The sequence below is a fragment of the Schistocerca nitens genome, chromosome 8, assembly GCF_023898315.1.
Source record: "Schistocerca nitens isolate TAMUIC-IGC-003100 chromosome 8, iqSchNite1.1, whole genome shotgun sequence".
In the NCBI taxonomy this organism is placed as follows: domain Eukaryota; kingdom Metazoa; phylum Arthropoda; class Insecta; order Orthoptera; family Acrididae; genus Schistocerca; species Schistocerca nitens.
The window spans coordinates 330,047,409-330,119,497 of NC_064621.1; positions in this window are offsets into that span (position 1 = coordinate 330,047,409).

Below are 72,089 nucleotides of genomic sequence, written 5' to 3' on the forward strand. Positions count from 1 at the left end.
TTGATCAGAGAAAGAATGTATAGCATTTTCTGCTTAAGAGCCTTTCCGAAAAGCAAACTGACATTTTGTTAGTACTTGATTTTTTACGAATATGTGAAGCTGCTCATGAATACATTACTGTTTCAAGGATATTGGTTCAAAAATGGCTCTGAGCACTATGGGACTTAACTTCTGAGGTCATCAGCCCCCTAGGACTTAGAACTAATTAAACCTAACTAACCTAAGGACATCCATGCCCGAGGCAGGATTCGAACCTGCGACCGTAGCGGTCACGCGGTTACAGACTGTAGTGTCTAGAACCGCTCGGCCACAACGGCCGGCCACGGATATTGGACAAGAAGTCAGAAGTGAGATTAGGCTGTAGTTGTTGGAATTAGACCTACCTTCTTTTTATTTAACGGTTTAACAATAGCATATTTAAGCGTATCAGGAAAAATGTCCTGTTAGAGTGAGCTATTACAAATGTGGCTGAGAATCCTCCTTATCTGTTGGTAAAAAGCTTTTAGCACTCTGCCGGCCGGTGTGGCCGAGCGTTTCTAGGCGGCCACAGGTTCGAATCCTGCCTCGGGCATCGATGTGTGTGCTGTCCTTAGGTTAGTTATGTTTAAGTAGTTCTAAGTTCTAGGGGACTGATGACCTCCGATGTTAAGTCCCATAGTGCTCAGAGCCATTTGAACCATTTTTTTAGCACTCTGTTGGAAATACCGGTCAATTCCATGCGAGCTTTTACTTTTGATTGGGTTTATTACTTTCCTAATGTCAGAAGGAGAGGTGGATAGAATTTCAATTTTATCAAATTTAGTAGGTATCGCCTGCGACTGGGGAGGGGGGAGGCGAGTTGCAGTAGTACACAAAGGACCGTCCACCAAACTACATAAGGTGGCTTGCGGAGTATAGATGTAGATACCGAAAAAGAGAGGAGAAGTGTCGTCGAGTCACTAAATCCGTAGAATGTACTTTGTTGGTTAACCACCTCTGGGGCAGGACGTGAGGCTCGCCGACGCAGCTGACACAGAGCGACAGGCGCCTCCCCAGATACGGCTCCAGGTAGGGCAACGGTTGCTCCTGTAGAGAAGCGCCCTACTCCCGTCTCAGTTCCCGCCGGCCGCGGTCCGCAGAAGAGAACAGCTCGCGCCATTTCCCTACGGAAATACGACGGCGCCTCCTCTGGGACGGGACGGCACTCCTTGGCGACATCCATTATTCATTCGGCAGCTGTCACGGAGTGCCCCCCCCCCCCCTCCCCGTCAGAAGAAGCGGCAGCCGCCGTCGGCCCGGTAGGCGCACCTTCGCCTCTCCACTCCGGCTGCTGAATTAGTTAGTCGCAGCATCGCGCCGGAGTTTACGGGCTCGGCGCTGCATCGCGTGACGAGGTGACGGCGCGCTAAATGAAACATGCGGACCGCCGGCGCATTCTTCGCTGCGTCTGCTGAAACATGTAAGCCGGTCGGCTGCGGCGGAACGGGCCGGACGTAGACTGCAGATGGCCGTCTCGCCGCCTCCGCAATTTTCGCCGGCGGTGCGCCGGAATTTACCGGCAATATTTCCGGCCACGGGAGAGCTCTGCGGATTCCGTGGAAAGCTGCTCTGAAGGGTAACGCCAGTTTCTCTCGTCAGGTACCTCTGCTGCCCGTAGCGCGAAGGTGTAAACTGTGGAAGGAGGTAAACGTTTTAACCTTTCATCTCTCAAGTTTACACGGTCCTTTGATAGAGGCGCAAGGAGTGAGGGTAGGCTTCATGCGTCGAAGCTAAATGCTTCACTTGTTGGCCGCCAAGTACAACCAACGGCACACTCCTGTGTCCGCCAAAAGACACCGTATACAGCCATGTACAGAGAGAGCGCTACACGATAGGGCCTACCTCTGTTGTTTTAATAACAAACTTCGGGAAATGCTGAGGAAACAGAGACTGGTCCAGTCTCGTTTAAAAAAAAGAACGTGCAGATGAAGACAGGCAAAAGTTAGTAGAATTTGTATATCTCTGAAAAGATCGATGTGCGAAACCTACACAACTACCAATTTCATATCTTAGCAAAATACCATCAAGAGAATTCGAGAAAATTCGAGCCCTAAGTAAAAATACAGGATGCGAAAGGCTATTTACAATTTGTACAGAAACCAGATGACATTTGTAATAGTTGAGGGGCATGAAAGGGAAGCAGTGGTTGGGAAGGGAGTGAGACAAGGTTGTAGCCTACCCCAATGTTATTCAATCTGTATATTGAGCAAGCAGTGAAGGAAACAAAAGAAAATTCGGAGTAGGTATTAATATCGATGGAGAAGAAATAAAAACTTTGAGGTTCGCCGATGACATTGTAATTCTATCAGAGACAGCAAAGGACTTGTAAGAGCAGTTATACGGAATGGACAGTGTCTTGAAAGGAGGATATAAGATGAACATCAACAAAAGCAAAACGAGGATAATGGAATGTAGTCGAATTAAGTCGGGTGATGCTGAGGGAATTAGATTAGGAAATGAGACATTTAAAGTAGTAAAGGAGTTTTGCCATTTGGGGAGCAAAATAACTGATGATGGTTGAAGTAGAGAGGATGTAAAATGCAGACTGGCAATGGCAAGGAAAGCGTTTCTGTAGAAGAGAAATTTGTTAACATCGAGTATAGATTTAAGTGTCAGGAAGTCGGTTCTGAAAGTATTTGTGTGGAGTGCAACCATGTATGCAAGTGAAACGTGGACGATAAATAGTTTGGACAACAAGAGAATAGAAGCTTTCGAAATGTGGTGCTACAAAAGAATGCTGAATATTAGATGGGTAGATCACATAACTAATGACGACGTGTTGAATAGAACTGGAGAGAAGAGAAATTAGTGGCACAACTTGATTAGAAGAAGGGATCGGTTGGTAGGACAAATTCTGAGGCATCAAGGGATCACCAATTTAATATTGCAGGACAGCGTGGAGGGTAAAAATCGTAGAGGGAGACCAAGAGATGAATACACTAAACAGATTCAGAAGGATGTAGGTTGCAGTAGGTACTGGGAGATGAAGAAGCTTGCACAGGATAGAGTAGCACGGAGAGCTGCATCAAACCAGTTTCTGGACTGAAGACCACAACAACAACAAGTAAAAATGCCAAGCGTGTCTAAGGGTTCTATCAAGTCACTTGTTGACGAGTCTGGTGTGGCAATAGAAGACAGCAATAGGAAGACCGAAGTTTTGAGATCCCACATTTACGAAATCGTCCGCGCAGGAGGATCGTACGAAGATATCGTCGTTTGACCGACCTACAGACTCCCGTATGAACGGCATAGTAACAGGCCTCCCTGACGCACAGAGGCAGCTGAAAGAGTTGAAAAGAAATAGGACGCCGGTCCGCATGGAATCGCAGTTCGGCTTTACAGGGACTGATCTACTGGACTGGCCCCTTACTGAGCTTCCATTTATTGTGAATCACTTGCCCAGCGCAAAGTCACAAGCGACTGGGAAAAGTGCGAGTGACTCCAGTGTATAAGAAGGTTAACAGAACGGACCCGCTAAATACAGACCAATATCATTAACTTCGGTTTGCTGCAGAATTCTTCGAACATATTCTCGGTTCGAATATAATAAATTTCCTTGAGACGGAAGAGCTTCTGTCCGCTAATCAGCACGGATTTTGAAAGCATCGCTTGAAGGAGAGCAGATAGATTCCGCATTCCTAGATTTCAGGAAAGCTTTTGACACCCTGCCCCACCGCAGATTGTTAACTAAGGTACGAGCATACAGAATAGGTTCCCAGCTATGTAAGTGACTCGAAGACTTCTTCAGTAATAGAACCCAGTATGCTGTCCTTGACGACGAGTTTTTATCAGAGCAAGAGATTCGTCAGGAATGCCCCTGGGAAGTGTGGCAGGACCGTTTCATATACATAAATGATCTGATGGACAGTGTGAGCAGCAATCTGAGGCTGTTTGCTGGTGGTGCTGTGGTGTACGGTAAGGTGTCGTTGTTGAGTGACCTTAGGAGGATACAAGATGACTTGGACAGAATTTCTAGTTGATGTGATGAATGGCAGTTAGCTCTAAATGTAGAAAAATGTAAGGTAATGGAGATGAGTGGCAAAATCAACCGTTTACTGACCGGATTCAACAGTAGTGGCGTACTGCTTGATAGTCAGGTCTATTAAATATCTGTACGTGACGCTGAAAAGCGGTATTAAAAGGAACGATGTAACGTACCTCCAACAAATAAAGCCTATGTTCGTCTGTGAAAATGGACTCGATAAGCAACCTGTGCTGTCAGTAATCGGAATCTAAACTGCATAACACTGTGTGCGGGTTGTGTGAGTGTCAGTTTTACTGTCATTTAAGCCCTCAACAATCGTTACATGAAAAACCTAAAACTAACATTTGGATAAGCTATCTGACTGCATATTTGAATATGAATTTACAAGTGATACAGAATCTGGTTTGTGCAACGTAATTTACTGGATTAGAGTACATGAAATGTTGTGATGTGTCAGTATCTCTGTTTTGGCCCTAAGTTTTGCACTCACCTCTTCAGATTACTGCCTTTTTCCAAGTGGTTTACAGCAATTCGCAGCAGCAGCGGCTAAAGCATATTGTTGCTAAGAATGAATTTAATTAAAAGGAGTTTGCTTGAGTCTTGTTAACTACTTAACTACTAAATAACATGTAATAAGGGATTTCATAAATTAAATCTACTTAAAAATTCACAAATCATCATGACCAGTAATAGTTTGACAGGTATTAATAATGGCGAAATGCTTGACAATGACGTAAGTATCAATAATGGCTGCGTACCAGATTAACAAATTATTTCAATTTCAGAGTTACATTAACATTTAATAACCACGGCATATTTATGAATTAGATATGGATGGTTCAAATGGCTCTGAGCACTATGGGACTTAACATCTATGCTCATCAGTCCCCTAGAACTTAAAACTCCTTAAACCTAACTAACCTAAGGACAGCACACAACACCCAGCCATCACGAGGCAGAGAAAATCCCTGACCCCGCCGGGAATCGAACCCGGGAACCCGGGCGTGGGAAGCGAGAACGTTACCGCACGACCACGAGATGCGGGCAATTAGATATGGAGAATAATTATTATTATTTGAGCATAAGGATGCTTCTTTAACTGACAAACAAAACATGGGGATTATTGCAAATTCGGACTAACAATCACGAGCCTAACCCAGAATTGCGCTTTACGCTATGCTTGCAAATTTTATCTTGAATTCCATCTTCCAGCGTAGGTAAGCCATCTAAATATCTCCTGGCGATATAAATGAAATCAGGCCTTGAGTGTGGTAAGATCTGCCATCACCGACGCGAGGGCTGCGTGTCACGTCTTCTGTCTCCGAGCTCTCGACCGACACAATTGAAATTTTACTCTCGCAGACCTACCTCGTTACACAACAATGTTTAGATTCGCGCTCACATGTTTCGCTCTCAGATTGTTACTATCGATATTTATTTCCATAGAGATCGCAGAATCTTACACAATGCAAAGACTAGCCTTAAGTTCGCTGTATTGTTTTCAATACTCAGTGTAATATTTAATCAATGTTATGGAGAGTTCTGACACACTCCTGACAACGAACACGTGAGAACGAAGTAAGGAAGGCGAATGGTCGATTTCGTTGTGTTGGATTACTTTTAGGAAAGTGTAGCTAATGTACAAAGGAGCACTAGTGTGACTTATTCTTGAGTACTGCTCGAGTGTTTTGGATCCTTAGCAGGTCGGATTAAAGGAAGACATCGCGATGCTAGATTTTTTACCGGAAGGTTCGATCCGGTATTATGGATGTTCTTCATGAACTCAAATGAGAATCCCAGAAGGGAAGACGACGTTGTTTTCATGAGACGCTTTCGAGAAAATTTAGAGGACCAGCATTTGCGGCTTGTTGTACTCGTCGCGTAATAACTACGAAGATACATAAATCAGCGCTAGTACGGACTGATACAGGTAGTCGTTTTTTCCTTACTCTGTTCGTGAGCGGAACAGGAAATTATCTGACTAGTTATGGTGCAAGGTACCCTCCACCACGCACCATACTATGCCTTCCGGAGTATTTATGTCGCTCTGAATGTAGACGTAGATGTAAAAGAGCATATAGGTATGCTCAGACGCCATAAAGATCGCACACAAAACGAATTACATTATGCTTACACCAAGCAAGTGGGTCCCAAGCGAACATCCATCCGCCAAACGCGGATGTAAACAGACGCAGCGCTCCATTCGGGCTGATTTTAGCAAGGGTTAGATCGACAGTATCAAAACCCTGTCTCAAAACAGCACCAAGACCATCTAAAGTCGCCGCCCTGAAGAGCTCAGATGGAGAATATACTAGTTGTATTAGTGATCGTTCACTGGATTCAGGACTAGACCAGCGTTCAGAGTTAGTCCGAATGAACTTTTAACATTTTTACACATTATCTACACTCCCAAGATACGTAATGTGTATTTCCTCTTAATAATATACCTAGTGAAGTGGCGCATTCGTGAGGACGACGGTCCAAATCCTCGTCCGACCGTGCTGATTAAGGTGTCCGTGATTTCCCTAAATCGCTCCAGGCAAATGCCGAGATGATCCTTGAAACAATCGGAGCTTGTTCTTCGTCTGTAATGACCATATCTTAATAACCAATTGTAAATTGTTGTTAAATTTGTTGCCTTCAGTATTACCGCAGTCTGCCTACACCTATTTGAACCTGCGATCCGGCTGTATGGTTGCTCTATGCAAGAAAGTCACACCATAACAGAATTACTTTCTGTGGTAGGGGGTCCTCGTTATGCCACAATTATGTTGAGGTCGAAAGTATTTGGTGAATACAACAGATACACCTGAGAGCAGAACAGTCGTTGATGGCTGGTTCAAATGGCTCTGAGCACTATGGGACTTAACATCAGAGGTCATCAGTCTCCTAGAACTTAGAACTACTTAAACCTAACTAACCTAAGGACATCACACACATCCATGCCGGAGGCAAGATTCGAACCTACGACCTCAGCGGTCGCGCGGTTCCAGACTGAAGCGCCTAGAACCGCTCGGCCACTCCGGCCGGCAACTGTAGTTGATGTTAAGTATCTGTCCGTATCGTAGCTCCGTTCAAATTGCAGACAAGCGCAATTAAAAGACACATATAGCTTTCGGTCACAACCTTCGACAGTAAGACACACACACCCATTCACACACGCACACACACACACGCACACGCACACACACACACACACACACACACACACACGCAGGCGCGCGCGCGCGCACACACACACACACACACACACACACACACACACTCACGAGCAAGCACACCGCACAAACACACACGACCGACTGCACATTGCAGCATCTCGATCCTCGATGCTGGAGTTGGCGGTCCTGTGCACGTGAGGGTTGTGTGTGTGTGTGTGTGTGTGTGTGTGTGTGTGTGTGTGTGTGTGTGTGTGTGAAAGCGTGTGTGTCTCTTACTGACGAATGCTGTAGCGACAAGCTATATGTGAGTGTCTTTTGATTGTGCCTGTCTGCAACTTTACGTGTCTTCTTTACGGCAGTAGCAATCTGTCTTTTCCTACAGAGTTGATATTGCTGCCTGGAGTTTCCATTGAGTACCTTAGAAGCCTTTCAGACGGTAAAGCTTAGCCGGTAGAATAAGAATTTCCAGAATGTATGTTTCACTGTGTTGCAGAGAGTGGACTTACTTGAAACCTGCCGGCGGGTATGGCCGAGCAATTCTAGGCGCTTCAGTCTGGAACCGCGTGACCGCTACGGTCGCAGGTTCGAATCCTGCCTCGGGCATGGATGTGTGTGATGTTCTTAGGTTAGTTAGGTTTAAGTAGTTCTAAGTTCTAGGGGACTGATGACCTCAGATGTTAAGTCCCATAGTGCTCAGAGCCATTTGAACCATTTTACTTGAAATCTCTTATTAGACTAATATTGTGTGCCGGACCAGCAAACCAACCAGAAACCTAATCCTTTAGATGGCAAATACTCTACTGGCTGGTCTGTGCAGGTACGACTCACCACCCGCCTCCACAGCTTCATTTCTATTAGTACCTTTCTTGTACCTTCCTGGAAACAGTCTCCTAGGCTTTGGTTAAGCTGTTTCTCCGCAATATCTTTTTTTTCTAGTTGTGCTACTCCCGCAGGAGAGCTTATGTGTAGTTTGGAAGGATTAAGAGTGGTGTGAGGACACGTCTTGAGTCGTGTTTGGATAATTCAATCGGCAGAGTACTTTTCAGCGAAAGCCAAATGTCCCATGTTCGAGTCCCTGTCCGACGTGTACAATTTTAATCTGGCAGAATCAGAGAGAAAAGTGGCAGTTTATCCAATTTAGTAGGGACTGGGGAAGTAATTTAGAACAGTACCCAACACTGCAGAGACATATTTGGGACTTCCAGTCCGTTAAGATGGCTTGCACATTGACACCGCTGTTGCTTAGAACGTTCGGCCTCGTCACGGTGCACAGAGTGACAACTCGCTTCAAAACCAGGACAGAATAGAAACAGAAAAAGGTGCGCGCTCCAACTTCACTCCCGCGATATCTTGTGTAGATTGGCTGTTGTGTAATTTTCCAATGCTGCGATGGCGTTCCAGTCACAAATCGATATGATGCGTACCGTAACAGTTGCCGGTAAACAGTGAACTGTAAAACGACGCATATTTCATACACCGTCTGTCTGGTCTGTTTAATGTATGACATCGATGCTGCCCAGTTGTCAACATAAAATGAGGAACACTCCAGAAGATATGTTTATGACATTTTTATCCGGTGTGAAGACATATATCGACTTAAAACTGAGCTGCTGGCACTATTATCCGAACTCGTTGGCTACAAAATTTTCTCTGCATGGCCACACTTTTTTAAATGGCTTTGCTACTGCCGTAGTAGTATATTTAACGATTAAAAATGTACAGGGTGTCCCACATAAAAGCAGTACGCTTCACGCCCGCGATTCAAGCTTTCGAGCGTGACAAACAGATTTGTAAGAATAACGCCTTGTCACGAAAACGAATGGACATTCTCTGAAGTAAAGCGAAACAAAACACTTGTTATCTAAATAAGACTGCCATTACAGTCGCGAAAGACGGCACATAACCTATATTGCTTGTAAGAAATAAATCAAATTTTCGTGGATACATGTATGCTGTACAGCCACCCTGGGATGCGCGCTTTGTAACGGTCGCAGCGCCTACCCCAAGGCCTCTGAAAGGCCCGCTCTTCACTTCGGACGCAGAAGCTCTCGGCGCGCCAAAGAACTTGAAAGGCAGTCGTGGAGCTAGGGGATCCGCCCGCACCTCGGCACACTGTCCTCCCCGTTCAGCGACGCTCTACTTGTCGGAGCTAATTATCGAGAGTTGCGACTGGAGTAATTAACAGCAGGGCTTAGACTTCTTAAGAGTAATTACTGCAGCGAGGAAGTCGCGCAGAATTGCCGCCCTGGGAGGGGAGCTGTCCCCGACCCAGGCGGTCTTAACTGCTCACTTCCGCGACCCGTCGAGATGGCCAGCTCGGCCTTTGCCGGCTCGATTCGGGAAGCTGCGCAAATTATTCACGACTAGCTTATTTACAATTTTAAAATACTCCATCTCCTGAAACTACAAGTTTACTGTTGCCAGCCAGAGTCATACTACTGCCACGCCCTTTAAAGGTTTAAACTCGAGAACAGAAACGCAGTGAGTACGAGGATACTGCTGCGGGTTGCATACTTCACAAATCAAGGCGCCGGTGTTACACAAGCGCTAAGGGGTTTCCTTCGTCCCCACTGTAATTTCGCGAGTATGCGTTCGCGTACTATTCGTCGACTCGTTCTTTCTTACTGAAGCATGCTTGAGTGTGAGGCTAATCGTGACTTACTGTTATTTCGGAAGATCTACATCTACGACTTTACTCTGCGAATCACACGTAATTTCCCGGCACAGGACCCATAGAACCACCTTCACATTACTTCTCTATTATTCCAGTTTGGAACAGCGCGCGTAAGAAACAAAGACCTATATCTTTCCGTGCGAGCTCTGATTTCCCTTATTTTATTACGAAGATCGTTTCTCCTTATGTAGGTCGGCGTCAACAAAATATTTTCACATTCGGAGGGGAAAGTTGGGGATTGGAATTTCGTGAGAAGATTTCGCCGCAACGGACAACGACTCAGTTTTAGTGGTGTCCACTCTACATCCTGTATCATTTCAGTGACACTCTCTCCGCTATTTCACGATAATACAAAACGTACTGCTCTTCTTTGAACTCTGTCGACGTACTCCCTTAACACTATCTGGCGAGGATCCCAAACCGTGCAGCAGTACTACAAAAGAGGACGGACAAGCATAGTGTAAGCAGCCTCTTTCGTAGACCTGTTACATTTTCTATGTGTCCTGCTAGTAAAACGCAATCTTTGGCTTGCCTTCTCCATAACATTTTCCATGTGTTCTTTCCCATTTAAATTGTTCGTAATTGCAATTCCTAGGTATTTAGCTGAATTTAAGGCCTTTAGATTTGACTGATTTATCGTGTAATCGAAGTTTAACGGATTCCTTTCAGCACTCATGTGGATGACCTCCCGCTTTTCATCATTTAGTGTCAACTGCCAATTTTTGCATCATTCAGATTTCTTTTATAAATCGTTTTACAATTTGTTTTGATCTTCTGATCAGTTTAGTAGACGGTAAACGATATCATCATGATCTGCAGACAGCCAATGACGGCTGCTGAGATTATCTCCTAAGTCGTTTATATAGACAAGGAACAGCGGAGGGCCTATAACACTAGCATGGGGAACGCCAGAAACTTCTTCTGTTTTACTCGATGACTTAACGTCAACTACTACGAACTGTGACCTCTTTGAAAGGAAGTAATGAATCCAGTCACATAAGTGAGACGATATTCCACAAACAAGCAATTTCATTACAAACCTCTTGTGTAGTATAGTGTCAAAAGGCTTTTGGAAATCTATAAGATCTTGTTGCTGTGGAGTAGCACTGACAAGGCGAAATCATCTATTGTCGGTCTTCGAAAGTCTTTAACGATGCTGTGTTTTGTGAGACTGTGGAGGCGTGTAAGAAGAGAATTAATTAATGCAAAGTACACAGTTGCAAATGTGTCCCGTTTGGTGAGAAGTGATATCTGTAATACGTTTCACACTATAGTCCACGCTTGAAAAGGAAAACGTATAAATTTCATAGAGTGTAAACAAAACGATTGCATTCTTGTTTATTCCACCTGACCCGTGAGAAAACCTGTGTGATGCGTCAGACGAAAACTGGGCACAGGGCAAGTTCACTTTTTATCCCTGCGACAAAAAAAGCGCGCTATTTCGTTTGGTCGTGGTAGCTTGCGTTCATGGACTGACAGCGTGTTGTGTTGCTTATCATTCTTTTGTGATATTTATTTTAATAATTAATCACGATTTAGAGATTCGCTGTATTCTCATATCATGTTTTCTGGTAATCACTCGCTAACGCCTCGAAAGTGTCTGTATGTCAAAGTAATTGTTTGACAAGCTGTACGTATATGTTAAATAGCAAAATAAATGTACAGAAGTCTTCGAAAAGGTTTTTTGTATACAAATGCAAGGACAAACACACTGCTAACCAGTCAGTCATTATACTGATACGTAACTTGCTTCTGCCTCTTAGGCAGATCTTACGTTTTGTGATATTTTAAGCTTGCACTTCAAACTGGCTACAAAGCCGAAATCATCATTGTGTGAAACAAATGAATAATAATTTACAGTTTACTGGCGGAAATTTCTTTGAAAACGGTTGTGTATGTAGCGAGAATGCCCCGAGTCCGCAGTTATATTTCCAAACTCGTATAATCGCTCTCCATTTTGAGCGAGTGGAGTCCACCTGTATCCGACAATGGACTGAAACAAGCGGGTGGGTTGCGGCGAAGACTCACGAGTCAAGTGAACGGGTACACGGAGACAGTGAGTTTGGAGACGACGTCACAGGACTCGCTGGAGAGTTTAAAGCGAGTATACGGAGCTCATTTCTGATCTCTTAACATAGTATACACTTTTTGTGCATTTAAGTAGACCCTAATGATGACGTGATAGAAACATTATGAGTAAAGAATATACAACATAACTGATTATGTTTTAAATAATATAAACAGGTAGATACACTTTTAAGCTGACATGGGGAACAAATTGTTGGTGAGTGGGTGGGTCTGTTGGTTATGTTTGTCAGGTAAGTCAAATGCTTATTTAGAAAATATCGTGGAAACGTGCTAACAACTAATTAAATAATTCTTGCTAAATATGGAGAATAAAGATTTACCCTAAACTAAAAATCGCGTTTGACCGTTACAGGCTGACAATTATCGAACTACATGAAAAAAACGTAAATTCGTTACATACACACACTTAATTCAACATGTACTTGTCAATACAGGTATTCGGATTTAGGTTATGACATTTTCGATATGCTTGCCATCATTGGCGATGATGTGGCCCAGACGAATAGCGAAATTTTGCATGACCCGTTTAAGTGTCAGACCATCGATCCTGTCGGTGACCTCCTGAATAGCTGTTTTCAGCTCAGCAATCGTTTTCGGAGTTATTGTCGTATGCCTTGTCTCTAATATAACCCCACAAGAACGAGTCGCATGTGTTCAGACCGGAGAATACTGCGTGCAATTGAGGCCTACGCCAATGGCCTCTGAGTACCCCAGACTTCAAACACTCTGCTGCTTCGATAGGGTCGAGCTCCGTCTCGCATGAACCACATCTTGTCGATATCAGGATCAATTTGGATAATGGGAATGAAATTATCTTCCTAAACCTTCACGTACCGTTCGGTAGTCAAGGAATACCCACCGATTATTCCGTGACTGGACATTGCACACCACACAATCATCCGTTGAGGAGGAAGAGACTTCTCGATCGCGAAATGCTGATTCTCAGTCCCCCAGATTTGCCAATTTTGCTTACTGACGAACCCATCCAAATGAAAGTGGGCTTCGTCACTAAACCAAACCATGTTCACATCAAAGTCCTGTTCGTCAATTCTGTGGACAGTAGTGTTGGCGAAAGACAACCTCTGTTGCATGACCCTGGTGGTTAAAAGCTGATGGGTTTGAATTGTTTATGGGAAGAGATACAGGTCTTCAACAACAATTTGTCACAGTGCCTCTTGACTACATCAAGTTGCCTACAAGATGGTGGTGTTCATTTTTACTGTAGGACAAGCAGTTAGCTCATAGTGAGAGAGAGCATATGAAAATCTTGCTAGTGGTATTTGAAGTGTAGTGGGTTGCATAACGCCCGTAGCTAGGGGCAGTTAAATCGCCGTATATGGGTAGATAACAGTTTAAGTTTTGTGCCCCCATGGGAATTTAATATCAAATATGTTACTGTGATTTCTAGCTCTTTCACGAACGCTGCTGAAATATTAGTTCTCCCTTTAGTACACATAAGTCAAACATTTTCATTAGAGGGATGAAAAGGAAAAGTTGGGATTGCAAATAAATTTCGAGAAAGGCCCTGTATTTACAGCATCCACGAGGACTGTGAAAATAACTTTCCAAGAAGCGACAGTAATTCAAGCGTACATGAGTTCGTACAGCATGGTTTACTGCCAAACTGTTAGATGAGAGAAAAGCTTTTCTGAATGTAAACCACGTTTGTTTTTCCGTAGAAACTTTGAAACAGCCGTGTAAATATAAAAGTGTAGCGGTTATGACGTGTGGAAGACGACGAGAAAATTACTGGAATTACTGCTTTCCCTGTTTATATGATGAATATAACCCCAGTGCGTGTAAAAAAACCGTAAAATAATGAAAGTATCTAATTTTATGTACAAAGTCTTCGGTGTATGCCTTACAATCATTTCGCTTTATTTGGAACCCCAAATTTATCTTTCCTGTTCATGCCTTTTCAGAAAATACACTATGTGATCGAAAATATCCGGACATCCCCAAAAACATACGTTTTTCGTATTAGGTGCATTGCGCTGCCACCTACTGCCAGGTACTTCATATCAGCGACCTCAGTAGTCAGTCATTAGACATTGTGACACAGCAGAATGGGGCGCTCCGCGGAACTCGCGGACTTAGAACGTGGTCAGGTGACTGGGTGTCACTTGTGTCATTCGTCTGTCCGCGATATTTCCACACTCCGAAACATCCCTAGGTACACTGTTTCCGATGTGATAGTGAATGGGAAACGTGAAGGGACATGTACAGCACCAGAGCGTACAGACCGACCTCGTCTGTTGACTGACAGAGATAGCCGTAATGTGTAATAGGTAGACATCTATTCAGATCATTACACAGGAGTTCCAAACTGCATCAGGATCCACTGCAAATACTATGACAGTTAAGGGAGACGTGAGAAAACTTGGATTTCATGGTCGAACGGCTGCTCATATGCCACACATCACGCCGGTAAATGCAAAACGACCCCTCGCTTGGTGTTAGGAGCGTAAACATTGGATTATTGAACAGCGGAAAAACGTTGTGTGGAGTGACGAATCACGATACACTATGTGGCGATCGAATGGCAGGGTGTAGGTATGTCGAATGCCCGGTGAACGTCATCTGCCAGCGTGTGTAGTGACAACAGTAAAATTAGGAGGGGTGGTGTTATGGTGTGGTCGTGTTTTCCATGGCGGGGTTCAAAAAATGGTTCAAATGGCTCTGAGCACTATGGGACTTCACTTCTGAGGTCATCAGTCCCCTAGAACTTAGAACTACTTAAACCTAACTAACCTAAGGACATCACACACATCCATGCCCGAGGCAGGATTCGAACCTGCGACCGCAGGCCTACATTGATGTTTTAAGCACCTTCTTGCTTCCCATTGTTGAAGAGCAATTCGGGGATGGCGATTCCGTCTTTCAACACGATCGCGCACCTGTTCATAATGCACGGCCTGTGGCGGAGTGGTTACACAACAATAACGTCCCTGTAATGAACTGGCCTGCACAGAGTCCTGACCTGAATCCTAGACAACACCTTTGGGATGTTTTCGAACGCTGATTTCGTGCCAGGCTTTACCGACCGACGTCGATGCCTCTCCTCAGTGCCACATTTCGTGAAGAATGGACTACCATTCCCCAAGAAACCTTCTAGCACCTGATTGAACGTATGCCTGCGAGAGTGGAAGCTGTCATCAAGGCTTAGGGTGGGCCAACACCATACTGAATTCCAGCATTACCGACGGAAGGCGCCACGAACTTGTAAGTCATTTTCAGCCAGGTGTCCGTTTACTTTTGATCATATAGTGTATTAATAAATGCAATATACTGAGAATTATTGTGGCTTACTTGCAGTGTACGTAAGGTAAAAACTGAAAATTAAAAAAATTCCTCTTTAGGTACCCTACACTACGATCTTCGTATTACCGTTCTTTATTTTTTCCACTGTGCCTACACCTGCCAGGAAAGAACGATAACATAAACGGTTTATGCCTCGTCCCACTCGCTTCAAAAATCCATTTTTTTCCAAACGCTTGTCGATCTGGAGCTCTCACGTCCGTCACGTTTATTTGTGGCCAAGTCCTGCATATACCATGAATACAGACGAAATCGGTGATGCAGAGTAGGCGCGGTCCCCTTGTAAGATACATTCTGCGTATATAAATCGCGATATCGTTTCTTTCCCTCAACTGTTAACTACGAGCAACTGTGTTATATCCACTTTAATAGCTTTAACGCGGCCAAACGCCTCACATTCATACTACTTCCCCCTAACTCGACAGATCCACACTTCCAGCCAACGAGTATAAAGTGCAAAAAGTGGCCGACATACGAGCTATAGCGCTTCCTGTAGCAATCATCGTTAACTCGATCGCCATACTGGCGATGGTCAGCGAAATATAAAGTAAACATATCTAAAGTGTGTCCAGCGTTCACTCAAGCGAATTCAAGTGACAGGTACTAACGTAGAAATACCAACAAATATGAGATGGGAGAAACTGTTTCGAATTACAGCGAGATAATATGCTAATAAGTTTGAAAATAAATATATGTACGACCCAAATGACCAGAGTCGCTTTTTGCCCAAATCAGTCCCAGCTGTCTATAATTTTCCATAACATTTACACGAAAATGGATGAAATCACACTACCTCGGAACGGGAAACGAACTTTCGACAATTTGGTCAATAACATTGTTAAAGACTCATCAACAGCAGCCGGCCGCGGTGGCCGAGCGGTTCTAGGCGCTTCAGTTCGGAACCGCGGGACTGCTACGGTCGCAGGTTCAAAAATGGTTCAAATGGCTCTGAGCACTATGGGACTTAACATGGGGGGTTATCAGTCCCCTAGACTTAGAACTACTGAAACCTAACTAACCTAAGGACAACATACACAGCCATGCCCAAGGCAGGATTCGAACCTGCGACCGTAGCGGTCGCGCGGTTCCAGACTCCAGCACCTAGAACCGCTCGGCCACTCCGGCCGACGTTCGCAGGTTCGAATCCCGCCCCGGGGGTGGATGTGTGTGATGTCCTTAGGTTAGTTAGGTTTAAGTAGTTCTAAGTTATAGGGGACTGATGACCTCAGCAGTTAAGTCGCATAGTGCTCAGAGCCATTTGAACCATCAGCAGCACATAGCAAGTCTGTAAATGACGTTTCTATTGGGTAACAACAACGCATTTCGAAATTCACTCCATCATCTTCAAGACGTATCTGCTGAAACGGCAAATTGAGTTTGCGAGCAACAAGAAGTTATTGCTGGTGGACGGAAATTTTTTGAGTCAACTTGAATTTACATCGTCTTGAATCTACATCGAAAATTTTATCCTTATTTAGACTAAAACTTTCTTGTTTCTGCCAAAGTACACAGAAATCACTGTCGTTAACTGTTTTTTGAGAAAAAATAAAGCTAGCGTGATGAAGTTAGTCAAAGTTATTTTCAAGGGGGCGTTACACACCAATCGACGCCCTTAATTACAGATAACATGGCGAATGGGAATTCAGTTTGCTTCAAACAGAGCTGACGTATAGCCCCCCCCCCCCCATGTATAGTCACTCCCCTCCCCCCCCCCTTTAATTCATCAGTCTCGTGACTGGTTTGATGCGGCCCGTCACGAATTTCTCTCCTATGCCAACCTCTTCATGTTATATCATTACTCGTCCTTCCCTACAGCTTACTCCTATTTCCCTCAGAATTTCGAACGTCTTGCACCATTTTACATTGTCGATCGCTTTTTTTTCAGGCCGACAAATCCTATAAACATGTCTCGATTTTTCTGTAGTCTTGCTTTCATTATCAACCATAATAACAGAACTGTCTCTCTGGTGCCTTTACCTTTCCTGAAGCCAAACTGATCGTCATGTAACACATCCTCAACTTTCTTTTCCATTCTCTATCAAATTTAAGCTCGTTGCTGCTAGTTCAGCAATGCCTGTTGCCCCTACTTGACGTGCTGAGGGTCAAAAAGAGAACCAACGATGGGTGAAAGGGTAAAACGCTCTAAGGAGAGCATTACCCTTACTTGTGTTGAGTGTGAGAGTGTGTGTGTGTGTGAGAGGGATAGAGAGAGAGAGAGAGAGAGAGAGAGAGACCAGGCAGAGTTACGTGCAAGTCCAAGACAGACTGGATGGGTGTGCAGTTCGCCGGCAGTTCCTGACGCTGCCTCCACCTTCCGCCTAGCCTTAGACCACGCCCTACTCGCTGCGAGCCAACTGCTTGGTGCAGTAATTGCGGCAGCAGATCCCGACGTTGTTCAGCACCTGCAGCCGTTCAGTCCTCGCTGTTGTGTTTTCTTTGCCAGTTAATGAGAGTCTTCCGTCTGCTGCTGCTGTTGCTGGTGCTGCTCCGAAACTTTAATTGCTGTACACAAGGTTTCACTTCTCCTGTTCTTTTTCCAAAGAAACTGCCGGTGTTCGGCGTAGAAAAGGGACTTTGTCGACTCCTCAGAATCATTGTGTGTGTTAGGCCCCGACATGGTCTCTCTTTCTCCTATATTGTGACGTGACGATGTGATTACCGAGGATATGATATGCTGAATTCGCCTGTATTCTTTACTGCGAGGCACTGGTCAAGCTGGCTAAAAGATCGAGCCAATGACGAAACTCAAGAGTGGAATAACGTTAGCAATAAAAAGAAAAATAAATACTTATGTAAACGTTCGAGTACCTGGAGGTGAAGTGGTTACGAAAAGCACTGGAATCTTATTCAGAGTAACTGGGACCAAATTTCTGCATATCTCTCCTGATGTAAATGTTAAATAGTTGCCATAAATACATTGATGTGGCAAAAGTCTTGGGACACCAATGTGCATATACACAGATGGAGGTAGTGGTACGTACACAAGCTGTAAAAAGACAGTGCGTTAGCGAAGCTCTCATTTTTACTTCAGTGATTCACGTGAAAAGTTGTCCGACGCGGCTATGGCCGCACGACGAAAAATAACCAACTTTGAAAGCGGAATGGCAACTGGAGCTAGACGCATGGGACATTCATTTCGGAAATCGTTAGGTAATTTAATATACCGAGATCCACAGGGTCAGGTCTGTGCCGAGAATAGATTTCAGGCATTACTTCTCACCACGGGCAACCGCCTTCACTACGTGACAAAGAGCAGCGGCGTTTGCTTAGAGATGTCAGTACTAACAGACAAGCAATACTGCTTGAAATAAGAGCAGAAATCAGCGTGGGACTTACGATGCGCGCATCCGTCAGGACAGCGCGACGAAACTTGGCGTTAATGGGCAGTGACAGCAGACGACCGACGCGAATGTGTTTAACATTGCTTGCAGCCCTCTCCTGGGCTCGTGACCATATCGGTTGGACCTTAGACGATTGGGATCTCATGGTCTGGACAGATGAGTCCCGATTTCAGTTGCTAAGAGCTTATGGTAGGGATCGAGTGTAGCGCAGACCCTACGAAGCTTTGGACCTAAGTTGTCAACAGGACACTGAACAAGCTGGGGGTAGGTCCATAATGGTGTGGACTCTCCTCTGGTTCAACTGAACCGGTCATTGACTGGAAGTGGTTATGTTCGGCTAATGGAGGCCATTTGCAGTCATTCATGGTATTCATGCTCCCAAATAACGATGCAATTTTATGAATGACAATGCGCCATTTCACTAGGCCATAGTTGTTCGTTATTAGTTTGAAGAACATTCTGGACAATTCGAGCGAATGATTTGGCCACTCAAATCATCCGACATTTATGGGACGTAATCGAGCGGTTAGTGTGTGCACAAATTCCTAGGCCGGTAACATTTCCGCAATTATGGACGGCTATGGAGGCTGCATAGCTCAGTATTCCTGTGGGTGACTTCCAACGATTTGTTCAGTCCATACCACGTTGAGCTGCTGCATTTCGCCGGGCTAAAAGAGGCCCGACACAGCATTAGGATTTATTCCATTACTTTTTTCCCCTTAGTGTAATTCAGACTTATTATTCTGTCTCTCTTGCGTCATTAGTGCCATTATATTTGATAACTAAGTGCTAAGATCTTGTTTGTGTTGAACAGAAACTCCTTGAATTGTTCCTTATTCCTCGAGTTCCCTTTTTATTTTATTTATTTATTTATTTTAACATACCGAATGTTGAGTTGATCTGCACTCGGCGCCAACGGTAGTGCTACCAACTACTACTTGAATCGGATTCTTGTTGTACTTTTTTCTGTTCTCTTTGCGCGAAACTGCGAAAGTAACTTCCGCTGTCGCAGTCGACTTACTCCAGGCGAAATGCAGCGCGATGTAATTAGCTCATCGTCAGTCACTAAAAAATTATTCGGCGGGCTGAGATAACCTTTCTCTAGTCGTTCACAAGCGAAACTGCTTTCTTACGACTAGTAGGCTTTGGCGAGGTAAGGTTAGTTACTGAAGGCGCACTGTGGCTTGGCACTCGCGCACGTAAATGTATGGGAAATCTACACATTTCTCAGAGCGCAGCATCCCTCGCGTGAAACGTGAAGTTACAGTGCACGTATGGTAGTTAACGCTGTCTCACGAAAAAAGATAGAAAAAACAGGCTGACTTCCCCTTAGAAAGCTGCAAGAAAGCGCGCGTACAAGTAGAGGAAGGTGATCTCCACCTGCCGATTAATATTTCCGTGACCGACGGTGCCGTAATTACATTGCTCTGCTCTTCGCCTGGAGCAAGTGGACGGAGGCAGCGGAAGTTACACAGCGCCTTCAGAAAGTAAGTTACACATGCCGTCCCACGCTAAGCCCATTGCGCAACGAGAGTGCGAATTGTCAGAAGGGAATGCATATTCCGCGTTTCCCGCAGACATTTCTGCTGTGGTACGGATAACAGGCATATCGCAGCGTGCACTTAAACTGGAAACGTATTCCAGAGTTGAAATATGCGGGACGGTACGATTCTTGTGGACAAAACGTCTCAATTGTTCACAGATTAACTGTGGAATTCCTGTAGTAAGTGTACCAAATACAGTGATGCCAACTACGGCCGGAGAGACGTGCTTGATGCTGATCGGAAAGTCCAGATCTTAGACATGTGATTTCCATCTTTCCGGCAAGCTGAAAGAACATTTGGGGGGGGGGGGGAGTTTGAGGAGATTTTTCAATGATGATGACGTTCACACAGCGGTTCTCGAATGGTCGAATGGTTCAGCGTCGTAAGAGCGGATTTCTAACGTCGAGGAATTGAACGATTGGTATAACATCCTTACCGTTCGCAGTTTGTAGGCTTCCACGGCTGACGACATTTTGGATAAAATAGCTTTGGATATAGGGCCACGTCATTGTAACTATTAGAACAGCTAAGCTGCCGATGTTTTGACCGACTTGTTGCGATCCTCTTCAGGGCTGTTCACTGCTGTATACGGGACACTGCAAGTTGGAGTGGGTTATTATTAATATGGAGACTTTATGTTGTGGTAGGTCTTAATGGTGGGTGCCTGATGCGTTATTTCTTGACTGCCCGTTTGTAGGCGGTGTTTTGCTGAAGTTGAGGTGACGGTGAGTGTTGGATGATATGATGTGTGTGTTTTATTCAGTGATAAAAGATCGATTTTGTTCTTTTATGTCTGTTCCTAGTCGTGTCATATTGTCCTAATGAGTTTATAAGGTTGTTGGTGGAACTTGCTGCTATCTCATGGAAAGTTTCGGTTAACTCCTGGAACCTTTCTTTGAGGGGAATGACTTCGGCGCAGCGTGTAGATCGGTCGTCGGGAATTGCGAGAGGGTGGGTAATGCTTGCATCATTTCCGGAGTTTTAATATGTGGGTACAACGAAAAACCATCCAAATATGCAAATTTCACCTTTTTTTATTCACTCGAAGAGTAGTTTTGGGCTTCGATCCGTTTTCAAATCATCGTGATACAGTCAAAACTGGTATTTCTAAAAACACAAAAACGATAAAAAATGTGCAAACGAACAGCTGCAGCACATACGGACCTGTTCGTCTGCACATTTTTGATAGTTTTTGCATTTTCGGAAATACCTGTTTTGACTATGTTACGACGATTTGAAAACGGGTCCCGGCCCGAAACTAGTCATCGAGTGAATAAAATAGTGAAATTTCCCACTTTGTCTGGTTTTTAGTTGTACTGATTAAGAAAACTTAATGACCCACAGCAATTGCGGCATGCTGGAATCTCGTTTTAGTATGTGAGTTTTAACTGCATACCCCATATGGGACGTGTATACTGCATTATAGGCCAGATTAGTGAGCAGTAAACCCTTAGACCTATGGTTGCTGCCCATGAACTTTCTGTATTGAGAACACTACTGGGTACAGTAGGCTCATTCTGGAGCTGGCTCTTCGTCATAGATCTTCGATATGCGGCTTTCATGTGAATCGTTTGTCAAAAGTCACCCCTAAGTGTTTTGCTATTTGCCACCACGGGAGTTCCTGGGATGTAGTGGCGGTCTTCTCTGTGGGCTGCGTTTACTTAGCCGACGGGTTATTAGCATCGCCTGTGTTCTCTCGCTATTGATGGTGGTGCTGATTTCTTTGCCCAGAGTTCCATTTCATTCAGAACTGACTGGAGTCGTCTGGTGACCAGATCTCTGTTGGCGTTGCATGTGAAGAATGTAGTGTCTTCTGCATATTTCGCTGTATGCACCAGGGGACCACTGTACAGACTGTACAAGACGGAACCCAGCACCTGCCCTTGCGGCACTCCAGCGCGTATGCGTCTTCTCGTTGAAAGTCAGTAGGTGTCAGCCCTAACGGAGAAAGTTCTATTCGAGAGATACCTTTTCAGTAGTTTAACTGTCATCTCTGGAAATCGCTGTGTGTGTAGTTTGTACAGAAACGCAGTGTCCCATATGGAATGGGAGGCTTTGACTACGTCAGGTGGCACTCTACCATAGTAGCCTCTGCAGCTGAAGACCTCGGTGGCTGCTTCGACCTCTCTCATGAATTGGTGTTCGGCTGTTTCTGTCTCAAACCAAATTCGAAGTTTGACAGCATTTGCTCTCTGGAGATCTGTTGCTCAATGGGTTCAAAAATGGTTCAAATGGCTCTGAGCACTATGGGACTCAACTGCTGAGGTCATTAGTCCCCTAGAACTTAGAACTAGTTAAACCTAACTAACCTAAGGACATCACAAACATCCATGCCCGAGGCAGGATTCGAACCTGCGACCGTAGCGGTCTTGCGGTTCCAGACTGCAGCGCCTTTAACCGCACGGCCACTTCGGCCGGCTGCTCAATGGGTATGACCAGGAGGCGCTCGTTAATTGTACTGAGGGTGGGCAAAAGTCTAATCGGTCTGTGTTGTTAGGCTGTATACTGGTTAATGTTTTCTTTTATACAGGGTGCCCCATTTATATTGACCACCCTAAATAACTGTTTATGCAGGTGCAAATTACAAAATGTTTCGAGCAAATGTTCTTTAGTCGTCAGGGAGACATCAATCAGCATGATTGACTTGGTTGTAGCTTCGTTTCTTACAAACATATGAACAGCGATATGACTTTTTTTAATGGCACCCTGTATTTTTAATTCGGTAATTCATTTCCTCTCCTAAAGACCTATTCAAAAATGCATCACAGTGTACCATTCACTGAAACACAACGTTATGAATTGCATAACATAACATTGACTTTGAGCCCGGGATCACAAACTCGTCCACTTGCTGAAGTTGTCAGAACACAAATGAAACCCAAGTAAAAACATAACACAAAATTGACATTGACTCTCCTGTACCATTGCCCTGGAGTAGATCATTCAAAGCTGCTCAGAGTGGTGACCATGGACACCGATACACTGGTGCACTCGTTGAATGAAAGAATTATTTACTGCTTCCAGTGTTGCCTGTTGAATAGAATTACAAGCAAGCACGATACGTTCCTGAATGTCCTCTGGAGTTGTTGGAATATCGCGGCAGACAACGTCTTTTATGCATCCTGAAAGAAAAAAGTCCAGAGGATTTAAATCAGGAGACCTAGCAGGCCAAGTAACTGTTCCTCCTCGAGCAGTCCATCTGGCAGGATACCTTCGATTCAGAACACCATGTGCACGCAAGGTATTATTTGCTGGACATCTATTGTGTTGATACCACGTAAGCTTTCTGGTTCTTAGCGGCACTTCATCCAGAAGAAGAGGAAGAATTCGTCTGAGGTAGTTTTCATACGCTGTGCCGTTTAGGACTACCATTGATGAAATAAGTGCCAATAATTGTAGTACCAAGCATCCCACACCAGATGTTGACTCTCCGTTGACGCTGATGTTCCACCTGTCTAAGCCATCGTGGGTTTTCGCTGGACCAATAATGCATGTTCCTTATATTTACCTGTCCTTTGTTTGAGAAGGAACGTTCATCGGTAAACAGAACTCTGGAGAAGTAGTTCGTGTTGGCGAGGATTTGCTGCTGTGCCTACTGACAGAACTGTACACGATTCTGGAAATCATTCCCATGCAATTCTTAAGTTGTACATGGTAAGGATGGAACCAGTGATGTGTAAGAATACGATGTACACTGGTTTTAGGAATTCCAAACTCGTATTCAAGCTGTTATGTGCTCACATATGGGTTTATATCAACGGAAGCGGGAACAGTAACTTCGGCAGGTTCGTCTGTGCGAGTGCTACAATGATTGCTTTGTCGTGGGTTGAAACTTCCCGTTTCCTGAAGCGTCGCAGCAAGACGAGGAAACATCCATCGGGAAGGTGGGTTCTTGTCAGGATATCGCTCTCTGTAGAGTTCCGCTGCCTGCATAGCATTTGCCTACCTTTGACAACAAAAATACAAGAAACGTTATGTCGATGCAGTTTGTAGGAAGGACAGCCCTTACTGTATGCCTACTCTACACAACAGTATTTAAAAGGACTAAACTACTGTAGTAAATGTACCCGTACATAAGAAAACAGTACTGTAATTACTGTTCTGCTAACTTACATTCCCCATAGATAAGTAGAATTTCTACCTTCTCTTCGTTGGTGTACATACTACTCACACAACTCTTCAACTGACAATGGTTGACGGAATGATGGGTGTGCATTCTACTTATGTTTACATTTGTCCTCGGTCAACGTCAGCACGTGGATGTGTTCCGTTACCCCGAGTACCTGCACTAAGCTCTGGGAGCTTCAACGTCAGTGTTGTTTTATGTAATTAATAACGTTGTGTTTCAGTGAATGGTACATTTTTGAATAGGTCTTTGGGAGAGGAAATGAATTACCGAATAAAAAATACAGGGTGCCATTTAAAAAAGTCATACTGCTGTTCATATCTTTGTAAAAAAGAAAGCTACAACGAAGGCAGTCATGCTGATTGATGTCCCCCTGACGGCTAAAGAACATTTGCTTGAAACATTTTGTAATTTGCAGGTGGTCAAACAGTTATTTAGGGTGGTCAAGATAAATGGGACAACCTGTATACTGTGTGACTTCTGAAATTTTCCCGGCGTATTTCTTCTTTTAATAATTTCCGGGTATGCAGCCGGATCCCGTCGTCATTCTGCCACGATATTTCGGCCCAGAGACGTCCGGCCATCATCAGGTGAGTACACAGCTACTGAAGAGCCCAGGTGCGGTCGCGCTATTTATGCCGAATCTCGCGCATGCGAAATGTACTGGCATGCTACAGTGCATGCGTCAGGTGTTGACATGCGCGGCATAGCCGAGCTGTACGTGCTGCCCTCGGTGGTGAAAGTAAAAGATCATCTAGTCATTGAGTATCAAATGACGCTGTCGATTCCGCTGTGATTGTATAATTTTAATAACGGGATTTCAATTTTTATCCAGCTAAAAGCCGTTGTTGCGATTTATAAGATTATCGGCAAGACGTGTTTCCACTATTTCTTTGATTACGGAATCCCAAAATCCGGAAACCGGAGCTAAAATTTTTGTTCCATTGTATTCCATTGAATGTCCCAAAGAAATACAGTGCTTTGCTACTGCCGATTTTGAAGGTTGCCGCAGGCGGGTGTATCTTTCATGTTCTGTACATTGTTCATGGACAGTTCTTGTCGTCTGGCCAATATATGCAGAGCCACATTCACAGGGAATTTTGTAGACGCCTGCTTTCTCCAGTTGTAAATCGTCTTTAACGGATCCAACCAGGGCCCGGTTCTTTGCTGATTTTATTTTTCTTCAGTAATCTGCCTATTTTCGACAACACATTCCCGGCATATGGAAGGAACGCAGTTGATTTAAAGTCGTCATCAGCGTCCTCAGTGCTTTGCTTCTTGTTATGACAGTTGCGCATGGCCTTCCTTATTTGGCGTGAAGTGTAAGCCATTCTCTTTAAAAACCTTCTCCAAGTGTTCTAATTCTGCGTGGAGGTTTTCATCATCCGATATTACATGCGCTCGATGTATTAATGTACTGAGAACACCGGGTGTTTGTGCTGGGTGATGGCAGTGTACTCACCTGATGATGGTCGGACGTCTCTGGGCCGAAATATCGTGGCAGAATGTCGACGAGATCCTGCTGCATACCTGGAAATTATTAGAAGAACCTGTATACTGTCATTTTCGGTTATCTGGTGACTAGCGATTTCACATATCTGAGATGTCATTGGACAGTTTGAGGTTTACATGTAAGGGTGGCTATACGGTACGTTATTGCCCTGTGCTTCGCTGGTGGCTGATTGGAAGGCAACTCTAGAAGGAGATTGGTAGAAGCAACGTATCGGCTGTCAGTTGCCTCTGCCTGCGCCACACCTGTTGCCTCTGCTGTGATTGGTGAGAAAACTCTCGCTTGGATTGGAAGGCAATAGCAAATCGGCAGCTTGTACGCAGGGGATGTTGTTTTCCTGCAGCGAGGCGTTAAAGCGGCCGGCGTCTGCACTGCCAAACACAGGTCAAGTGGCGCCGTCGCCCGGCGAACACAAGAGGTCCGCCGCGCTCGAATCGCTGTCAGCCTGGCCTGACATTTGTTTACAGAGACTTGGTGACTATGTTTAAAAATAGTAACTGTTTCACACTGGAATGTAGTGCCGGACTCAATAAAAGTTACTGGGCCTGCCATAATAATTTGTAACTTACTGTCTGAATTCTCACCGGAATTTCGTAATTTTGCGTGAGAATAACAGTGCTAAGAAGAGCTATGTAGCAAGTGTTCCTCTCAGCTAGATTCCAAGAAGCAACATCTTGATCAGAGTTAACACACAGCCAACTAACACCACTTAAGCTCCACATCCGTTGTAAAGCCCTTGTAGTCTCAGAAAACTAAATTCTGAGGATGACAGTTACGGTATGAGAACCATATAATAAAGAGTTTAGCACCTTCAAAATCAAACCGGTTTATGCCTGCTTTAACAAGTCTTGCAAGGTCCGTTCTTCGAGCTACACTTCCTTCAACTAGCTGTTACTTGCATAATACAGCTACATCACCTAAGCTAAATCGCAGATTTCATCTTTGAACATCGTTCTGCTGTTGCAGTCTGTGGTTCGAGAAAGAACAAAACCATAAACCCAATCTCACTTTGGCGCCATGGAGATCAAATTTAATTCTTCTTGCTCTTATGGACTGCAGCTCCGATGTTAAAAGAGTAAAAAATAAAAAAAGCGAAAATATTCACCGCGTTCCATGAACCACTGACACCAAGGACCCGTGTTCTACACTGACAGGGAGATCAAGACCATCTGCCTATCTTTGAGTTCAGCAAGTTGTTGAAGATTTCGGCCTTACGTCATCGTACAACGTCTCACCCTGTTGTTTACGACGCTAATGCTCAGGAAAGTTACCTCATCAGTTGAGAAAGTAAGTACTATCGACAATGGGGGCATTCCGGTCAAGTTACGTTGTGGCTATGTCTTTGAGATAACCAGCTATTGCCCACACTTGTTTCGATGACATGATGATTTCACTCAAGCTCCGAAGGTCTTCAATGTCGCCCTCAAAGAAGCTAAAACCACTAAATTAAAAGCTGGAATAGGATACTTAAATTCTTTCAGACTCAGTCCCTTTCGTCTCAGAAATGACCTATCACAAGATTCCTGTCAGGCAGTTCTCTTTTAGCCCTTTTGGCATTTCCAAAAGTCGCTTGAGGCGAATACTGGAAACGTTGGTCAAACAACGTCCTGGTCCATTTGGATAAATTCTTGACATTGGCGGCGCGTAACATACTCTTTTTATTAGACTTTGGCAGTACAGTGCGCACTCTTTGCAAACTCGAATGCTCTTAGTAATAAAACAGGTCTGGGCTGCTATGCAGGACACGTGGTGATGAGGCAAGATGTAGTCTGTATTACATTAACATTTCTCAAGTCGCAGAGATATCTACAGCCTAATACTCTCGGTGGACTAGAATAAAAGGTGCACTCCACGAATAGCTTTAGTTCTTGGGTTGGCGGCTGTGAGTTCAAACATGTCGGTGACAGGCATTGAAAATCTCGTAAATCCATCTATATGTCAAAACCTCGTGATTCCAGTAACCAGTATCTCTATTATCAAAGAGAGATTTCAAAGTGCAACTAGGATTTTACTATATAGACACACATGCTGCAACTTTATCTATAGCCGGCCGATGTGGCCGAGCGCTTCTAGGCGCTACAGTCAGGAACCACGCGACCGCTACGGTCGCAGGTTAGAATCCTGCCTCGGGCATGGATGTCTCTGATTCCTTAGGTTAGTTAGGTTTAAGTACTAGGGGACTGATGGCCTCAGCAGTTAAGTCCCATAGTGCTCAGAGCCATTTGAACTTTATCTATATCACTTTATATTATTTTCCAGAAACCATTTTGCTTCTTCTGTAAAATTTAACAACATGGAGTTACCAGATTTTCATTGCCTACCATCGACATGTAGTTAATCTATGGTCCACCGACTCTACTCCAATTATCCACACTTTGTGAGATTTATTTAAGTTAGTAATTGTATGTCAATCCATCTTTGTAACAAGAGTTTAGTAGGCTCTTACTGACACGGCATCAGTAAAGATGATGTTTTATCGATTACCAACTCTAGTCCCACGCGATATTATTTTCGTGGGAAAAAGATAACCGCTAGCAGAAAAATAATTTTCCAGCATGGGGTCCACCACACATGTCTTTTAATTAATTCTGTAACTGATTATATTTTTTGTAATATGGAAATATACTCTACTTTCGCTGAGCAACATAAATGTGTAAAAAATCGTTGAAAGTGGAATACAAAAGAGATGTACGGGAATGTAGCCACCGAAAAGTCTCCGGCGTAGGAAGCCTACGTCTGTGAATGTGGCCATGAGCTTAATTATAAACACACACATGTCGTTAAGCTCGCTTGCTTAGTGCACAGTTATGTATGTGCCCATGACGTTGTGGCCTGCCTGTTTCCCCAATTCAGTGATAATGATTTCTCTACTTGTCGATTATTGGTAGTTTCGTAATTACTCTCATTAGATGGTCGATTGGGTGAAGCTCATTAAGCACAGTTGGTTGGTTGGTTGGTTAGTTGTTTGGGGAAGGAGACCAGACAGCGTGGTCATCGGTCTCATCGGATTAGGGAAGGATGGGGAAGGACGTCGGCCGTGCCCTTTCAGAGGAAACATCCCGGCATTTGCCTGGAGTGATTTAGGGAAATCACGGAAAACCCAAATCAGGATGGCCGGACGCGGGATTGAACCGTCGTCCTCCCGAATGCGAGTCCAGTGTGCTAGCCACTGCGCCACCTCTCTCGGTATATTGAGTTACGGCATCAAAATTATACCACGATAATCGAATTAAACTTTAACTTCCATGAATCTACATCTACATCGTAGTTCGCAAGCAACCTAACGGTGTGTGGCGGAGGGTACATCTGTTACCACTGCCTGATCCCCACCTCCCTTTTCCACACGTGAATGGCGCATGGAAAGGATGATTGTCGGTAGGCCTCTGTGTTAGCTCCCTCGAATTTTCTCGTCGTGATCATTTGACGAGAGGTTTGTGGGATGAAGTGATGTGTTATCCGACTTTCCCCAGAAAGTGCTCTCTCGACATTTCAATAGCAAACACATCAGTGATGCACAACGCCTCTCTTGTAACGTCGGCCATGGAACTTGTTTAGCATCTCTTTGACGCTCTCTCGCCGACTTAAACGATGCCGTGACGAAACACGCCGTTCTTCGTTGGATCTTCCCTGTCCCTTCTATCAGTCCTACCCGGTAAACATCCTATATTGATGAACAGTGTTCAAGAATCGGTCGAACAATCCTCTTGTACGCCACTTCCTTCGTGGATGAGTGACACTTCCTTAAGATTCTTCCTATGAATCTCACCCCTGGCATCTGCTTCTACTACTGCTTGTTTTATGTGGCCATTTCATTTTCTGGATAGTTGCTTCTAGATATTTTACGGTAAATGCTTCAGCTTTGGACATTTCCTACTTGCAGTTTACTGCTCAACATTATTATTACATTTCGCCTGATACGCGACCATAAAATCCAGTACATGGCTCGGCTAACATTCAACTGCTTCCTCCGATCGACTTCTCGCGATCGGCCGCTTCTGGAGAATCCGCGCTACTACCAACTGCGCTTTGGCCCAGAGAAGAAAAACTAAGCAACCGCAGTTGAAGAACCCAGACGTGCTCAGTCACACGATGTCACACCTCACACAGGCTCTATTTGTTCTCGTAACGAGACGCAGTAACGACGTCCTCACAGGTGTCAATAACACTCAACTGAAATGAACTTGTGTGTGGCATTTTTGGTTGCGAGTCCCCTTCTGTGGATTTCGGTCTCCTAGTGCAAGACTTTATATGACGCCACTTGGGCGACTTGCTTGTCGATAACGATGATGAGGACGACGGAGCATCATTTCAGTTGCGCGACTGGATTCGCGATTTCCTGTCAGCATGATGATATTACGTAGTAATCGACGGAAGTGATATCCGACGATTACCAAGAAAGCGTTATGGCTCGTCTGCTGTTGCCAATCTGTATGAATGATTTAGCAGACAATCTGAGCAGCTCTCTTCGATTGTTTGGAGATGATGTTGTCGTTTACCGTCTAGCAAAATCGTCAGAATATAGAAACCAATTCCAAAATGGCTTATCGCGATATCTATATTGTGCCAAAAGAGGCTGGCTCTGCATAAGGAAACGTGTAAGGTCATCACATGAATACGAAAAGAAATCCGTCAAATTTCGGTTACACGATAAATCACACAAATTTAAAGGCTGTCAATTCAACTAAATTCCTGGAAATTACTATATGTTGTGATCAGAAAGAAGATTGTGGTAAACTGCCGTATCCTGCTGCGTGAAGAAGTCCGTAACTGTCTGCTGTACATCGTCGTCCGTCCGAAATCTTCGACCCTTCAACGCCTTTTTACGGAACGGAAGGTGTGATAATAAGGAGTATTAGGGCGGCTGATCGAGTGTCTCCCACTTGAGGTGAAGCAAAATCTGCGTTCCGACATTCGCAATATGGGACTACGCTTTATCATGAGGCAGCAGCACGGAACTTGGCGCTCCATTACACAACGGTGGCTTTCGACACATGTGCTGCCCCATATACTTCCTTCATTTTCCAATGGATGTCTACCGGTGTTTGTCCTTCAGGAGCAAAGAACAGGATAACAACACGTTGGTCGTATTTGGACGCATTTGGTAATAACGTCGTCATAGTTCACGTTTCCACATTTACCGCATGCACGTCGGGAAGACAGAAATCCTTTACCTACACGTCGTTGTTTATGTACCCGCATCTGAGTACGTCAACTAAAGAGACTGCATCCCCTACGCTTATTCATCCTCTGCCTGATTATTACTGTGTGATACTGTATCCTTACCAGAAAGGGTTGACGGAGAATATGGGGAAAGTGCAAAGAAGGGCCGCTCGTTTTGTATTATCGCCAAATAGGGGAGAGAGTCTCAAGGATATGATAAGCGAATTGGGGTGGCAATCATTAAAAGTAAGAGGTTTTGCATTGAGACGAGATCTTTACACGAAATTTCAATCACCACCTTTCTTCTCTGAATATGATATTATTTAATTGTAGCCAGCCTACTTAGGGGGAAATGTCATCGTAATAAAAAAAAGAGTAATGAGAGCTTGTGTAGAAAGTTTTTAAGTTCATTTTTTCCACGTGCTGTTAGAGAGTGGAACGGTCTGAAGATGGTTCGAAGAACCCTCTGCAGGCACTTTAGTGGAACTGCAGAACAGTGATGTACATGAAGAACACACAGAGTCCCGAGCGGAGAAAATTCCCGATCCGGCCGGGAACCGTATCCGGGGCCTCGTAATCGAGAGCCAGCAATGCTAATCACAAGACTACAAGTTGCTCACACCACTTCATTGTGGAACATGTACCTGCCTTAAGTGAGCGCCTTCGTACTCCTCCCGCTATCGCTCAGTGGGATGTTTAACACTTTGTACACTGGCCACTTAGAAGAATATCGGGTCTAGGAAACTGGTCATTTATGCCGTTGTTTAGAGCGTTACTGGTACGTACGTAATTGATGTATCCTCAAGAGTAATGTGTACTAAAAAAAAAAGGACCAAGCTTCAAAATTTATTTTTCCTATTTACTTTAGATCTTTGATCGATTACAAATTTTAAAATAATGATGACAGGAAGTATAATTATCCTCCCTAGAAAAAAGTGAGAGTTGAGTTATTGAGCAGTTTCTTCCTCTTGAGCTTCCAAAATTTCTTAATCACTCAACAAACGTTAAGTATTTTATCCATTACAGAAAACTGTACACGTACGAAATGATGTACATGCGATCATAGTGACTCAGCCATTCGCGACAGCAGCTGTTACGTTCGCTAACGATTCTTTCGAAATAATCCTAGAAATTGTCAACAGAAGGCAGCACTGGTCAGGAGGCAGATAATGAGACTTCCGTACATTGTTCGCATGAGAAATGAGCCCAGTTTGCGATCGACAGATGGCTCGCGCGTCGAGAAAATTGCGCCCCAACCTATACTCCGGCGCGGTTTTTCTTAGCACGAAGTTGCCGCCCCGAGATATGCTCGGGCTTGGCCTCCAGAGTTTTAAATATGCATGTGTGAGGTGGCCGGTCCGGCGGGGATCCCGGCAGGACACGCCAGCATCGCCGATACGGAGGAACAGCCTCAACTCACCTCACCTCTCCTCGCCTGTTCTGTTCTGGCCGCCTCACGTGTCTGCCGGTCGTGTCGCCGCCCACCTCCAGTTCTACCTCCACCGCTACCTCTACCTCCAGCTACCTCCGCTATCGATTTCCGCTTGTCGGACGCCTGTCCTCGCGGCCCGCACTTCCTCATTACAGCTGCGATGTACCGTCGGAACCTGAGAGAGCGCCGGCCGACTCTTTTGATTTACCACACAAAAGGTGCACATGCGTCAGCCGCAGCGTACCGGGGCCGTGTCTTCACCATCCACGGCACGAGGTGCCGGTTGCATTCCTCTTTTCCCTTTCGACGCTAGGACATTTGAAGGACTATATCTCTTTTAAAATATGTTGGTGTTTCATCCCTAGCCCAATAAGCGTAAACTAAAAGTTGAGAAGCATCAGTCGTGCAATTCAAACCACATCCGTTGCTTCATGGTCAGGGTTAGTCTGCGCCGATAGGATGTACCCAATAATACCGATTTTGTGGTTTAAAAGCCTGCACATGTACGGATATACGGAATATCTTGTGGTTAAAATTTAAAACGCAAAGTCAGTATTACGTCTGTTTCTGCGTTACGGGTGACCGCTAGTAATGATTATCATAAACGTTCGTCACATTAATGCATCACCGCCTATCCTCGACGTCAGTGTGCAGTAATCACTCACAGATGATGTGTGGCACCACTAGCAGCGAGGAGATGTAAAGCTTGTTGGGGGACGCGGAAAACAGTGTTGTGGTTGTCGTTGTAAAAATGCGGAAACGGAGCGATTTATACAGGGTGGTCCATTGATAGTAACGGGGCCAAATATCTCACGAAATAAGCATTAAACGAAAAAACTACAAAGAAGGAAACTCGTCCAGCTTGAAGGAGGAAACCAGATGGCGCTATGGTTGGCCCGCTAGATGGCGCTGCCGTAGGTCAAACGCGTATCAACTGCGTTTTTTTTAAATAGGAACCCCCATTTTTTTATTACATATTCGTGTAGTACGTAAAGAAATATGAATGTTTTAGTTGAACCACTTTTTTCGCTGTGTGATAGATGGCGCTGTAATAGTCACGTGGTATCACGTAATATTACGCCAGTGTGGACGGTATTTGCTACGTGATACATTACCCGTGTTTAAATGGACCGTTTACCATTTGCGGAAAAGGTCGATATCGTGTTTATGTATGGCCATTGTGATCAAAATGCCCAACGGGCGTGTGCTATGTATGCTGCTCGGTACCCTGGACGGCATCATCCAAGTGTCCGGACCGTTCGCCGGATAGTTACGTTATTTAAGGAAACAGGAAGTGTTCAGCCACGTGTGAAACGTCAACCACGACCTGCAACAAAGGATGATTCCCAAGTAGGTGCTTTAGCTGCTGTCGCGGCTAATCCGCACATCAGTAGCAGACAAATTGCGCGAGAATCGGGAATCTCAAAAACGCCGGTGTTGAGAATCAACATCGATTGCACCCGTACCATATTTCTATGCACCAGGAATTGCATGGCGACGACTTTGAACGTCGTGTACAGTTCTGCCACTGGGAACAAGAGAAATTACGGGACGATGACAATTTTTTTGCACGCGTTCTATTTAGCGACGAAGCATCATTCACCAACAGCGGTAACGTAAACCGGCATAATATGCACTATTGGGCAACGGAAAATCCACGATAGCTGCGACAAGTGGAACATCAGCGACCTTGGCGGGTTAATGTATGGTGCGGTATTATGGGAGGAAGGATAATTGGCCCCCATTTTGTCGATGGCAATCCAAACGGTGCAATGTATGCTGATTTCCTACGTAATGTTCTACCGATGCTACTACAAGATGTTTCACTGCATGACAGAATGGCGATGTAATTCCAACATGATGGATGTCCGGCAAATAGCTCGCGTGCGATTGAGGCGGTATTGAATAGCACATTTCACGACAGGTGCATTGGTCGTCGAAGTACCATACCATGGCCCGCACGTTCACCGGATCTGACGTCCCCGTATTTCATTCTGTGGGGAAAGTTGAAGGATATTTGCTATCGTGATCCACCGACAACGCCTGACAACATGCGTCAGCGCATTGTCAGTGCATGTGCGAACATTACGGAAGGCGAACTACTCGCTGTTGAGAGGAATGTCGTTGCACGTACTGCCAAATGCATTGAGGTTGACGGACATCATTTTGAGCATTTATTGCATTAATGTGGTATTTACAGGTAATCACGCTGTAACAGCATGCGTTCACAGAAATGATGAGTTCACAAAGGTACGTGTATCACATTGGAACAACCGAAATAAAATGTTCAAACGTACTTACGTTCTTTATTTTAATTTACAAAACCTACCTGTTACCAACTGTTGGTATAAAATTTTGAGCCATATGTTTGTGACTATTACAGCGCTATTTATCACAAAGCGAAAAAAGTGGTTCAACTAAAACATTCATATTTCTTTACGTGCTACACGAATATGTAATAAAAAATGGGGGTTCCTATTTAAAAAAAAACAGTTGATATCCGTTTGACCTATGGCAGCGCCATCTAGCGGGCCAACCATAGCGCCATCTGGTTTCTCCTTTCAAGCTAGACAAGTTTCGTTCTTTGTAGTTTTTTCGTTTGACGCTTATTTCGTGAGATATTTGGCCCCGTCACGATCAATGGATCACCCTGTATTACGCCAAAAGGAACGATCATTGGTTTTAGGGGCAAGGATGAAAGCGTTTCCGAAACGGCTAAGTTTGTAAACTATTCGCCTGCCGACGTGTATAATGTATACCTGCATGGCAAAATGTCGCTATCCAAAAGTGGTGAAGAGGCAACTATGGTGCACCGCGGGCCATAGACGACGTTGCGAACGACGACTACGGAGATGTGGACGGGAGCACAGACGTGCAACTGTTGAGCAACTGATCGCTTACATGAACGAAGGGGCTACCAGCAGTGTCTGCTCAAATATCGTTCACCGAACGTTGGTGCGTATGGGCCTCTGCACCACGTACACGGTTCCTTCACCCATGCCGGAAGCTGTGAACGAGCGGTTCTAGGTGCTTCAGTCCGGAACTGCGCTGCTGCTACGGTCGCAGGTTCGAATCCTGCCTCGGACGTGGATGTGTGTAGTGTCCTTAATTAGGTTTAAGTAGTTCAAAGTCTGGGGGACTGATGACCTCAGAAGTTCAAGTCCCACGGTGCTTAGAGCCTTCACCCATGGCTGACTGCTGCTCATCGGCGACGAAGGTTTCACTTTGCACGCCGATACCGCAAGCGGACGCCCACTGAGTTGCGACTGGTGGCTTTTCCAGAGGAATAACCTTTTATGCTCCATCGACGTCAGATGTCTGAAAGCAAACACCCTGCAACAATCGTCAGAAGGGTCCAGGCCGGAAGACGGAGCGTTAGGGTCTTGGGAATTTTTCTTGTTCCATTCCCTAGGTGATGTAGTCATTCTGGAAGGCACAGTGGCTCAACCCAAGTATCCATATACCCTTGCGGACCATGTCGGCCCCTAAATACAGTTTGTTTTTTCCTCGGCACGATGGCATCTACTAGCAGGAAAATGAAATGTCACAGCTCAATTTCTCCTCATCTGAAGAAAAACACGTTTTTCTCAGTTTTGAAACTGACCTGAAAATAGTCTAAAATGAGATTTATCTTCGTTCTGTGATCGGTTTCGATTCAAACTAATTTAATGTCATCGGCCAGGCCTCGCCGTGTATGCTGAATTAGTCTGAAGATGGTTGCATTATTGAAAAAGGGTGGCTAAATAAAAATATATCGCTATATGGATCGTTTTCAGACGAACTTCAATAACCAGTCGCTGCTGTTCCTTAGATAGTAAGTCTAAGATTATTGGTCTCTAAGTTATTAAAGTATCGAATAAACGTTGCGTATGTGCAATAACAGAGGTTTCTCATAACCGCTCAATAGGTTATCGCTTTTACTCCTTAGATGTTCTTAATTATTTTTGGTCGAATTAAATCGGGTGATGCTGAGGGAATTATATTAGGAAATGAGACGCTTAAAGTAGTAAAGGAGTTTTGCTATTTGGGGAGTAAAATAACTGATGATGGTCGAAGTAGAGAGGATATAAAATGTAGACTGGCAATGGCAAGGAAAGCATTTCTGAGGAAGAGAAATTTGTTATCATCGAGTATAGATTTAAGTGTCAGGAAGTATTTTCTGAAAGTATTTGTATGGAGTGTAGCCATGTATGGAAGTGAAACATGGACGATAAATAGTTTGGACATCAAGAGAATAGAAGCTTTTGAAATGTGGCGCAACAGAAGAATGCTGAAGATTAGATGGGTAGATCACATAACTAATGAGAAGGTATTGAATAGAATTGGGGAGAAGAGAAATTTGTGGCACAACTTGGCTAGGTTAAGGGATCGCTTGATAGGACATATTCTAAGGCATCAAGGGATCACCAATTTAGTATTGGAGGGCAGCGTGGAGGGTAAAAATCGTAGAGGGAGACCAAGAGATGAATACACTAAAGAGATTCAGAAGGATGTAGGTTTGCAGTAGGTACTGGGAGATGAAGAAGCTTGCACAGGGTAGAGTAGCATGGAGAGCTGCATCAAACCAGTCTCTGGACTGAAGACACAACAACAACAATTATTTTTGATGTTCCTGTAGACAATTTCGTGCGATTATTGTTACGTGTCACACTCATAGCCTTTTTCTCCTCTTGACGCAATTTTTTAGGGCCAAGTATTGGTGACGTAACATACCAAGTTTTGTATTCATGCTTATCATTATCCCATTCATGAGTTGGGGCCCATGCCCCTGATGTAGCTAATGAGATATCTCCTCTATTACTTATTTCCTTCTTCATTTGTTCCTTTTCTGCTGCACTGCTTTCAACGCGTTTACTTAGCTTTGTTGTGGCTTCTTGCGCATTACCCATTCGTTTAAGACCTTTTTAAACTGTCAACACTTACGTTTGTGTGTTGCTAATCGTAATAGCTTGTGACTTGCTTTACATAGATGTAACTGTATACTAAATAGCCATCATTATTATTGCCCGCAATCAACAATACTCACGTTTGTTTTCTGTTTTGTTGCAGGTAAGGACCGTAACTGTCGACAGACATGAAGTTTTAGGAGTTCCTACTAAGGTAACACCCAAATAGAGCTAAAATATATCATTACCTGCTACAGTTGCTCTTTAGGAGGCTTGAGGTTGACCCAAGAGCAGAAATATTGTAATTTTGTGAATGGAATAAATCTGCTGATATAAATGAAGCGCAGTACGAGATAGTTGTCATCAATGAAAAGTCGCGCTTTTTTCGAATTCATTTTGAAGGCACTCACTTTGGAGGGGGGGGGGGGGGAAATGAAATTTACATGTAGTTAAAAGTACTGTATCTGGAAAAGGATAGAACATACAACAATAAATCGGTTACATATTTTCAGATGAATGATAAAACATAATAGTGTAAAATAAATTTTTGTCGATATGACGTCATAATTGTCACAATGGCCGCCTACTTAGCCACATTTCTTTCATTACCGCGCTTCGTGAAAATACTTGCGGTTAGTGAACAAACGATTTTCACTGTGTTTTAAAGCGAAGAATAAGCTCTCGGAAACAACTTAAAAAATTTAGATTTCGATACTTTAGTTTGTGAATTACAGCAGCAATGAAAAATATTTTATGTGAATTTGCGGACAGTATCGAGGCTATCTGAATAAATGTATTAACAGGATCACCAGATACCTATTCAATATTTTCTCTATAAACTTGAAACAAAATTCGTTGTCCGCCTTACGTGTGGGAAGGACACGGACAGGAAGAAATGCATAAAAATGCACGATAACATACACCAATTTCTTAAAAATACTAAGATAAAATCATATCGCGACATATAAAAACACAAACTTGCTTTATGGAATATTTCAAATTTCAGACAACCGCTTCATGTTTTAAATTCGATAACAATCTCCTTCACTTCCCCTGGCAAATAAGGCTCAAGAGATTAGTGAAAGCCCCTATTTTATTTTAAAGAGGTTCCACTAAGAAATCCCTTTACGATTGTCATTTGTATTATGTAAGACATATTTAGTTACTACTATTTATTTTAAGTGTCGGAAACAATATTTTATGTCCATTCACTTGCAAAAGGCGTCTTGCCGACATAAAGGTGAGTATCTGCAGATCATGATAATTAAAACAGGTGTGCCAGTAACCGTCTATATCCCCATCTAGAGAAAAGATTTTAATTTTTTACATATCGAAGACGTATAACTATTTTAATTTGCTTTAATTTGTACATAACTGGTGAAACTATTTGATTCCTGCTACTACAAATTGATGACGCAAAGTGTTTTATTTCTTGAGCAGAAGTTTTTCAGAAGAAATGTACGCAAACTGATTCTGAAAACAACTGTGCCCTATAAACAAAGACGCATCCCAAGAGAGGGCGCGCAGAGAGCAGGAAATGCCCATATTGGCGTAGGTGCTTCTTGGAGTTGTTCGAACGTTAAGTGGAGGTAGATCCAATTCCGGCAAGTTTACGCTCCGACTGCTTGAACAAGACGTTTCAAGATAAATCCTTTGGCGTGTCATCGAAGAAACCGTTGCCCCCCCCCCCCCCCCCCCTCTCACAGATCCGAATTTCCATAACAGGAGGCATATCCGATTTCACACTGTGTTGCAGTTTCGTCGAACTTAAGACTTTCTACACGACGCTACAAAATTAAAGGGTACCGTGTTTTAAATCCCGTGATTGTATTCCATTGCGACGCAGGAGATCGAAATTTGGGTCAAAGGTGTCTACAATCTCCCTCTGGAATGGTGCAAAAACGAGGCGCCCTGCGACGTCTCACTTAGACCCGGCGATGTTTCAAACAGCAAGATGTCGCCACATATGGAAAAAAGACCATAGCTCAAAATTCATTTGAGGCGTGAGGTGGGTTAATGAAGTCACATGGGCACCAAATATCACCACAATTGTGCCTAGCGCCATTGTGGACGTGTCACAAGATGGGAAGGTCGTCACACCTCCACCTACCCGCTTGTCACTCCTTTCTTGCCGTGCGATGGGGGTCAGAATCGCGACATTCAGCGTTGAAATCACGAGGCCGAGGAAAACATTCCAGACACTCCGCCACTCACAATCGACACGAGAAGGCCTCAGAAGGTTACATAGAGAGCGTCAGTGAAATAATATTTTCCCTTGGGGCGTTGTAAATAATGTTTTGTTATGCGTGTACCTTTACATAACAAAATATTACTTAGGTTCAAATGGCTCTGAGCACTATGGGACTTAACAGCGGAGGTCATCAGTCCCCTAGAACATAGAACTACTTAAACCTAACTAACCTAAGGACATCACACACATCCATGCCAGAGGCAAGATTCGAACCTGCGACCGTAGCGGTCGCGAGGTTCCAGACTGAAGCGCCTGGAACCGCTCAGCCACTCCGGCAGGCTATTACTTAGGCATTTGTTTTATACGCGAAGCTCTCCACAAGGAAGCACTCTAGCAGTCAAAGAAACTTGCTTAGCAGCCGTTGTGCAAGCCAGCATATAAGCCTACAGCGAATCTTATTCCAAGTGAGACTGGCTTGAGTGGCATACAGATTTCGCATTGCACCACTGGCCTCCAAGGATGCTTCATCTCACAGTATGTGATATATTTTGTGTGTCCTGAAGGACCCTGTGTAAGTGCATCCCATTTCATCAACTTGAAGTAAACTGCAACGTCACACAGCAACAGCAATGACTTCAGTAACTCCAGATATGAATAAAAATGTACGTGATGAGTCTGAGGATCGGATGGATGTTTGTGTGAGTCTGGTGGAGATCATATAGAACATTTACGAAAATTGTCCCAAAAGTGTAAGTGCATGCATGTAAAATATACACACTTGTAAAATCAGAAGGGAAGATAACACTTCGTAGTCCTATGTGTCAGTTAAAATTTACCTTCATACAGACGATACAGTGCTGTGAAAATGGATGAAATATTTTGAACCAACCTGTGTTATAGCCATATGCCTATTCTTGTCAAGGGTCAGCTCTTTTCTTTTTTACCTCTGAAAGACCGTAAGTCAGTCTATAAAAAATATGAGTTTATTACTAAAATTTACGTCCATTCATGGTTACTTTTTAGCATAATCACCATAATTATTGAGGCATTTGTCGGACCTATGCACAAGCTTTCCAATATCATATTCATAAAATGTTGAAACGTTGCTACCCAAGAATTGAAATGAGTCTTGAAACAGTCCTGAAGTTCGTAGCCACTTCTTCAGGTCACTCGGCGCTAGGTCAGATCTCTGTGTTGGGTGTTCGGAAATGCCACATTGAAAATGTTCAGGAACCTGTTGGGTTGAACCAGCACTGAGGATGAGCGTCGTCATGAATCAGAATAATTCCACACATCATCATGACTCAAAATTTTCTCCATACTTTCAGCTCATTCATCTATGAGTTTCTGCTGCACTATTCCCTTCTGCTACAGGAAACGAACAGCGCTTCGCAATACGCACCTGGCGTGAGATTATCTTGGTCCGGCTATGTGTATACGACTGTATCACAGCACAGATTGTCGTCTTGAACTTGGGAGTGACAGTGGTGCGCGAGATGGGCAGTCGCCTACTGCGCACACGACCCGCTTACCGCTTGCCTGGCATTTATGCTGTGCGATTGGAGGTTGGAAGAAAAAAAAATAAAATTGGTACTCCTATAAGGATAAATATTTGTTATGTTGTTGAAATATTAGACTGAAAGCCTCTCTGATGTTCTCCCTTGATCACTTATCTGTATGTTGATACAATGGTAACTTCAGCCTTGTGAACTCATAGCTACTGGGGAAACCCCGGTCGCACACGATCCTACCCCCGTAATGAATGTTTTACATCAAGCGTACTCGACGCCCACCGAACATTAAGGCACATAAACAAATGAAAATAAAGAAATAATGGGGAGAGGGGGGGACGGGAAGCTTAATGCGACGTTGGTGCTGTGCAGAGATGGTGCAGTAAACCGGCCGTCTACGCCATCGTAAAACTGCGGAGTGCGTCAGCCATTACGCTGTCTGTTTCGACAAGGGCTTAGTTGCTGCGAGCTACGAAGGTTCTTCCTCGGTTGCTCACCTGTAGCTTTCCGTGTTTCCGTCCTACATTTCTCTGTGACACCGTCGGTCACGTAATGGAAACCGCAGGCGGGTCTAGCCGTGATGTACCGCTCCAGATACAACGCGTAATAAATATTCTTGCTATTGGGGCTGTTGTCTCTTGGCTGCTTAGTATTCATAGACTCCTGTACTTATCTCCCCCTTGCCGTCGATCTTCTTCTCCTTCGTCCTCCTAGCCGTTTCACATTTCTTTATTTTCACCGCTACCTGCTACATGCCTACACCATTAAAGCAACAAACGTTCCCTGTTTTATCTTTCTCGCAATATATTTTGCTTCCGTTCTAATTTCATTTTGGTACAATAGGTAGCTTACACGATTGTTACTAATACTTATGTTTTGTATTTCTTAACCATTTCACTGGCATATTGTGTATGGTTATTTTAATTAATTTTAATTATAAGCCACTGGAACCAGTCCCAATTCATTAAACTTTCCACTGCACGTTTCGTAAGATTGTACCTCCACCACCAGGTCGTATCAATCCAGTTAATACAGCGTGAGTGTATAATAAGTATGATTTTTCGAAAAGATATGGCTCTGTGTTTCAGTCTCCTAATTCGCTATCTTCACGTAGCTCGGTGTGTACAAAATGTTTGTGACGTACACACGACCGGACAAACAGCCTGTGACAATTGAAAGACATTCCACAGCCTGCTAGTAAGATGTACATCCAATACATCCACGCCTTATTAGCTGACATAAATCCATCTCATGATCCAGCTATAATCCTTCGATACGCGAAGTGGAAATAACAAATGTGTGTGGTTACAGCAGGTTGTATTTTCAATTGACATTAATAACGGTAACAATCAAGCCTACCCTAAAATGTTTGCATTTAAATCTGATAATAAAAAGAACATGCATGATGTCTGTGTGTTCTCTTCCCTGAAATGGCGGCTGTTACATTCGGCAACATGTTAAGAATAGTAGTCCCAGGGGAAAAAGAATAAGCTCGTTTAAATATTTCCTTTCTAACTAACAAATGTCAACTGTAAAGGTACCACAGAAGCCCAGTATTACTATGAACTTACATCGGATCTTTTGCCAGTAGTAAGATTCAAAATCCAGATTAGAACGAAATTAAAAAGTTTGGTGCATATTTGTATGGTCGCCTGTTAATGGTAACAATTTTTGTATCAGTTGGCAGTAACGGTACGTCTATCTTCTAATACTGTAGTATCAATATGGATGACTAAATGAAAGAAGACTAGCAACCCTCTTCTTAATAGCACCGCAAATTCGTCAGACTTTTGTAGGTGTAGGTGCAGTTCAATAGAGCGATTGACTTTTCTTTTCATGATCACAACAATGAATCTAATATTCACCACCAGTAACAATATTCCTAACGAAATTTCAAGCGCCGTCTCGGAATTTTTCCACTTTTTTTCTGCAGCGTTGTTGTTTTTGAACGGAAATCTGTTCATGTGGAATCCATCGATAGCAAAAACTTTTTGTGTCTCACTGTTGATGTAAAATGTTTTGGACTTGCCTTATAAAAATGGCAAATTACGTCCGAATAAATTCATAAGACGTGCGTCGATCTTCTTCAAGCATAGCTCGAATAGTGGCAAATTTTTCAACAGTAACGGCAGTTCTCGGGCGTTCATCATGAATTTCATCACTAAGAAAAAATCGATCTCATTTGAAATCGCTGTACGAATTGTAAATTGTTGCTTGAGAAGGGACTTCTTCGACAAATGCTTTTCTAAGCCGAGCTTCACATTGTTCAGTCGTTTGTGACTACTTAAAACCGTAAAAAGAAAAAAGACCGGATGTGTTCTTTAGTCAAACGTATTTTTCGTTGCATATAAAATTTTTAAATGATGATAATTGAAGAACTGTTAAAGGAAACTGAACAATCTACAGGACAATCAACTCGTAAAACATTAGAGAGGGACCAAGGGCTCGGATAGCGCTGAGTATGAAGGATGAAAATCGCTGTACTCATTTCAGTGGAATTATGCCAGCATCTGCCTTGAGCGACATAGGCAAACCACAGTAATTCTAAATGTAGATGGCTGATGAGGATTTGAATCCCGCTTTTCCCTAATGTGAATCCAATAAGCTAACAACTGCTCAACTCATTCTGTGCTAATTGAAACGTCATCCACATTTTAGTTGGCATTCCGTATTCGTTCCTCTTGGAAATGTTTTGTAAGCAGTTGTCACGATGCAGACAAGCCAAATAAGCAGCGAAACGTCTTCAGGGTTGTCAGACGTTTGCGAGCTGTCACAGGCCGTTTCTGCATGCGCCACGGCGCGGTGTCGTGTCGCCTTCCCTCCCTTCGAGCACCACCGCTCCCGTTTTCAAACGCTTCGTCAGTAGAAAAAATTTCACGGTGAATTGTCTACAGTTTCTAGCACTGTTTTTCTTATACCACTATACTCTCCATTCGAAATGCTGTAAGGCACTCGAAACAATGTCGAGCTCCTTCTTGTGTTTATGGAGTTCAATATTTTCTCAATTTATTTGATTTGGCTGTTGAATTTATGTATTGCGCTGCCGCTCAAAGGTTTCTCACGATTATTTGCCAATAGTGTTTCTCTCTCCAGTTAGTATTTTTTAAATACACTGTAAAGTTTTTCTTATTGCTTCTTTCCCTAATTTTCATTTTTATTGCTTCTTTCCCTAATTTTCATTTGAATGTTTTTTTTCGGCTTTGTGTTACACCCCTTTCATTTTCGCAATGCAGTTATAGTCATTACTCGTATCCAAAGGTGACTCCGGTGCAGTTGAAACCGATTGTACAGGGTGTAACGGGAGCAAAAAATGGTTCAAATGGCTCTGAGCACTATGGGACTTAACATCTGAGGTCATCAGTCCTCTAGAACTTAGAACTACTTAAACCTAACTAACCTAAGGACGTCACACACATCCATGCCCGAGGCAGGATTCGAACCTGCGACCGTTGCGGTCGCGCGGTTCCAGACTGTAGCGCCTAGAACCGCTTGGCCACACCGGCCGGCTAACGGGAGCAAGTGCAGATATTTTCATATGTGGTAACAATAGTGTGCTGTTCAAACAAATTTCGGGCTTGCAGCCGGTCGTCGTTCAATACTTCGCACGATATTTCAACTGGGCACCTGCCAGTCATCTTCAGGTGAGCCGTCGCAGACGGCGATAAAGTTCTCCGCTCCGCAATGTATAGCGTACTGTAACTATTCTGCGCATGCGTCGAAAACTTGATAGTTGAACCAACACTGCCCGCCGGCAGCGCCCTCGCTGGTGGAATAGCGGGACTCAGTCACCCTCAGCGTTGCTGTTTGCCACGGGCGTCGACGGCCGTGGCAAACAGCAACGCAGAGGGCGACTGAGTTCCGCTATTCCACCAGCGAGGGCGCTGCCGGCGGGCAGTGTTGGTTCAACTATCAAGTTTTCGACGCATGCGCAGAATAGTTACAGTACGCTATACATTGCGGAGCGGAGAACTTTATCGCCATTCCTATGTCACCCTCCACAACACCAACTCCCATATCTTTTATCCCACGGCTGGCGTCCCCCAGGGTTCTGTCCTCTCCCCTCTCCTTTATCTCTTGTATACAGCTGATATGCCCAAGCCACCCCCACCAGTCCACCTTCTCCAATATGCTGATGACACCGCCTTCCTGTCTCTCTATCCTACCCTTCACCGGTCTCAACGTACCCTCCAAACCCACCTTAACCAGTTCACCACTTGGTGTAACCAGTGGTTCCTCCGTCTCAACCCCTCCAAAACCCAGGCAATCATCATAGGCCACACCACTCGCTCCTTTCGCCTCCATGATTTCTACCTCACCCTTTATGGTCGTCCTATCCAACTCACCCCCACCCTGAAATACCTTGGCCTCACCCTTGACCGACACCTCACCTGGACCCCTCATCTCCTGACCATCCAGCAGAAAGCCCATTCCCGCCTCCGCCTGCTGAAACTCCTGTCTGGCCGGACATGGGGATTGCATCCTTCTACCATCCTCCACACCTACAAATCCCTCATCTGTCCTATCCTCTGTTATGCCAGCGTCGCCTGGATCTCCGCCCCCACCCGCTTCTACAAGGCCCTCCAAATCCTTGAACGCCATGCACTCCGCCTTGCCTTCCGTATCCGCCTTCCTTCCCCCACACGGCTCCTGTATGAACTGATCCCCTTCCCCCACCTCCTCCTGTTCCTCCAACATCTCCGCATCCTTTACATTGTTCGCAGGCTTGATCCCCCCCCACCCACCCTCTGGTTTCCTCCTTCCTCTCCACCCCCCGCCCGTTGCCGCGCCTCTATCGCTGTATCCCTCCCTCTCTCCACCTCCACACCCTCCTTCATCAGGGCAATTTCCAACGCCTCCCCCTCCCGGATGACGAACTTCGCTGTGACATCTACCCTTCCTTCCAACTATAACCTGGCCTTGTTCCCCCCCCCCCTCGTCAGGGCCCCTTTTCCTCTTTCCTCCTCCTCCCAGAGCGGATTTTCCTCCGTCCCCCCCTCCCCTGAGACCCTGCACCCCCTACTTGCCTCTCTCCTTCCCACATCCCTCCCTACCTGGCCCTCTTCCGCGCGCCCCCCGCTCACCTCCCCCATCTCTTCCCCTCCCTCCCTTCTTCAGGTCTCCCTCATGTCCTAGCGCCTGGCAGATCCTCTGTATTGATCATCATCAGTGTGCCACATCAGTGTTGTGTTTAGTGCTGTTTCTCGTGTGCGTCAAGAGGTGTGATTTTAATTGTGTACTGCCTTGAGGTTCGCCGTCAGTGTTACGTTATGTGCTATGCCTTGCGTCGCTACCTTTATGCTCCCGTCGTACTGTGCCTTGTGTTCTTTTAACTGTCGCAGTGTGTGGCTTTCTGTGTGTGCTACTTTTAAACAGTTTTTTATCTCCATTTTACAGTCACCCCGTTTTTTTGTCTATTGCCTTCCATGATGTTCCCCCTTTTATATATCTATGTTCACCTTATTCTCTCCTTTGCTGTTTTTTAAATGTCTTCTATTGTTTTGTTCTATGTCTTTCGGCTGAAGAGCAGCGCCTATGCTGCTGCCAGCCCGCCCCGATGGGGAATTGAAATACAATTAAAAAAAAAACTTTATCGCCAGTCTGCGACGGCTCACCTGAAGATGACTGGCAGGTGCCCAGTTGAAATATCGTGCGAAGTATTGAACGACGACCGGCTGCAAGCCCGAAATTTGTTTGAACAGTCAATTCGCCGGGAAAATTTTAAAATTCACAACAATAGTGTGCTGTTTTTTTTTCCCCTGTGTCGAATAGCCCTCCCACAAACATGTCACAGAATTTACTACTGAATGTTTTCTGGACGGTCGTCAATTCACCACCCTGTGGGCTAAACCTGTCAGTATAATACTAACACTTTTGCGTCCACACTTCAACATCTAACCTGCTTTCCAAGGGTAAATAATTGCTTGCCCTTGCCACATGTACTTGGAGGTACTACTTTTATTAGCTCCAATTATAATTCTGCAAATAAAGGAAGTGCTGACGTAATGTTGTTCAGTACACTGTTCTCAGACACCAGGAAAAATATCTGCACTTATATAGGCTACATCCTGTATTGTGGAATGCTCTTGATAGTCTGATCCTTGGGGCGTTCAAAAGTGTTCACAAGAGTCTTGTATTGAAAAAAACGAATACAGATTGTAATGTATTAAAGGTATTACCTGTCATTGTCTGTGCACTCTTGCCATCGTTTTGGCACCTTCCGTATTTCCTTAGCAATTCATTCTTTGGAAGTATCCCTTCGCCACTGGTGGATAAGTGCGTGAACTTCGTCATTGGTGGTGAACTTCTTGTCTCGCGTGTCGTCTTTCATTGCGTCGAAAAGGGTATGGTAGCTAGGAGCCAGATTTGAAGAATATGGAGGCTGTGGCAGCAGAGTAAACTCTAGTTCACTCACATGATCGACCTGTGTTGCCTTCTCTAGTTCATCAAACGTGATTCGCATGTACCCCATTACCAGGTCATTGACACTCTGGTCATGAAACCACACTGTCCACCATTGTCCACGCTTGTATGCTTCCGTGTTGTCTTGTCGATGACTACCAGAGTACTCGCAAGCCAGAAAAAGAGCTGCTGCAATGGGCAACCTGTGGGGAAATAGCAACACCATTTGGTGGCCGTAGATAGTAGTATAGACAGTCTTCATGCATACATCGACACACTTGTCAAACTGCTATTTTGCATGACTTATAGTTGAAGTGGGTATGAGTTCTGAGCGAACTAAATAACAACACAATATGAGAATGTGAGAAGTCATTCACTATTTCTGATGACAAATTATAAGTAATACTGCATCGTTTCCGTGTTTATAGTATTAACTAGCTGACAAACCTGCTATTGTTCAGGTATTCATTTTGCCAATTTTCTATTAGAAACGAAAACAAAAAATTAGCTGTGTTGGTAGTGTAAATAAAATAATAATAATACTAATAAATGTAAAAATAATAATTCATTTCATGAATTCGTGAAAACACCTATGAAATTATGAAACAGTCGTATAAAGAAATATACATGATATACAAAGTACAGCTGCTCCGCTTGTCTACAATGCTATTTTATAAATGTCTCGCCTCGTCATGGCTCCATAGACGGCTATTGTTTTCGCCTGCAGCCGTTTGCATTTCGCAGTTGAAATTTGCCAAAAGCGTGTCAGGTGTCAGGGAAGTTGACTCGACTGAAGGAATGTCTTAGTAGTAAGTAATAGGTGTATTAGAACTTCATGCATGACGAGACAGCTTTTCACGCATTTCATTGTTCTTATCACCTCGGTGATTGTTGCCTGACAGAAATGGATATGTATACCAAGTTTGGTTAAAATCGGTCCAGTAGTTTAGGAGGAGATCTGGAAAAAACACACACATCCATTTTTATGAATCAAAAACCCCCAAAATGTGGCCGTGGTTGCCGGCCACTGTGGCCGAGCGGTTCTAGGCGCTTCAGTCTGGAACCGTGCGCCCACTACGGTCGCAGGTTCGAATCCTGCCTCGGGCATGGATGTGTGTGATGTCCTTAGGTTAGTTAGGTTTAAGTAGTTCTAAATTCTAGGGGACTGATGACGTCAGATGTTAAGTCCCACACTAGATTTACCTATATTCTCCACAAGTTCACAATGGAGAGTAATTTGCACCAGTATTGTAGATGTTATCTCCTACTCGATTCGCACATTGACTTAGGCGAAAAATGACTACGATTGTCTACGTGATACTATTGAGGCGTTAATCTCTCTTTACTGTCACGATCCCTACCCGAGATATTCTCTGTAGCCAGCAGCATTTCCATATAGTCCTCCTCGAATAGTGGTTCTCTGTCTAGTTGTGTTTCGCCTGAAGAACGTCGCCTTTCGTCTAAACCCGCGTTTATTACACTTTTGTACGGCCTACACCGACTTTTCACGATCGTAGCATCGCGTCCCTTTACTGCCTTCCATAGAACGCCAAACGCTGCAGCAGTACTCTAGAATTGGTCTCATTGGCTTCTTTTTTACGGTTCGTTAATAGTTACACTGTACACTTCAAGAAAGCTTTTAACACGTGTGAGTCTTCCATTTGCCTTTTCTGCTTCTGATTTTACGTGACCATCCCATTTCTTTAATTATAAGTTTCATTCTCTACCGATAACTGTAGGGCGAACTGTTACATTTTTGACCCGTTGTAATGTCTTTTCAGCCAAGTACCAGGTGATCTGATAGTGCGGTACAGGGAGCACCAATTGGTAGTATTTAGAAGGGGAGTTCCAGTTCCGTTATTTTCCTTAAAGCAAAGCCTGTCGAAAACCTTGGTCAGAAACGGGGCACGCGAGCTATTTTTAATTTAATTTTAAAACTTTATGTCCCGGGTATAAATAAAAGAATCCAGCGTATGTTAAAAATTGCATTTCTTTATACAAATTCGATAATCTGCCCAACATGTGTGGAATACGTACGTAGCTGCCGGTTACACGCGATAGGATCGACGGCAACCGATATGCATGATCTTCACAGTTGATGTCTTAGTAACATACTCGTAAATTATTCAAACTGGGCTTGTTTGTCGTCAGGGAGTGATCGGTGGTGCTTATTTGTAGAAAATACACGTTTTCCTCGTCTTTCGAAGATGGAAGATAAGCGCTTTATTTTCTCCTAAATATACAAAATACGCAGTGGTGCCAGGTGTTTACCACTAATCTTTACTCACTCACTGTCAGCGTCATAGTTTGATTTGTCTTCCGAATTTAGCCAATTATGGACCGCGTAGAACAAGATTTCTTGGCCTTACATTTCCTCTCTTCTTAGAACCTCTCCATTTTATCTTTTTTTTGTCTCACCCTTGAAACGTAATGTATAACTTCATTTTTTATAAAGTCACCATCGTCGTCTATGTGTACTACTTAATCATAAAATCCACTATTTCAGTATCGGCTATTTAGCCACTTTCAAGTGGAGTCCTCCAAACTGTTTTGCTACAGCGACATGGATGTCACTAAGTAAAGATTTATGTGACTGTGAACCCCACCCACTCAAAATTAATAAATAATTTATGTTACCTAATATCAAAATTGGTCTATAAAGTTTTATTTCATTAGCAGTTCTGGTGTTTATTAAATATGACTCCCATTAAATATTTACGGTCTGTGGGGGCACCGCCTGCACGTAAGACTATACTGCAAACTTTAGCATCAAGGAAGCAGTTCCGTTTCTCACGTTTCTGACATCTTTCATGAACGAAAGCATTTAGGGCATGGAATATTGGCGTCTAGGGGATTCTTATCGTGATATGGACAGTGTGAGATGGAAATGAGACATCTTGTTTGTATTAATTTTCTTTATGATTCCGTACCTCAATCGGTAAAAACAGAACCCGTATAGAATCACTTCATTGTTTATCTATCCGTCTGTCCGCCCGCCTGATCGCTCCCCCCCCCCCCCCCCCCCTCCGTCTGTTAGGACATCTTTTTCTCTGGAACGGATAAAGGCTGAAAATTAAGTCTCACTCTGAGGTCTACAGTCCCATGGTGATGCAAGTAATTTGAGATTTTAATCAATGAAATAAAACGATATGGCCGTATGTGTCACATATTTCGACAATAGCAAACTCCTTATCAAAACATTTGGATGAACTATCGGCACACACGTGTCAGTCCTAGAGGTCTAGGGTTAAAACGCGTGCCTGGAAACTGGGAGGTAGCGGCATCAAATATCGATCGTACCATGGCTTTTTCGGTTTTCGTTTTAACCTAGCCTTCACTTCTTAACGATTTAGGAGTCGCCAGAAACCACGCGTGGTTCAAACTGAAGTTAAACTGTTGGTCCCCTTTTCACAGCTGGATTACTGGGGTAGTTGGGACACGCAAGTCGCCGAAGAGGTGTCCAATAGTAAGATCTATTGGATCTTACTGTTATTAATATCTGTGTACATGAATTAGTTTATACGAACCCTCAAAACCCGAATCATAATCGTTTTTGTTTCTTCATTCTATAAAGAAAATTTCTGTCAGAGAGAATGAGAGTCAAGAGATGAGCGACAAACTGTAATTTCAAAAGGAATGGTCATGCTTTGCGCAAGTACCAAGATTGAATGCAATCCAACAGCAACTGGGTTGACGACTCTGGAGGTCCCCACTTTCGCTTCGTTCGGCGTGGACCAGGGCCCGCTGACAATTAGCAAGCGGCCCAGAGTGGCCTTTCGCGCCGTTTGGGGAGCGCTACAACTTTTAATCACGTGGACCGCGCCGTGTCCGAAGCCGGCCAGGGCTGCCAACTTGCGCGCAATTAAAACTTTTGAGTAGCGTGCTGGGGGAAGTGCAAGGCAGATGGCTGCGACGGCACGCTGTGGCTGCAGATGGCGCCTCCATCCCCTCACCCCCTCCTCGTCCTCCTCCTGTCCTGCCAGCCCATCCCCGCCGCCACAATACCAACCACTGTGAATGAGCTCCAAGCCTTACGGCGTGGAATGCCAGGGCAGGATTAGGAGCGCAATATCGCCAGCGTGTTAACCCTGCCGGCGTGGTGAAAAAAGAAGGGAAACAGAGTAAGACTGTTGCATGAAGGAGGATAACGTAATAATACCATACTAAAAACAATGTAAAGCGAAGAGAAGAGCCAAAAGAACAAATAATAAGTATCTGCCAGAGCAGTCATTTGGCGAAGTTTTCGATCAAACATCCCAGTATATTAAATTTGTATTTCGATTGGTTCCGCCTAGAGCAAACTCAATTTTTTCTCCTGGGTTAAAAGAAAAAAAAAGTGTTAGCTCAAGGCGGAACTCATCCAAAAACAAATTTATTTGTAGGTGCACACGAGCACAGGAGTGAGCTTGAACCTCAAGACGTATATCCCCGGGTACTAGGACCCCGTGTGCTCAAGCTGTTAGCCTTCTTCAGCAGTTTTGGTGATAAGGTTCATGCTGGAAGCGGTCATACAACTCTTTGCGGTCTCGGAATATTTTGTTGTTTTCTTGGGTACGAAGACTGGTTTGATGGAGCTCTCCATGCTATTCTGTCCCGTGCAAGCCTCTTCATCTCCGAATAACTACTGCAACTTACACCCTGCTCAATCTGCTTACTGTATACATCTCTTGGTCTCCCTCTACAATTTTTACCACCCGCCCTCCAATACTACTTGGTGATCACTTGCTGTCTCAAAAACTGTCTTACTAACTGATCCCTTCTCGTAGTCAGGTTGTCACTCAACTTTCATTTCTTCCCAGTTCTATCCAGTACCTCCTCATCAGCTGCGTTATTTACCATCAAATTTTCAGCGTTCTTCTGTAGCATCACATTTGAAAAGCTTCTATTCATCCTTGTTTTACTTCCATACGTGGCTACACTCCACAAAAATACTTTCAGAAAAGACTTCGTAACATTTAAATCAATATTCGATGTTAACAAATTTCTCTTCTTCAAAAACGCTATTATTGCCATTGCCAGTCCCAATTTTATATCCTCTCTACTTCGGCCATCATCAGGTACTTTGCTGCGCAAATAACAAAACTCATCTACTACTTTGTCTCGTTTCCTAATCTGATTCCCCAAGCATCATGTGATTTAATTTGCCTAGATTCCATTATCCTTCAAAAATGGTTCAAATGACTCTAAGCACTATGGGACTTAACATCTGAGGTCACCAGTCCCGTGGACTTAGAACTACTTAAACCTAACTTACTTAAGGACATCGCACACATCAATGCCCAAGTCAGGATTCGAATCTGCGACCGTAGCAGCAGCGCGGTTCCACACCGAAGCTCCTAGAACCTCTCGGCCACAGCGGCCGGCCCATTATCCTTGTTTTTGTTCATGTTCATCTTATATCTTCGTTTCAAAATAGTGTCCATTCCGTTCAAATGCTCTTCCAGGTCCTTTGATGTCTCTGGCAGAATTACAATGTCATCGGCAAACCTCATAGTTTTTATTTCTTCTCCCTGAACTCCTCCCTCGGAATAGTATATCCAGCGACTAAGGTGGGCATTGACTTTAAGTGATACTCCGAGATGAATGCTGTGGAATCCGTGACAGACGAATCAATCAATCAGAAGACTGGTGACTTAGAGAAAAGGAGGGGAGAATATTTCCAGAATAAATCCTCCACTCTGAAGCGGGGACAGGTGCTGGTAAAAGTAAGGGTGTGACGATGGATCATGTGTCAATCCTGGATAGCTCATTCAATAAGGTCACTGCCTGCACAAGGGAAGGTTCTGGATTAGAGATTTAAATTAGAGGGCAGTTCCACAACCACTCTCCGTGCTGCAGAGCGAGTGATTTAGTCTGGAAATTGATTTCTGCATCTACGTACACACTCCTCAAGCCACCATACGGTGGATGGCGGAGGGTACCTCGTGCCTACCCTTTTACACTTGCAAATGGAGAGAGGGAAAACGAATGTCTATGTGATCGGCACAAGCCCTACTTCATCTTATCTTCGATGTCCATACGCGAAATGTTCATTGGCCCCTTTCTGCAGTCAACTTCAAATAGGGTTTCTCTAAATCTTTTCAATAGTGTTTCATGAAAAGAAGGTCGTCTTCCCTCCAGTAATTTCCATTTGAGTTCACGGAGCAGTTCCACAATACTCGAGTGTTGATTAAACCTACCAGTAAAGAAACTAGCAGCACGCTTCTGAATTGCTTCGATGACTTCTTGTAATCCGACCTGATGGGGATCCCGAACATCCAAGCAGTACTCTAGACTGGGTCTCGTAGCGTTCTATACGCTGTCTCCTTTCCAAGAATTCTCCCAACATCCCTTCTACCGAATTTGCGTGCTGTATCTATTTCATATCGCTTTGCAGTTTTACTCCTATATATTTACTCGACGCGACTGTGTCAAGCAGGACACGAGTAACAGTGTATTCGAACATTTCATTATTTTTTCCCCTACTCATCTGCATTAACTCGTATTTTTCTATGTTTAGAGCCAGCTGCTATTCATCACATCAAACAGAATTTGCGTCCAACTGATGCGGTATTCTGCTACATTCGTTCATCGACGATACTTTCCCGTACGCTACAGCGTCAGCAGTAAACAGTCGCAATTGCTCCTCACTCTGTCCCATCGGATCGCTTATGTATGTAGAGACCAAGAGTCGTCCTCTCGCATTTCCCTGCGGGCACTCCTCACGAGACCGTCGTCTCTGACGAACATTCGCCGTCCAATAGAACGTCCTGTGTTCTATTACTTAAGAAGTCTTCGAGCCATTCACATATCTTAGAATCCATTCCGACCATTCCGCATGCTCACCTTTCTCTTATGGCCGTACTACTTCGTCGAAGGTAAGCTGTCAGTTGCGCTATATTGTTCAAATTATTCGAATTTGTTGTATAAAGAAATCAAGGAACGCAAACAGTCTAATGGCAGTATATTCTCCGATTGAAGTTTTTCGGTAATAAAAACATGAAACCTGGCCTTTTATTTCAGCAGAGTTATGACTTTGTCAGTACGGCTTCCTGCAAATACAACGCTGTGTCCTACCTCGCCTAGTTAACATAGCAATGGCTTTATATATAGCTAAAAGCACAACGATAAAGTGCGTTTAAGGTGAACAGCTAAAAGCACAATGATATAGTGCGTTTAAGGTTTACGGCAACCCCCATGTTAACATTAGTAGTGTCTGCTAATTCAATGACTTTAACACTTGAAGACATTGCTCATTGTAAGTTTCTGTCACTCGTGAGATCTCTGGCACTTGGAACTGCTGTAGATCTGTCATTCAAGAATGACAGATAATTTCACACGGCGTGAGCGCGATACTAAACCACCGTTTGTATAACAGTGGTGGCAAATGTTGCTCCAGATGTGTGACAGTGGCACGAGTGTCGTCGGCGAGGGTGCGGCGGAGGGGGGGGGGGGGGGGGGGAAGATATTTAGTAAGGCTTCCGCGAGACAGAGCTATTTTTATGAATGGTAGCAAACATTTCGAAGCTGAGAAGAACTTTTATAGCTATTGTGATCCCATTCCAGAACTGCGCTCTCGCATCTTTTATTCCGCGGGTGAAGAAAACATCGCTTTTCATAGCGTGGTTTACGTAGCTTCGGTAACTGTGTAGGTTTAAGCAATACTTTTTTGTGCCGATACAACAGCGTGACACACACACATACAGAGAGAGAGAGAGGGAGAGTTAAGCTGCTAAGCCTCGCGGTGTGTTTCTCTGCTAGGTGTCGGGCACATCGTTAGCATCATGTTTGTGACGAGCTATCGGATTCGTTTACTGTGACGGCTGCATCCGGTCGACGCCGAAATATCCCGCGGTTTGGGCTTACAGCTATTGTTTACAGCGCGTCTGCGGCAGCGGCGGCGGCTGCGGATGTGAGTCGCCACTTGCAGAAAATAGAAGCCGGCTGCCGGGAATAGTGGTGCGGGCGCGCGGTCGACGAACCCAGCGAGGCCATCTCGTGTGTATCCCACTGGCTGAGACCGTGATTCACTTATGAACACGGCCTAATCAGCCTCCAGTATCGCCCTGGATTACGAAGCTCAGGTGCAAGCGAAGGCGCGGTTCTCACTGAGTCGATAAGGTATGCGACACGACACGTTGCAATAAAGGTCGCGCGATGTCCATCTCGGTAGATGCTCGGTCAGAGCGGCGGATTCATAAGCGAAGGTGCCCGGGCTCGGTTCACGGACGGATCTGAGATTTTCTCCGCTCGGGGACTGGGTGTTGTGCTGTCCTTACGCTCGTATCGCCTATCGCCGTAATCGACATTACACTGTTGACACATTTGAGATAACTGAATTGGTACGGCCCGAAAGCCAATAATAACAATAATGAAGATAGTGTGGCTTGACGCTGATAGATGCGACACTCGTCTACATCTAATTGTCGAAATCCACCATTTATTACGAGTATCAGTCAAAATGTAATTCCTCCATTTATTTCTTCTCAAATAAAGTTTATTAAGTGAAATATTTGAGCGCCGGCCGATGTGGCTGAGCGTTTCTAGGCGCTTCAGTCTGGAACCGCACGACCGCTACGGTCCCAGGTTTGAATCCTGCCTCGGGCATGGATATGTGTGATGTCCTTTATACAAAAGGGATCACGACTAATATAAAATCAAGAACATGACGGTTAACCAAGGCAGTTACTTATACAAATGCACCCTGTTAACATACTGTCTCAACATCTAAAAGCTCTTTTAATTAAAAACTTGGCCAGTGTCGGATAACAAAACTTTAAGAAAAACTTTAACAAATTAAGAAACGGCCAATCATGACTCTTCAAAAATTTAAACCTGGCCAGCGCTGCATGATGATAAAATTTAAGGAAATTTAACAACCTGGGCAACGGCTGTTCACGGCCCAGCAAATCATTAACCCAACAGGGTGAAAAACTCACATTAATAAAAACATGAGTCAGGATGATAATTTTTTTTAAAAAAAGGAGAATAAAATATTACAATTATTGCAGCAGAAGCCCATAGGAAAGTTACATAATTACTTGTGGCGTGCCGTTACGCAGGATGCGGCAGCCTCAGGCAAGACGATGTTGGCAGCCGATGCAAATAGGCAGCAGGTGTACAAGAGAACTGTGGGCCTAATCTGTTCGATGTCCTTTGTGCGTGTCACAACGGTGTCCGGACATTTGCCACGCCGGACATTTGCCACGCCGGACATTTGCCACGGTTGTACCTGCTCCGAAGGGTTCGGTCCTTTGTCTCCTCTCCCCCTCCTCCTCCTCCTCCTGCTCACCCACCCGCCCAGTTTGCTTTCGAAGTTCCTAACGTGACCATCAGTATGGAAGTTATTACAACGAACAAGGGCAGGCCTCCTGCTCATTAGAAAGGTTACGCGTATCTTAAACAGAGGGAATCTAAAGAAGGTGTTATTACATAGATGTGCTTACGCCGAAAAGCGGATCATTGCAAGGGAAAGCTGCTTTCGAGGAACGGAGAAGTGTTGAGCGTATTAGAACATCTCTGTGGACCATCTGACGATGCAGCTCTGAAAGTGAGAAAGCAAGTGGAAAGAGCTAAGAGAAGGTCTCGAGAAGAAACTACACAGTTATCGGAGATATACGAGGATGAAATGGGAAATCTACATAATAAAGTTTATGACTTTGTTATAGTGATGCCTAATTCAGAATCTATGAAGAGAACCATGCGTCGTCGATGGAGTCAAGAGTGGGGGAACCAATAAGAGCCTAAGAACTCTTATGAAATTCATCTTCATGAAGATCTATTAAAAATGGGAGATGGCAGTAGTTTTCTTCTGGAAGACGATAGATTAGAGGTGGGAATAATGATTTTTAGTGGAAGCAAAGGAAAAGAAAGTTTAAAAACATGTTCCCATTTTTTTATGGATGGAACATGTAAGAGATGCAGCAAGCAGTTTGCACAGATCTACACGATACACGTAGACTTAGGAGGCCCGATTAAAGAAACAAACATTCTTTCTACTGTATTTGCACTGCTCCCTAATAAGAAGAAAGACACATATGTTCGTCTGATAAAACAGGCAGTCTCTGAGTGGTGTCCTAAACAAGTAAAGATGGACTTTGAGGCAGCTGGGATATCGACCATTCGTCAAGTTTTTCCCACAACTGAAATAAATGGATTCTATTTCCATATGAAGAAGAGTTTATGGAGAAGAACTCGAGTTGTAGGTCTAATTGAGGAGTACCGCTAGAACGAGGATTTAACACTTCACGTCAGCATGTGTGCAGCGCTGGCAGTTGTAAAACCGGAGGCCGTAAGCAAGGGATGGATTGAGATTCATGCAGAAGCTCCTGATAACGGAAGGTTCTCTCAATTTTTTGACTACTTTGTGGATAACTGGCTAGAGAATGAGGATATCGCAGTAGAAATGTGGGACTGTTACGGAAAAAGGCACCGAACGACGAATACTGTTGAAGGGTGGCACAACAAAATAAATAGTATTATTGGAAACCCTCACCCTAAAATCAACTATTTGGTGGAGTGCTTGAAAAAGGAAGCAGAGCTCACAAACTGCATGTACATGAAATTGGAAATGAATCTTGAAGGTAAGGAGAGGAAGAAGAAGTACTTGAAGCTGGACGAGAGGATAAAGAGAATCATAAAGAATTATGAAGAGACTGGTAACATTAGGCCTTGCTTGAAAGCCATTGCCCATGTTCAGAAACTGGACTAAAATACGTTAAAAATAATGTATTAAAAACTATGAAGACCACCGAGTCCTCACAGGTTACTAACATAAAATTATTATAACACTGAAGCAGCATTATGGGAGCTAAAATTAAGTTGTAATTGTAAATAGAGTGTACATTAGTTCAGCGTGTTTAGGCTGATTTTACACACGCCAGAATGGTAGATGGTCATTTATCATTTTCACGGTCCAAAGCCTGTGCAAAGTGTGATGCGAATCAGCCTTTAATGTAAAAATTAAAAAGTGTTTCAAACCTCACAAAAGTATCCCTATTGTTGTCACGTTAAGATAACTTTTTTCTGCCTTCCAATATTATGGCCATACTATTAAATAATTGTGAGTTCTAAAATAATTTTCTGAAGCTTCAGAATCGCAACTATCACCTAAAATATCATGGTTTGTTAAACTGATAGTACGCGCTTTCGTAAAAGAAAATGGTAACTGAACCTTTGAATTGCACCTAAAATTGACATCCCAAAACTGATCTGATGCTAAGGTAGACAATTTTGGCACCTCAAATATTTTTATTTAAGTTTAGCTGCAAACATTTATAGTAGATGTAAATCTACTTAAGTACATTTAGATATAATCCTTTAAAAATTAAAATTTCTTACGAAATTGTTGATTATCTTTAAACAGGTCAGTAAAAGCAAGGAGCTTACTACTGAAAATTAATTGTTACTAAAGAACATCAGAAACAAATGTATTAGACCTATTTTTCTTATACATTAGAGACTTTTTGAAAAGATATTTGATCATTTCCTCTGTCACTGACAGTGTAATTTCAGTTGCTTTGCAACACCACGGATATCTACTTCTAAATTATGTTTGCAGCTGTTCTCATTTCGAATTCTGGAATATTTACTTCGTCTTCTTTGGTGGAGGAATTTCGGAAAATGCATTTACTAACTCCACTTTAGTGGCACTGTCGTCAGTAACATTACCGTCGCTGTCGCGCAGTAAAGGTACTTACTGAGGCTTTCCGCTGGTTTACTTAACATGGGACCAGTATCTCTTTGGATTTTCCGCCACATTTCTAGAGCGAGTTTCGTCGTGGAAACTATGAAATGCATCTCGCATTGAAATCCGCACCAAACTTCGAGCCTCAGTAAAACTTCACCAATCTTGGAGATTTTGCGTTCGTCTAAATTATACGTGCCTTTTGCGGTGATCCTGCAGCAGCTTTCTGTCGTGTTTTGTATACCATGGGGGATCAATTCCGCCTCTTATTAATTTGTTTGGTATGAATATCTCGAGTGCTGTTGATAGTACACTCCTGGAAATTGAAATAAGAACACCGTGAATTCATTGTCCCAGGAAGGGGAAACTTTATTGACACATTCCTGGGGTCAGATACATCACATGATCACACTGACAGAACCACAGGCACATAGACACAGGCAACAGAGCATGCACAATGTCGGCACTAGTACAGTGTATATCCACCTTTCGCAGCAATGCAGGCTGCTATTCTCCCATGGAGACGATCGTACAGATGCTGGATGTAGTCCTGTGGAACGGCTTGCCATGCCATTTCCACCTGGCGCCTCAGTTGGACCAGCGTTCGTGCTGGACGTGCAGACCGCGTGAGACGACGCTTCATCCAGTCCAAAACATGCTCAATGGGGGACAGATCCGGAGATCTTGCTGGCCAGGGTAGTTGACTTACACCTTCTAGAGCACGTTGGGTGGCACGGGATACATGCGGACGTGCATTGTCCTGTTGGAACAGCAAGTTCCCTTGCCGGTCTAGGAATGGTAGAACGATGGGTTCGATGACGGTTTGGATGTACCGTGCACTATTCAGTGTCCCCTCGACGATCACCAGTGGTGTACGGCCAGTGTAGGAGATCGCTCCCCACACCATGATGCCGGGTGTTGGCCCTGTGTGCCTCGGTCGTATGCAGTCCTGATTGTGGCGCTCACCTGCACGGCGCCAAACACGCATACGACCATCATTGGCACCAAGGCAGAAGCGACTCTCATCGCTGAAGACGACACGTCTCCATTCGTCCCTCCATTCACGCCTGTCGCGACACCACTGGAGGCGGGCTGCACGATGTTGGGGCGTGAGCGGAAGACGGCCTAACGGTGTGCGGGACCGTAGCCCAGCTTCATGGAGACGGTTGCGAATGGTCCTCGCCGATACCCCAGGAGCAACAGTGTCCCTAATTTGCTGGGAAGTGGCGGTGCGGTCCCCTACGGCACTGCGTAGGATCCTACGGTCTTGGCGTGCATCCGTGCGTCGCTGCGGTCCGGTCCCAGGTCGACGGGCACGTGCACCTTCCGCCGACCACTGGCGACAACATCGATGTACTGAGGAGACCTCATGCCCCACGTGTTGAGCAATTCGGCGGTACGTCCACCCGGCCTCCCGCATGCCCACTATACGCCCTCGCTCAAAGTCCGTCAACTGCACATACGGTTCACGTCCACGCTGTCGCGGCATGCTACCAGTGTTAAAGACTGCGATGGAGCTCCGTATGCCACGGCAAACTGGCTGACACTGACGGCGGCGGTGCACAAATGCTGCGCAGCTAGCGCCATTCGACGGCCAACACCGCGGTTCCTGGTGTGTCCGCTGTGCCGTGCGTGTGATCATTCTTGTACAGCCCTCTCGCAGTGTCCGGAGCAAGTATGGTGGGTCTGACACACCGGTGTCAATGTGTTCTTTTTTCCATTTCCAGGAGTGTATTTCTTTGAACTTAAGCCACATATGGTCTCCATTTACATAGTTTGGAAGGATTGGAGACTATCTCTTAGACAGACGTCACCTGAATTTTTAGCTGCTTTTATAAATAGATATATTTCGCGTTTAGTTTTGGTGAATTTCTTTGTTACGGAAGTGAGCCTCTCTACGCCTGCGTGTTCACTAATCCCTGTATCCGTCGTGATGCTCAGGATTATTTGTGGTTAAGAGGTCAAGTGTGTTTTCATAACCATTTACAATTTGTATGACCTCGTCAACTAATTGTTAAAAATAATTTTTAAAAAAGCATTTAAAACAATTGCGGAAGTTGTTTTCTATTTACAATAGGGTATGAAAATATATTTTTGTCAACATGCGGAAGGTTGATTGAAGTAACTGCTAACTATAATTGTATGAGTAGGGTACCTATTTGTGATGGGATTCAAGATTTCTTTTCTTTGAACTGTTCAGCCACTGTTTCATCTGAGACAGGGGCTCGGTAAAAGGAGCCAGTTATTAATTTATTCCGGTTGTCGAGTATAACCTCTGCCCATACTAAGTCACAGGAACTATCTGCTTCAAAGTCTATTGTGAGCTTACATTATTTTTCCTTAAGTTGTCCTTCTTGTTTTTGTTGTAGCGCAGATAATTACAATTACGGCTTTTCCCTCCAGAACCTAAGATGCTTTCTCTGTGACCCTGTAAATACCAGAGCTAAACAATGTAGAACAACAACGTACGTTACAAGCGTAGCATTCTGTATTACTTCATTTCCTTATTTCTAACATTTTAAAATTGTAAGTCGACTTTAGATGACATGTCAATCATAGATATTCTTATCTCTATTTAGTGAACGTGTTTTCAGTTACGTTTAGAACATTGTCCCGCTACACTTCATTAACTAATGTTTTTAGAGAGTAAATTAATATGGAATATGTCGTTCATCTTTTCAAACATTCACAAACCCATTTATTCTTTCCCTATTGTCTTTTGGGTATGCAGGTGTAGTAATTAAAGTAGGCACAAATGCAGAGATAAAAAAGAAATGATTAGCGTACATTTGCATTCTCGTTTCATCGTTCCTTTCTTGTTGCTCTCATGCCGATGGACTGTTTCTATCGCAATCAGTAAGCGAGAAATGAAGCTACCGTACAGACAGAGGAATCTATATTTATACGTGGCAGAACTAATTACATACTGACATAATCGTCGGTATTGCTTTCGTTTCCCAAAAGTTATAAATATTTCGATTTCGGAAAAGAAGCTCTGTATTTAGCCAAGATGTCGAAGAAGAAGGTCCCTTACGTGCTGGTTGTATCGAGTAAGATGTGGAGACAGCGGTTTGAAAGCGGACAGAGGTAGTGCGGGGAAGGGCGTCCCTTACCTGTGGGTTCGTTACTCAAGCTACCTGGCGAAGGGGCAAGTGTGGCAAATGTCCGGCATGGCAAATGTCCGGCATTCGTCACAACAGCCATAAGATTGGAACAAACTAAGGGAGTGTCTAAGTTGCGTCACCACTAGACCCTTTCACAATCTCCCGCAACGAGGTGTTCGGAGAGGAAAGGGTTCCGTTAGCAGACGCGACCTCCACCAAAGTCAGCAGTTCTACGCACTCAGAATCATCGGTCATTTATACAATTTTAAATATGTTTACCCTTTCAGATTTACTGCTGAGCATACGCTTACTAGAACCACATCTCTGACATTGCAGACCCTTGAATCTGTTCAGCCCAGCAGGTAAGATACCGGGACAGGAAACAAACCCAGATAACACCAATATCGCCTCATCCTCACTTAGCCCGCTTAACATGCTTATAACCAGCTCCAAGCTCACTGGGCCGACGAACAGCACAGTGATCTCGTTATCCAAAGGCCAAAGCACGTAATGACTCAAATTCTCCAAGACATCAGACTCTCCATACATTAGTTCGTACACACTGAATCCCCCAGTTAGATGAAAATAAATTGAAACATACCCAAAGGAAATAAAATTGGGTTCTTAATGAACACATAGGGCCAAGATCGCTACAATATTGCTCACTCAGGAATAACCTAGGAGAAGCGCTGTGCCAACAGACCTCCTACCACATCCTTAACGGCCCATGTGACCGAAACCGTGCTCCACACAACGCATCGCTGCTACCAGAGCCGACTCAGATTTGATGCCGCAAACCACGCTGGCGCCAGGGCGCTCGCGGCGTCACGGTCGCGTCCCATAGCACAGGTCTGCAAAAGAATATTTTTTGAAACTTGTTTGACATATGATAACTGACTTTTATGTACTTTTCAGTTCTGATTTCAAAAATGCAATCATTTTTTTTCTATCAGGTTAGGTTTTCTCACAAAAAAAGGGAGCATTTTTGGGTATAACAACAAAATTTAAGCAACTTATCACATTTTTTCCAACGTTATAAATAAATCATGTTCTAAACGACATTTCCGGACACTTCCATTTCCCTTTAAGCTTATAAGTCCTTATAATAACGCTTTCGCTTTGTGTCGAAGCTTCTTTTATTGCTTTTCTGGCTGTGGATTCGTTGAGGATCATCTCTTTTTATCATCCAGCAATAGTCCGCTATCATGTTGACGTTCCAACTTTCTTGATATCTTCTTTCCATATATTTGATGTCTTGGTGGAATCTTTCGCCCTGCACTTCTGTTACATCACCAAGGTTTGCAGGGAATTATTCAAGACGTGAGTGGAGAAAATGAACTTCATTTCTGATGTTACAGCCCAGCTTCTTAAAGTTGTCGAGCATGTCTGCGACGATTGTCTTGTAGTTTGGATCTCTTTTATTTCCTAGGAAACCGGTAATAACTAATTTAAAAGATGTCCATGCTGCCTTTTCTTTTTTTTTCCAATTTGTCCACATAGTTGGGATATGTCAGTTTTTTAATGTCTGGTCCGACAAAGAGTCCTTCCTTTAGCTTTGCCTCGGATAAACCAGGAAACTGTCCACAAGGATATCTGAAACACTCCCCTTCTTTTGGCTATACCTTAAGAAATTGTTTCATCAGCCCCAACTTAATGTGAACTGGTGGAAGTAACACCTTTTTGGGATCCACAAGGCTTTTCCTCTCAACATTTTTAACCCCTACCTGTAAGGCTTTCCTCAAGGGCCAAGTTTTTTAATGTAGTGTTGCTTTCTATCTCTACTGTCCCATTCACAGAGAAAGCAAGGGAACTTTGTATAGCCACTTTGTTGACCAAGCAGCATTGAAATCACTTAAATCACCTCATAGTCTCCATTTGTGGTCTGATTAGTAGAGTTTGCTTAAAACCAGTTCAAGGTTTTCGTAACATTCTTTTAAGTGCACCCAGTGTCCAACTGGTATAGAAGCATACTTATTGCCATTGTGTAGAAGTACTGTTTTAACGCTTCTTTTTGAAGAATCAGTAAAAAGTCTCCACTCATCAGGAGCATATTCTATTTTTAAACGTGCCATAAGTCCAGGAACATCACTGAAAAACACCAGGTCACCTTCTTGAGAGAAGAAAGGTACAAACTCCTTTTCCCTCTATCGATACCAAGAAAAGGATCATAAAATCTCTGCTGATTCTTTAGAAAGGGCCTAGGTCTCTAACTAAATCGTTCAGTGCAGATTGTGTGAATGGAATGGGATCGGTTGTGCCAGGATTGCAGCAATCTCTGTCTTCGTCACTATCACCTTTCTGAGCCAAAGGCTCGTGATCATCTATATCATCCAAAGGATCTGGAGGAGAGGTTATTGGTACTTTAGGTCTATGAGGAAGAGGGCGAATGGCTGATTGAATGTTAGAGTAAGAAATATCCTTTTTGTTTTTCAAATTGAAACCTCGTACGTTGCAAGACCAAAAATAGCAGTCATCGCTATGATTTTTGGGCTCCCTCCAGACCATTGGTATTCCAAAACGCAAGGACTGCTTTTTACGTTGTAACCATTGCCTCAGTTCTTCAACACACACTGAACAAACTTTGTGTGGGGACCAAGGCTTATCTTGATGGCCTAACTTTATACCAAAATAGGCGAAATATACTTTTTCAACGAAATTGGAATTGCTTCTTTGTTACTTTTTAACGGTATAGTTACCACAAATGTAGTGGAAGCAATCTGACGAGTTTATACATCCTCTGGTAGCCATTGTCCATTGTCCATAAAACAACTTCACAAGACAAGAAAACAGTCACTACTTTAAAGCACTAGTAACAACAACACGTGAACAGCACAGAGTGAAGAGGTACTGTGAGCTGAAGGACAATAGCAGAAGCTCACTGCTTGATGATGTCGGGGGAAGGGGCAGCGCGACAGACAGGCACTGACATAAAAATACTGCTGGTTTCTCCTAATTACTCTTTATTTTGCGTATATCTAGTATAAAATGGCTAAATAAGTTTATGGAGATCATAAAAACCAAAATTCAAACTCATTAGAGTGCTGAAATATCGAGAAAAGCTAAAACTAGACAAGCAGTTTGTGAAATAACTATACATGAGGGAATTTTTTCACTGTTTATCACGAAATCAGCGTTGAAAACACTATAAAAATCACTTAAATTTGAAACAATTTTTATGTCGCAGACCTGTGTAATTTTACGGCTGTCTCTGTGTCGAGGAATGCTAGTTCTCCTGTGCGCTTTCCGGGAGATTCGAAAGAAGAGAGCCGCCACGGCTCACCACGTAATATATAATATTTTTTTTTATTAGTCTCCACAACGATCTGCCATGACGAATACTGCGTCATACAATTATTTGGACTGCTGTACTTCCCCCTCTGAAAACTTATCATATCGATGAAGGAATTGCTCTATTCTAAAAACCCACAAGTGCGCGCCAAACATACATACATACCCTGCTACTCTAGCATGGCCGGCGCACATTACGATGGTCGATGCGCAGTCACCAATTTTCGTACAAAGCGCTGGGAGAGTTCATTCGTTACTTCGGAAGAAGAGGCCGAAAGTGTCTGAAACCTTTCGGCCGGTCGGCGATGACAGAATTGAGGCGCACACCCTGCAGCCTTTCTCAAACGATTTTACAGAAACTATTCGGTAAAAAAAATCGTTTTTGCTTTACTTACAGCTTTATATGTCAAGTTCACGCCGGCCGGAGTGGCCAAGCGGTTCTAGGCGCTGTAGTCTGGAACCGCGCGACCGCTACGGTCGCAGGTTCGAATCCTGCGTCGGCATGGATGTGTGTAATGTCCTTAGGTTAGTTAGGTTTAAGTAGTTCTAAGTCTAGGGGACTGATGACCTCAGATATTAAGCCCCACAGTGCTCAGAGCCATTTGAAATTTGTCAAGTTCATGACGACATAACCATCATTTCGTTAACTGTCATAGTCTTTGTGATATTTACGTGGAAGTAAGACACTACGCGAAATTCGAAAAAAGTTTGCAGTGAAAAATATAAGTCGCTATGATTCTGCGTTTGGTGAATATTCCATAATATGTGGCAATGTATGAAATTTAGCTAACATATTGAATTTTTCTTTGTACTTAGGTGGATGTCTCTACCTGTTACCAGTCTCGAGAAAATTGATATGGCGTGGCACACTCATTTGTGATCGTGGCACGCCGTCGATAACGCCGGAGCGAAATATCCACGACATTTCTCATATTTAATAAAAGTTTGACATACCGAAATACCGGCCGCCGTTGCCGAGCTGTTCTACGAGCTTCAGTCTGGAATCGCGCGACCGCTACGATCGCAGGTTCGAATCCTGCCTGGGGCATGGATGTGTGTGACGTCCTTAGGTTAGTTAGGTTTAAGTAGTTCTAAGTTCTAGGGGACTGATGACCTCAGCAGTTAAGTCCCATAGTGCTCAGAGCCATTTGAGGTAGCAAAATGAGATTTTGGCAAATGATAGCACACAATCGCCATATGGTTATTATGCTAAACTTCAGTATCTACCGTATTATTCCACTAACTGCAGACTTTTTCTATGAAAGAAATCAATTTATAGGCCATCAATGAAATGAGAAATGCTATAGGTTTTGTAACAACATAAGTGAAGACAGAACATGTTTATTTTGTAACGAGAATGTGCTTTTTTATAAGCTGATCTTATTTTTCCTCAGTTCCTCACTTAATAAATCTTTTCTTTCTGAATTCTTTTGCAACTGCATCTGCACAACATGTTTGTGAGGTGAGACTGTGTGAACTCTGCTGTGTTGTGGCAAAAGAAGCAAATTTTAACATGGCAACCTGGGAAATGTCTGGGTTTTACTCAAAATTCGCCTCTCATGACGCTTCTCTGAAATGGTTAACAAATCGTGTAAAAATAAATCGCTACATTTTCGACGAAATTCTTTTTAGATACCAACCAAACCAGAGGTGACAGAAGATTTTTTTGAATGGCCACCGTGCAAGTGTGAGCAAGGAGGGGCCCCATTTCATATTTGAATAAAATGTGAGGGTAGGTGGCTTCAGTTTAGAAAGGCACTTCCCCTCCGGCTCTCAGTATTTCCCCTACAGCGTCTGCCTGTAACCCCCACCGTGTGCGCATCTACCGACCACGGTATTCTGCACGCATGGCAGCCGAATCCTATGTCTGGCTTCGTCGGTCTGAAGAGGACCGCTGCAAAGATGGCCGAAACATCGCTCTTGTCATGTAGTTGATTTAATGTCGCAAAATAAGGCGCCTTAATATCAAAAAAGGTGCGATTCAAAGAGAAAGCTCACCGGTCAAAAGACGCTGGCCCGTCAGCTAAATGGAAATATGTGTAGTTTACTGCAGAATTTCGCCGCATTTATTTTCAGCGCCCAGTTTTAAACAGTAATCCCCGGTGTGCCTGCGAGAGAAGGACGCGTCATTATGTCCCCGCAGTTGCTGGGCCACGGCAGTAACGTTCGCTCGCCCAGAGAAACGGCTCTCGTTGCACCGCTCGTAACCAGAACGCTTTCGGCGTAACGACACGCTGTGTTCCTTCGCTCAGCACTCATTTGCGTTTAGCACAGCGCATCCGTTTAAAAAAACCGAAATGAAGGCATATATACGTTGAATTGTCGTCATATTTTTTCCTCTCTACACTGTAAGTTTGAAGTCTCTTGGTTGGTAGAGGGATAGTTAACAATTCACCAGCGTCATCATATGGAAGTAACCACAGAAGAGTTTCTTCTATCTTATCCATTAACTTGGAAATGACACTGTGGTTATTCAAGCTAATGTATGCCACTCGTGGTGACAAAATAACTTTATTTAAATTACGCACTATGACGTTTCAGACCCTTTATATACATCGTCGGGTGCTTTGTCTCTTATCTAGGACAATGTATCCCCAAAATACAAGGCGCTGACAAGTTAGTCATTGACACATGTATTACAGCACAGTTAGGGCAGTCATCCTTCTACTCAGTCCCAGAGGACAATTCAGTCAAATTGTACGACAAATCACGAATTTACTGATGAATTCTTCTCGGGTTATTAGCCTTGCGGGGGCGTTGTTTTGTCGCAACGTTTCAATGACCCATCGGTCAGAAGATGATGGGTACGAAACTCATTGAAACGTTGCCACAAGACGAAGCCACCACTCGGGTGATAACCCGAGAAGAATTCATCAGTGGAATGAACCGAGAAAGACTGAAATCGCAAATATCACGAATTTAATCCGGTATCTTCATCAAAAACTTTGGCGACGAACCGCTCGATACGGAAGAATACACACATACGTACATATATCACAAATGATTACACAAGATTCACATTCCACTTTCTAGACCACCTAATGCAGTTTAAATTTGGATGGTCGTAGCCCAGAGGCGCCTTAAAATTATGAAACATGTAGCGTAGGAAGAACTGATTCTTACAGGCTCGGAGTGTGTATGTGGGTTCGTGCATCTCAGGTTCACAAGAACACTTTTACATAAGGTTCATTAAAGAAAGTTGGGACAAAAATTAGTTATTATGTGTCCAGAGACTTTCTTGCCTGTCTAGCAACGTAAAATAGCTCCAGAAAAACAGGAACTGATAACTGTAACATAGTAAAATTATAACACTTAAGGACGGTACACGATGAAGATATTAGTCGTGAAACCCAAGATGAAGATGGGAGTGCAAATATGTTGTGATGAAGCTAGTTCTTACATTTAAAGGTATAGACTTAAGAGGATACTGAACTATTAACAGTTTTCTTGTATATGTTGTTGTGGTCTTCAGTCCTGAGACTGGTTTGATGTAGCTCTCCATGCTACTCTATCCTGTGCAAGCTTCTGAAACCTACATCCTTCTGAATCTGTTTAGTGTGTTCATCTCTTGGTCTCCCTCTACAATTTTTACCCTACACACTGCCCTCCAATACTAAATTGGTGATCCCTTGATGCCTCAGAACATGTCCTACCTGCCGATCCCTTCTTCTAGTCAAGTTGTGCCACAAACTTCTCTTCTCCCCAATCCTATTCAATACCTCCTCATTAGTTACATGATCTACCCATCTAATCTTCAGCATTCTTCTGTAGCACCACATTTCGAAAGCTTCTATTCTCTTCTTGTCCAAACTATTTACCGTCCATGTTTCACTTCCATACATGGCTACACTCCATACAAGTACTTTCAGAAATGACTTCCTGACACTTAAATCTATACTCGATGTTAACAAATTTCTCTTCTTCAGAAAAGCTTTCCTTGCCATTGCCAGTCTACATTTTATATCCTCTCTACTTCGACCATCATCAGTTATTTTACTCCCTAAATAGCAAAACTCCTTTACTACTTTAAATGTCTCATTTCCTAATCTAATTCCCTCAGCATCACCCGATTTAATTCGACTACATTCCATTATCCTCATTTTGCTTTTGTTGATGTTCATCTTATACCCTCCTTTCATGACACTATCCATTCCGTTCAACTGCTCTTCCAAGTCCTTTGCTGTCTCTGACAGAATTACAATGTCATCGGCGAACCTCAAAGTTTTTACTTCTTCTCCATGGATTTTAATACCTACTCCGAATTTTTCTTTTGTTTCCTTTACTGCTTGCTCAATATACAGATTGAATAACGTCGGGGATAGTCTACAACCCTGTCTCACTCCCTTCCCAACCACTGCTTCCCTTTCATGATCCACGACTCTTATAACTGCCATCTGGTTTCTGTACAAATTGTAAATAGCCTTTCGCTCCTTGTATTTTACCCCTGACACCTTCAGAATTTGAAAGAGAGTATTCCAGTCAACATTGTCAAAAGCTTTCTCTAAGTCTATAAATGCTAGAAACGTAGGTTTGCCTTTCCTTAATCTAGCTTCCAAGAGAAGTCGTAGGGTCAAAAAATGGGTTCAAATGGCTCTGAGCACTATGGGACTCAACTGCTGAGGTCATTAGTCCCCTAGAACTTGGAACTAGTTAAACCTAACTAACCTAAGGACATCACAAACATCCATGCCCGAGGCAGGATTCGAACCTGCGACCGTAGCGGTCTTGCGGTTCCAGACTGCAGCGCCTTTAACCGCACGGCCACTTCGGCCGGCTCGTAGGGTCAGTATTGCCTCACGTGTTCCAATATTTCTACGGAATCCAAACTGATCTTCCCCGAGGTCGGCTTCTACCAGTTTTTCCATTCGTCAGTAAAGAATTCGCGTTAGTATTTTGCATCCGTGACTTACTAAACTGATTGTTCGGTGATTTTCACATCTGTCAGCACCTGCTTTCTTTGGGATTGGAATTATTATATTCTTCTTGTTGTCTGAGGGTATTTCGCCTGTCTCATACATCTTGCTCACCAGATGGTATTTGTCAGGACTGGCTCTCCCAAGGCCGTCAGTAGTTCTAATGGAATGTTGTCTACTCCCGGAGCCTTGTTTCGACTCAGGTCTTTCAGTGCTCTGTCAAACTCTTCACGCAGTATCTATCTCCCATTTCATCTTCATCTACATCCTCTTCCATTTCCATAATATTGTCCTCAAGTACATTGCCCTTGTATAGACCCTCTATATACTCCTTCCACCTTTCTGCTTTCCCTTCTTTGCTTAGAACTGGGTTTCCATCTGAGCTCTTGATATTCATACATGTGGTTCTCTTCTCTCCAAAGGTCTCTTTGATTTTTCTGTAGGCAGTATCTATCGTACCCCTAGTGAGATAAGCCTCTACATCCTTACATTTGTCCTCTAGCCATCCCTGCGTAGCCATTTTGCACTTCCTGTCGATCTCATTTTTGAGACGTTTGTATTCCTTTTTGCGTGCTTCAAGTACTGTATTTTTATATTTTCTCCTTTCATCAATTAAATTCAATATTTCTTCTGTTACTCAAGGATTTCTACTAGCCCTAGTATTTTTACCTACTAGATCCTCTGCTGCCTTCACTACTTCATCTCTCAAAGCTACCCATTCCTCTTCTACTGTATTTCTTTCCCCCATTCCTGTCAATTGTTCCCTTAAGCTCTCCCTGAAACTCTGTACAACCTCTGGTTAAGTCAGTTTATCCAGGTCCCATCTCCTTAAATTCCCACCTTTTTGCAGTTTCTTCAGTTTTAATCTACAGTTCATAACCAGTAGATTGTGGTCAGAGGCCACATCTGCCCCTGGAAATGTATTACAATTTAAAACCTGGTTCCTAAATCTCTGTCTTACCATTACATAATCTATCTGAAATCTGTCAGTATCTCCAGGCTTCTTCCTTGTATATTGATTCATATTAGTTTAAGGGACTCGCTGCAGAATTTATCTGATTGCCGATCCTGCTCTTTATCCAAAACGGTTAATTGGTAGACAGAAGTGCGTCTGGAAAACTGCTGAAAAATACGTCACTGTAGGGTTCGGTTATCTCATTCAGCAAATTTCTTGAATACTTAAATCTATATATAAATAAATTTCCATTTCTTCTTTTAACGAACATGCTGCTCTTTACTATAGAGCAGGGGTCTCCAAACTACGGCCCGCGGGCCGAAACCGGCCCGCGAGAGCCGGCTTACCGGCCCGCGTTAGCTGGCCGGACATCCCCGGTATCCGGCCCGCCAAATATTTGAGGTGGTACCTATACTGCCAACAATTGCGTATCGAGGCCTGTCGCGACCAATACACAGCGACATTGGCTCTGCTACTCGCTACAAGACTACGTAACTAAACTTATTGTTGCGCCGCTTGAAATAACAATGCGTTGACATACTCTACCTCTGTTACGTCTTGCAGTAATAGTGTTGCTAACAATGATTTTGAGATTTCGTTAACTTTGCAGGACGCTGTCGTGAAGAATGTGCAGTGACATACTTTTTGTCCGTGAAATTCGCCAGAATAAAATACGCCAGAATTTCAGTCAGGTACGTCCACCAATCAAAATTATGTAATTAAATAAAAATCGTAGTTCGTTTGAGTGCTCGCTATTCCCACAACCTTAGATTTTTGCGATTTCGTCTTTCCTTTAGCCTTACATTACGGTGATCATGGA